This window comes from Mustela erminea, chromosome 13, assembly GCF_009829155.1.
Source record: "Mustela erminea isolate mMusErm1 chromosome 13, mMusErm1.Pri, whole genome shotgun sequence".
NCBI classification, from domain to species: Eukaryota; Metazoa; Chordata; class Mammalia; order Carnivora; family Mustelidae; genus Mustela; species Mustela erminea.
Genome location: NC_045626.1, coordinates 11969914 through 12042002, shown reverse-complemented (window position 1 = coordinate 12042002; position 72089 = coordinate 11969914).

Below are 72089 nucleotides of genomic sequence, written 5' to 3'. Positions count from 1 at the left end.
AAATTGCATGTTACAAAATCAACATACATTGGTTGTGTATATATACCACAAGGAACCATTGGAGAAAGAAACCGAGAAAATAAGCCCAATTTATAATAACATCAAAAATAATAAAATATTTAGAAATCAATTTAACCAAGGAGGTAAAAGATCTGTATCCTGAAAACTGTAAAACACTGATGAAAGAAATTTCAGATACAAATAAATGGAAACATATTTTAAGCCCATAGATTGAAAAAATTAATATGGTAAAAATTTCCATGCTAACCAAGTTATCTACAGATTCAATACAACACCAATAAAAAGTCCAGTGAGGTTTTGCACAGAGCATGTTTATCTTAAAAAAATATATATAAAAAACAAAAAATAAAAAACAAAACAAAACAAAAAAACTGAACCAACTGTTTTCCAAGGTGGCTCTACCATTTCTGCGTTCTCAATGTTAATGAATGAGACCTCCCATTGCTCTACTTTCTTACCAGCATTTGATGTTACACTGTTTTGGATTTTAATCAATTTTAATAGATATGTAGTGATACCACTTTGTTTTAATTTGTAATTCCCTAATGACATGTGATGTTGAACGTCTTTCCTGTTTATGTGCCATCTGCATATCTTCTTTGGTGAAGTATCTGTTCCAATCTCTTGCTTATTTTTAAATTGTATTGTTTACTTATTGTTGAGATTTAAAAGTTCTTTGTCTATCTTGAATATCAGGTTTTTTTTTTTTTTTTATCATATGTGCGTTTTGAAAAAATTTTCTCCCAATCTTGGGTTGTCCTTTTATTCTCCTAACAGTATCTTTTGCAGAGGAGAACTTTTTGATTTTAATGCTGTTTAACTTACCAATTCTTTTTCATGTATCGTGTTTTTTACCTTGTATCTAATAAATTATTACCAAACCCAAAGTCAGCTACATTTTCTCCTATGTTTTCTTTTAGGCATTTTATAGATTTGGGCTTACATTTAGACCCGTGATCCATACTGAGTTAGTTTTTATGAGATACACAGTTTGTGTCAAGGTTTTGGTTTTTTGGTTTTTGTTTTTGCATGTGGATGTCCAGTTGTTCCAGCACCATTTGTTAAAAAGATAATTTTTCTTCATTAAGTAGCCTTTTTTTTTCCCTCAAAGATAAATTGACATTATGTGTATTTGTTTATTTTGCTTTTATCTATTATGTTCCACTGGTCTATTTGTTTGTACTTTTCCCAGTTTTACATTGTCTTGATTACTGTAATGTAGTATGTTTAAGTTGGCTGTTGTTAATCTTCTGATTTACTTCTTTTATCTATTAGAGGTCCCTATAAGTTTTTTCTATAAATTTTAAAATCAGTTTGTCAATAGTAATTTGGTGGGATTTAGTTTGAATATGTAGATCAAGTTGGGAAGAACGGATACCTTAACAGTACTGAGTCTTCTATCAATGAACATAGTATATCTCTCCACTTATTTGGATTTTCTTTTATTCCTTTTATCATGTTTTTATAGTGTTTCTCCTGTATAACTTGTACATATTTTGTTAGAATTATGCCTAAACATTTTTTTTGTTTTTCTTGCTCATATAAATGGCACTATGTTTTCAAATTTTTAATCCCAATTTTTCATTGCTAATATATAGGAAGGAAATTGACTTTTGTTTATTAACTTTATATACTACAATTTTCTATAATTACTTATTAGTACCAGGAGGTTTTGTTTTGTTTTGTTTTCTTCCTTGATTCTTTGTGAGAGTTCCTAATATTTTTATTGCCATTTACATTTTGATGAGTAAAATCAGGACTTGAGTGAATTTGATAGAATGAATGGATATTTGTTATTTATAAAGCAATATTTATGATCATCCACTGCGTTCCAGATACTATATTTGATTTTGAGAATTTAGAGATGGGACAAGTTGCATAAGTATGTACATTTCAAATTCATATACAAGAAATATAAAAATTAGACTGCAAATAATTTTCTGAATTAAATGTAAGGACCTATGGACGCAAATCTCATCTTAGCCCATTCAGACTACTATAACAAAATAGCAGAGACTGGTTACCTTATTTCTTATGGTTCTGGAGGCTGGGAAGTCCAAGTTCAAAGAGCTGGAAGATTCTATGTCTGGTGAAGGCCTGCACTCTGGGTCATTGGTGGTGGCTTCTTGCTGTGTCCTCACATGGTGTAAGGGGCAGGGACATCTCTGGGGTCTTTTCTATAAGAATATTAATTCCATTCATGAGGTGATGGCTCCACATTCATGACCTAAACACCTTCCAAAGGCTCCACTTCATTGTATTATCAGCTTTAGGGGTTAGGATTTCAACATATGACTTTGGGAAGGGGGACACAAACATTCAGACTGTAGCAAAGAGTAGAGTAACTAAGCCACAGAGGCACATTGGTGTAGTCATTGAACTGAGAAATGAAAAAGTAATTATAGTTAGCCCAGCTCATCTGGAGTAAGTACTTTGAGAATGGATTAAAGACTTTCAAATAGTGGAAAGGATAAGACAAAACACAGTTATGAAAGAGAATGAAAGCTTCAGTATTTGGGCTACTTCAGTAGCTGTAGAATTCAGAATTTTAAATGGAAAATAGAGAAGAAGCAAACTTATGTAAATATAGATATTAGAAGTAGGTAATAATGTCAGATATAACACAATAGGGAAAGTTGGGAGCAGTGGGGAAATAGATAAAATGTTTTGCCTGGTCTAAATGAACTATTACTTTCTTATATTATTGTATTATCCAAAACAAACAAACAAACAAGCAAACAAAAAAACCCATGATGTGCTCCATTAGCCACCAGCTTATGCTTGTTGAATATAATTACAAGAGGTTACTCAAGTCATGTTAGAAGTTAGGACTAGAGACGTAAGGAAGGAGGTTTCTTATTTTCCTCTCTCTTCTTCAAGTATAAGCTTTCAGCCTATTATGACTATTATAGTAGCAACTGTATTCTGTATATTCCCCAATTGTATAGGTGCTCCTGATTTCCATTTATTTCTTTTTTTTTTGTTCTTATGTTTTCTTTATTATTATATTATGTTAGTCACCATACAGCACATTATTAGTTTTGATGTAGTGTTCCATGATTCATTGTTTGCATATAACACCCAGTGCTCAATGCATTACATGCCCTCCTTAATACACATCACCAGGCTAACCTATCTCCCTAACCTCCTCCACTCCAAAACCCTCAGTTTGTTTCTCGGGGTAAATAGTCTCTCATGGTTTGTCTCTCTCTTTGATTCTCCCCTTCATTTTTTCCTTTCTTCACCTAATGTCCTCCATGCTATTCCTTATGCTCTACAAATAAGTGAAACCATATGATAATAAACAATATGATAATAATATGACAATAATTTCTGCTTTACTTATTTCACTTAGCATAATCCCCTCCAGTTCCATCCATATTGATGCAAATGTTGAGTATTCATCCTTTCTGATGGCTGAGTAATATTCCATTGTATATATATATATGGACCACATCTTCTTTATTCATCTGTTGAAGGGCATCTCAGTCCTTCCACAGTTTGTCTATCATGATTATTGGTGCTATGAACATTGGGGTACATATGGCCCTTCTTTTAACTACATTTGTATCTTTGGGGTAAATACCCAGTAGTGTAATTGCTGGGTCATAGGTTAGCTCTATTTTTAGCTTTTTGAGGAACCTCCATACAGTTTTTCAAAGTGGCTGTACCACCTTGCATTCCCACCAACAGTGTAAGAGGGTTTCCCTTTCTCCACAACCTCTCCAACATTTGTTGTTTTTTGCCTTATACATTTCTGCCATTCTAATTAGTGTAAGGTGGTATCTCAGTCTGCTTTTGATTTGAATTTCCCTGGTAGCTAATGATGTTGAACATTTTTTCATGTATCTGGTAGTCATTTTTGTGTCTTCTTTGGAGAAGTGTCTGTTCATGTCTTCTGCCCATTTTTTGACTTGATTATTTGAATTTTGGGTGTTGAGTTTGAGAAGTTCTTTATACATCTCCATTAATTTCTTACAAATTGAGTTATTTCATACATTTGCAAGACTCAAAATAAGTTAACTTCAGATTTCAATCAATGTTGAGCCAGCTATGTTTTAACAAAGCACCACAGTGACCTGAAATAATGTATTTTTTCTATTTCTTTTCTTGAATTAAGTACAATTTGATTTTTTTAGGATTTTATTTATTTATTTGAGAAAGAGACAGCGAGAGCAAGTGAGAGAGCACAAGCAGGGGGAGCAACAGAGGGTGAGGGAGAAGCGGGAGCCTGATGCGGATCTTGATTCCAGGAGCCTGGGATCATGACCTGAGCTGAAGGCAGCTGATTAACCAACTAACCACCCAGGTGCCCCAAGTACAATGTTTTTATGAGAAAATACTTTAAAAAATTCTGATTCACTTTTGAATTTTTAGGTATTTATACTATTTTTCATTATTCAACACACTTATTATAATCCTCCAGTTGTGGTCTGAATCATTTGATATGCTAGGCTGTTGAGCATGACTAGACTTGGGAAGAACAGTTTCATGCTAGGTATGGCTCAAGCTTTTGATCCTGGGCCTTTACAGAATCGTCTCAGAATGTCTGATTAATCAGTGAGATAAATCATTTGTCTTGGCATCTAAAAACTTGAAAAGTTATTAGGAAGAAAAATGGAGGGCATGAAATTCACAATAGTTTCACCACCTGAAGGATACAAGTTAGAGATAAACTTCACAATTTTAAGAAGAATATGCAAGTTGTCCCATTTTTTTTTTTAAGCTTTTTAAATTTAAAGACAGAGAGAGAGAAAGTATGAGAGAGGGGAAGGTATGGAGGCAGAAGGAAAAAGAGTCTTAAGCAGACTTCTCGTGGAGTGCAGAGCCTGATTTGGGGCTTCATCTCAAGACCCTGAGCTCGTGACCTGAGCTGAAATCAAGAGTCAGTTTCTTAACCCACTAAGCCACCCAGCTTTCTGCATTTTTTATTACATTTGACTTTGAAAGACCTCATGGAACTTCTGAAGTGTTCTGTATAACACTGCTTAGAAATTGGGGGAAAGGATTTTATTCTCCCCCTCTATTTTTATTCCACTGGGGTAATAAAGACTTTATATCTGAGTTTTATAACTGCCTTTCAAGCAGTGCTGATGCTTCAGTTAATGGTCTGCTTTAGCAGATTGAAAGCTTATAGTGTATTAAGGGCTATAATGTAAAAATGGATGATTGTAAGATTATACAATACAATCACACACACCTGGAAGACAAACTCAGAGCTAATAAGAAGGTGTGTGTGACACTTACTAGCAACACTAACCCTCACAATATGCACATTATTCTTTATTTCCTTCTAAGCAGAGAGTTGGATTCACTGTAAGCCTTTGAAGGACAAGTGGCTGGTCTTAATTATTTTCTCAGTCTTTGAAACATGTAACACAGTGTTGCCCACATAGTGGGCATTCCATATAATAACTGGTAAACAAATAAATATACATAGAATTTTCTCTGCATAGCAGAAGAGTTAGAAGAAATGGAAGAAATTATGGTGGGTCCATGAGATATTTATATAAAAGGTAACAGGAAACATTTGAAATAAAGTATGCTTAGTGCATTCTCATGAAATATAGAAATACAAAATTGGAATGCAAAATTATTGCAAGGATTTAGATACAAGTCTAACATAATTTGTGTTAATTACATCCCTCCATACTCACTACACAAAACATCTTACCATGTTTTATACAAATGATGACTAGTATTATTATCAAATACATCTTATTGTTAGGCAAAATATGAAATAGAATCTTAAAATTATCTAGATAATTTAATACTAATAGACTCTGAATTCAAATATATCAAGCCAATTACACTTCAGAGTTTTCATTTAGAGGAAGACATATCATCTTTTTAATTATGTCTCAGTCTTACCTGCACCCTCTGATGACATTAACTTAAAACCATCACTTCTGAGTTTCATTTCAAGCCTTTTGAGAGAAATAACTGAATCAAAAAGGAAATTGTTTGGGTGCCTGGGTGCCTCAGTGGGTTAAGCCTCTGCCTTCAGCTCAGGTCATGATCTCAGGGTCCTGGGATTGAGTCCTGTGTTCCGGCTCTCTTCTCAGCAGGGGGCCTGCTTCCCTCTATCTCTCTCTTTCTCTCTGTCTGCCTCTCTGCCTACTTGTGATCTCTCTCTGTCAAATAAACAAATAAAATCTTTAAAAAAAGAAAACTGTTTTACTCGATTCAAGTAAGTAATGTAAAAGATTATTCTGATTTCTCACACGTTCTCAAACACTTAGAATATGCAGTGACATGTGAGAATAGATATAAAATGCTCAGTCCTACACTAATGCAAGGCAACTGTGTAATATATGTCTGAAAACATTATCATTATTAGTTTTAAGTGGACCTATCCTTCCCTGAAAATTAGAATTCTTAATCATTCCATTCGTAGGGCTTAAAAATTAGGGACAATGCATTGGAACACAGATCAGCTTCCCTCCTGTCTTTACAAAAACATCACCAGATCTGCTGGAAAGGGTTTTCTGATATACTAACACCTTCTGCATACTGATGACCCACAGAATATCGTCAATATATTCATTTTCTTTTCTGTCTTTTTAATACAGAGACTATTTTCTAAAATAGATTTTAAGTTTTAGATTGACCAGTAAATGTAATTTTAGTTAGAATCTTGCCTTAGCATAGAGAAAACTAGTCCAACAATCTTCCCAACTTAAAATATTTTCCATTTTTATAGGTACTGACTGAGATATGTTGCTACTTTTTTCTCATAATTGTAGCTTGAAATCTCATAGAATTCATAATTTCTTTTGGCAGCTTCTAAGAGATATTTGTATTTTCAATTAGTTTTAACTGATGATAGACTTTAACACAAATTAATGATATCACCAGAACTATCTACAAATATTGAAGAATATTATTTCTTTTTTTAAAAGAATATTATTTCAGTACAAGGGGAATCACAATTATGCTGGCTTGCATAAATGAAAGATTATATGTGTGTGTGTGTCTGTGTGTGAGGATATCCTTACAGTACTAATTCCATGTGTCTGTGAGAAAAATCACTGTACCCAAATATTCATGTCAAAGACAGTGCTTTCCTCCTGTAGCTGAGATTTGGTAGCGCCATTTGGTTTGGTTTGGTTTCCTATTTTACCCACCCATATTATGATTTTTGTGAGGGGGGAAGGAACTGATGTGGAAGTTTACACATATTCTGTTACGAGATTGTATCTTGCTCTAAATGCACAGCTCTTCCACTCTCTAACCCTTATGTTGGAACTGCATTACTGGAAAGGACATTTTTTCCTCTTCTTGCCTAATAGGCTTGGGGATTAAAGGTATGCAATTCCAAGTAAAGGATAAGGGGAGAAAGGAAGTATTTTTGAGCTGAAGGCTATCATTAACTGAGACACTGCTGAGATTGCAGCAGCTCAACACTACCATGTCAACCAAAAAAAAAAAAAAAGTCCAGGAATTGTGAAAAGAATCAGTCTTTAAGGGAAGATGAGCAATGTCAGAAAAAATCCTGAAAAATGATATAACTATTCTGGTTGATAGTACAAATCATGAATAAATCATGCAATGCAAGGGAAGCATGAAAATAGGTTGGTATCTAGGACATTGGATGCTGAATTCATAGGAAAAATAATAGACACATATTGTCCCTTGCATTGCCCACAGTAGTAAAAAGGAGCTGTTGTATTAAAATCGTTGACTTCTGCTGGACTGTACTAGGAATAGCTTGTTTTCTGAAGTCTAGATTGGTTTGTTTATGTTTTAGAAATTTATTTAGCATGTCTTTAATCAATGTCTTCCTTTTTATCCCAAAATGATTGTCTAACAACCTCAGGGCAACCTCAGTCCACAGAACTGTTGTGTGATGTACTCAAACCAAGAATTCTCTCAATTAATTATTGAATATTAATTTCTAATACTGACATTCTCTACTTTCTAAATGATTGCATAACCAATTCTAAGGGATAGAATTAATTTTTTATGATCCTAAAAGTATCGATTTCAACTTAGAAATTTTGGAGAAAGAGTGTAGAAAATTCTCCTTGAGATTGTGATTTGCATCAGCCTAAGAGCTGATACTTTTCCTATCCATGGAGGAGTAAGATATGGGCAAGAGTCTACTAGGAAAGTGAGGTGAAGATGCTGGCCTGTTTTTTATATCCTACAATCAGTAAACACACATAATTCCTTAATTCTATTTGTAATTAGGCTAATTCCTATTACTGCATAAATTTTGATACCTGTATATATACAAATCTATTTAAACAAGTCCAAATTATGAAATTCTTACACCATCTGTATAAACATATTTCTGTTAGTGTTACTTTCTCTTCTTCACTCTTTAATTTGAAGCTCTTCTATGCCTTCCCTTGACCCTCTTTTTTAAGCACCTTATAAAGCCACCAATTTTCAATAGACTGTATGTTCATGTCGAATAAAATGAAGGTGAGGGTTGTAATCATTCCTATGACTGCTATAGCTCATACTAGAATTGTGATGATGTAGGGCTGTCTTCATTTGTTTTGTTTGAGGATGTAGATTTTTGACATAATAGATGAAAGTTGAATAAATGCTAAGGCTTGGTTTGAAGCCATACCTTCTTTCATTGTTTCATATTCTGGCTTGGGTAACTCCAAAAATTAAGCTACATCTTGTTCTTAAACACTCAATTCAGTGCTCTTAATTCAAAGACAATGAAATGAAACCCATGTGTCTGCTTGATTTGTAGATTCTTTAGGTACTAACTTGGAGTCAGATCGGTGATCATTTTGTAGGAGAGGATGACAACATCAATTCACACTTTGGGGTTGGACCTTCAGTTAATAAATGATCTAAACCATAAAATCATTAGTAATGTAATGTTATTCTGGAGAAAAACTTTCCTGTGTATACTTGGTGTTACTTCTCTGAGTTTGAAAAGCAGAATTAGACTTCATCATTTTTTATATCATATATATTAGATTTTAATTCCAGTATAGTTAACATACAGTGTTAAATTAGCTTCAGGTGTAAAATATAGTGATTCAACAATTCTGTACGTTACTCAGTGCTCATCAAGGTAAGTATACTCTTAATGCACTTCACCTAATTCACCTCCCCCAACTTCCTCCACCCCACCTCCCCTCTAATAACCATTAATTTGTTCTCTGTAGTTAATAGTCTATTTTTGGCTTGTTTCTTTTTTATTCTTTGTTCATTTGTATTGTTTTTTTTTAATTCCCATATGAATGAAATCATATGGTATGTGTCTTTCCCTGACTGACTTATTTCACTTAGCATTATAATTTCTGGATCCATCCATGTTGTTGAAACAGCAAGATTTAATTTTTTATGGTTGAGTAGTATTCCATTGTGTGTGTGTACACTTTGTGTGTGTACCACATCTTCTTTATTCATTCATCTATCAGTGGACATTGGGCTGTTTCCATAATTTGGCTATTGCAAATAATGCTTCAATAAACATAGGGGTGCATATATCCTTTCTAATTAGTGTCCTCATAGTCTTTGGATAAATTCCCAGTAGTGTAATTACTGATCACATGGCAATTCTATTTTTAATTCTTTGAAAAACTGTTTTCCACAGAGCACCAGTTTTTATTTCTGCTACCAGTGCACAAGGGTTCCTTTTTCTCTACATTCTCATCAATCCTTGTTGTTCCTTGTGTTTTTGATTTTAGCCATTCTGAAAGGTATAAGGTGATATCTCATTACAGTTTTGATTCACTTCTCCCTGATGATGAGCAATGCTGAACATTTTTTCATGTCTCTTGGCCATCTGTATGTCTTCTTTGGAGGAATGTCTGTTCATGTCGTCTTCCCATTTTTAATTGGATTATTTGTTATTTTGGTGTTGATTTGTATATTTTCTTTATATATTTTGGATACTAAGCCTTTATCAGATAAGTCATTTGCAAATATTATCCCATTCAGTAGGTCATCTTTTAGTTTTGTTGATTGTTTCCTTTGCTAGCAGAAGCGTCTCTATTTTGATGTAGTCTCAATAGTTTATTTTTGCTTTTGTTTTATCTTTGTATGGCCTTCCTTCATGGAGGGATAATAACATAGAATAGAATGAGGTGTTAAACATAGTTTTCATTACTTATTTATAGAGAACATTTTTAGCAAGCTAGCATTAAACTTAATCATGAAAGACTGAAAGTTTGCCTCCTAACACATCAGGAACAAGATAAAGATGTCCATTATCATCAGTTTTATTTAAGGTACTGGAGCTTTTGCCAAGACAATTACACAAGTGAGAAGATGTATGGTTATAGAATATAATATCAATATGAAATCAGTAGTAATTTATACATTTAAAATAAACAATCCCCAAATAATAATAACAAAAAATAAATTTCATTTCCAATGTGGAGCAGTTGGAATTCCCATAAATTGCTGGTAGGGATGAATAATGGTGGGGCCACTTTGGAAACAGTGACAGTTCTTCAGAAATTGAAACATAGTTAGTATGTGATTCAGTGATACAACTCTTAGATATATATATCCAAGAGAGTTGAAACATTTGTCCAGACAGACTTGGACTTATTCATTTGTGAATGTTTACAACAGCATTATTTTTTATTACCAAAACTAAAACAAAACTGGGAAACTCTTCAGAGGAGCAAATGCATACAATGGAATTCTACTCAGTTGTGAAAAGGAATGTAGTAATGACACATGTGAAAACATGGAAAAGTCTTAGAAATTTTTATTCTACTTGAAAGAAGCCAGATACAAAGGCTATCATATGATTCTATTTATTTTATATATTTCAATTAGGCACATCCATAGAGACAGAAAATTAATAGTGGGATACCTTTTTGAGTGAAGAATCTGTTTGAAATCAGATGATGGTTGAATGTACAATTCTGTGAACATTCTAAAAAATCACTGAATCATACACTTTAAAATTGTCAATTTTATAGTATTGAAATTATGGTCCAATAAGACTATGAAAATGATAAAAATGAAATTATATCATCAGTATACAACTCAACATATGTCGTGGGAAGTGCACATTATCACCTATGAAGTACCCTTGACAAATTTATTTACTCTGAATTTAATCTAACTTTTAGGATTATTTACTATGGTTTAAAGAAAATGTAGAGGACAGAGGAATAAGCTAAACTACCTCTCAAGAAAACAAACAGAAAATCTCAATACAGAACATTCTTACAGGTAACTGGTCTGATTTGTTCAAAAAGTTATTGCCATGGGAGTAAAACCTGATGGCAAGTATTGTAAAGTTCTAGGTTAAAGAACTAGAGACACAATGACCAAACTGCCATGTGTGAACTTTTATTGCTACCTGGTTCAAAAATTAACCTAAAATTATATTTTGGAAAGAAGTAGGAGAATGTGAGTATGAACTAGAAAACATATTGTATTAAAGAACTATTACTATTTTAAGTACTACAATGCTTTGTGGTTCAGTAGGGGGGTGGCTTTTTTCCTAGGTAGTGCATGCTGAAGTATTTGGGTATAGATAACGTGTTATCAGCATTACTTACAAATGGTTTAGTAAGATGATTTGATACATGGATAGATGGGGGGGTGGATGGGTTATGGGTGGATTGATGCAGAGAGAACAATATAAAAGACACATATAATTGTCGAATCTAGCAATGGGTACTTGGATTGTGGCATAATTCTTTCCAATTTTCAGCATGTTTGAAAATTTTCAAATTTGTAAAGCAAATATAAAGGAAAAAGAAAGATGCTTTAAATTGGCCTTCTTTGTAGCAACGCCCAAGACAGTGATTTTTGAGCAAGTGATATATTAAGGAAGTGTCCTCATGCGAAATCTATGAGAGAGTGAAGGAAGTACAATAGGAATATGAAAACAACAACAGCAACAACCCTAAGGAAGGATTTGGTTTCAGGTGGATTCTGTCCTCATCCTGATACTTACAAGCATAAATTGAAACAGTCATCCCCACCTTGAAGCAGAGGAACAGCAAGTAGCACATTTAAACCCCTCTCACCCGTTCTTGGCTGTGGTCTGCCAGGCCTGGGGAAGAGCATAATTCTCCAGGCTAATGGGTTCTCTTTGCCCAGTGGTACTTCTCCAGGGAAATTTACAGGTGGAAGCTGTTATGAACGGCACCTGCAACAGTTTCTGAATGTATTATGCTTCCAGCCAAGGTGTGTATTCCATAGTAAACAATCAAAAAATGGACAAAAAATATAAAACTAGGTATTTCATTCATTAAACAGGCAGTGGAGAACTATAATTCCTGAGAGAAGGAAAACCAATAAAGTGATCACTACATATGCATAGCATATGGTACGGAGACAGTTTCTAGACAGAAGGACAGAGGTGAGGGACTCAGAGCTCAGCATCTGAGTACAAAGACCAAGAATGGAGTTTTAACACTATTAGGCATTGCTAATGGAGATTCAACATGTGTCTACTGAGAATCTCCTATATGGAGTCTGCTATATGCTGCAAAAACACAAGATATTAAAAAAACCACTCTCTTTAACCTACATTTTTTAAAAAAGATTTTATTTATTTATTTGACAGACAGAGATCACAAGTAGGCAGAGAGGCAGGCAGAGAGAGAGAGAGAAGGGGAAGCAAACTCCCCGCTGAGCAGAGAGCCGGATGCGGGGCTCGATCTCAGGACCCTGAGATCATGACCTGAGCTGAAGGCAGAGGTTTTAACCCACTGAGCCACCCAGGTGCCCCTTTAACTTAAATTTTTTAAAATTACTAGAATATTTGTATCCCCTTCTCATTAATCGAAGAGAACTTTAACATGTGCCCACATCAAGATCTCAGTTGTTGTTTATATAAACCATGGCTTCACATTCAGATCAGTTTAATTAGATTACTGATTTTAGGTTGTTTTCTTTCCAGAATGTATTTTGATGTCCAGTTACAGAAACCTTTCCCAACCTCCCCTGCTCCATCTCAGAATGTTTTGATTAGAGGCTGTAAAGTAACTTCCCCGGAGTAAGAGATGGAAGGTGGGAGGACACAGAAAATAAACGTTTTCTTCCTTTTAACGAGGTTGAATAAGACTTATTTATGGCTTTTTTAGATCTAGTACTATCAAAGGTACGGCATCAACACAAAAGACTTTAAGGGGTTTACAGTTGGTGTATATAGCACACAAGTATACGGCAGGATGAGTGATAATAAACGGACTATTACAAGAACAGGCGCAGTAATCTGACAACCTTAACAATACCAAAATTTTTGTATGTGGCAAAAATTGCATGTGGATTAATGTGAGGGGAGCTTGAGAAGGCATCTCCATCAAAGACACAGAGCTAGTTCTTTGCAACTACAAATAGAGCTGAAAATATGAAAAAACAATGTGTGTACGTATGTGTGTATGTGTGTGTAAGCTTGGGTGTGTCTGTGCACGTGTGTAAAAGCACAGTTGACTCTGTGAAAGTAATTGATGAGCAACTGGGAAACAATATGATGAAGCATAAAATATTTTCCATCTTCTGAGAAATTTAATGATTTCACAGCAACATGAATTTAACTATAAAAGAAAGCCTCTACCAATTTGAACATAGAAATATTTGATTTCACAGCTTCTGTCTCATCACTGTGTTAGTTAGAAAACTCTACCTTTTGGCCATCAAACTTAAAAGTATATATATATATACATATATATGTATATATATATATATACAATGATACTAATAGGCTTAAAAGGCTAATGATTTTATTTTCTTAGGTTTTTTTTTTTAAGATTTTATTTACTTATTTGACAGAAAGAAACAGTGAAAGAGGGAACAGAAGCAGGGGGAGCGGGAGAGGGAGAAGCAGGCTTCCGGCTGAGCAGGGAGCCTGATGTGGCGCTCGATCCTAGGACCCTGAGATCATGACCTGAGCCAAAGGCAGATGCTTGACCCATTGAGCCAGCTCGGTGTACCAAGGCTAATGATTTTAAAGTGGCTATTTAGGGGTGCCTGGGTAGCTCAGTGGGTTAAGCCTCTGCCTTCAGCTCAGATCATGATCTCAGGGTCCTGGGATAGAGTCCCACATCGGGCTCTCTGCTCAGCAGGGAGCCTGCTTCCCCCCTTTCTCTCTGCCTGCCTCTCTGTCTACTTGTGATCTCTCTCTCTCTCTCTCTCTCTCTCTCTGTTAAATAAATAAATAAAATCTTAAAAAAATAAAGTGGCTATTTGCTTTTTCTATAAGAAAGCATGGATGTAGAAAGACAAATACAATATGATTTCACTCATATGTGGAGTCTAAAAAACAAAACAACTGAATAAACAACAACAACAAAAAAAGCCCAGAATCATACCTCTAAATACTGGAACAAACTCATGGTTGCCAGAGGCATTGGAGTTGGGGACTGGCAAAATGAATGAAAGGGAGTAGGAGGTACAGGCTTCCAGTTACGGCGTGAATACAGGGATGAAAAGCGCAGCATAGGGAATATAGTTAAGGATATTATAATAGTGTTATATGGTGACAGATGGTAGTTATACTTGTGGTGAGCATAGCATAAAATATAGAGATGTTGAAACACTATGTTGTACACCTGAAACTAATGTAACATTGTGTGTCAACTGTATTCAAATAAATAAATATTTTAAAAAGAGACTCTAGGTAGTAATGAGTTAATAACATAAACTTTTACTAAAATTTCCAGATGAAACGTTGCTTTTTACACTTTAAGTAATCATTACTTTTAGTAATCATTCTGATAGAGAAATTGTAATTTTTCAAAGAGAATCCCCCCTCTTCAAATGATATCATATTATATCCAAATAAGATTGCTGTTAAATGTTTGCTGCAACAGGCAAAGCTCACATATTGATAAAACAATACTAATTTCCTATTTCTGTGTATCATATAGAACACACAGATTGCATAATTCAGAACCTGCGTGAAGCATGTGACTGAGTAGAGTATGGCATTTTTCAAGATGGAATTATTAGATCATCTAGTAATAGTGGTTTTTGAAAGCATAGTCTCAGAGATTAAATTACTTGCTTAAAATCTCATTCATAATCAAGTCAGAGTTCAAGTTTAGACCTTGGGACTGAAGATCTTATCTACTTCTACTCTTCCCACCTTCTTCCCCAAAGTAGTTTGGGTGTGTCTGTCCCTAGAATTAATACAATTCTCCCTAGATATTTCCCTCTCCCAGTCGTGAGAAATTAATTTGAGCTACTGGAGATGGCAGGGACAAATCTCATTCCTTCCAATAAAAAAAAGAGGAAATTAATATTATATTTCTGGGCCTTAAAGAAACGTAATAATATAATAATTATCAAGTTGAAAACAATGTTCTATTTAAATGATTGAATTTCACTAAGCTAGAAAGCTAAAAAATAATTGTTGCCAAATCCCAAATCCTACAAATTCTCTCAGAATCCTGAATATTTAGATATAAATTTACTGCTCAACCTGAAACAGTGGTCTTTTTCTTCATTGATAATGTACAAACTACTCAAGCCATTATCTGAACAGGTTAGTTTTAAAGGGGCATCTTAAGGGGCACTCTTCACATTGAAAACCAGCAAAATGATTATTTGCAAAAACATATAAAAACCAAGTACATTTGTTGTGATTTAGGGAATACTGTACCTATCCTTGAACAAACTACTTCTGTAAACATTTTGATTTATTTGTCTGCTTGTTTGTTTATAAGCTGGATAGAGTTACATGTGGCAAAAACATATTAAATAATTATTTTGATAGCTAAATCACCACTTTAAGCACATCTAAAGTCATATTAATTAAAACTTGGCTATTCAAGATGCTGTTGATTTCACAAAGTGTAGGTTTAATTCACTATCAACAAATTTGGTTCATTCATATCCAAATGAGAACATTTATGAAAAGTACTATTACATAAGATTCTAGGTTCTTTGTTACAGAATGTATGCATAAACAGGACTTATTTCTTTCTCCATTTTAGAAAATGTAATTATTTCTAGCCTTCCTTTTTGAAGATTTGTTGTCTTTATATTGTATTTATGTTACCAGTAGGGAAGATGTAGATGCACATTTAGCTTTGGGGTAGAGTGGAAGGGGTAACAGCTGGTTCTAAAGGCTTACTGTAGCCTCAGGGTGTCCTGAGGCTTTCAGCCGTGGTCCATTCACCTTATAACATAGATTCAATAAATTATTAGGAGCATACCTATAGCAGACTCAAGATCAAAAAACTCTGGTTCAGGAATACATACCTGAGCAAGCATTGCACCTGTTGGACAGGATTGTTTATTAAGTATTAAGAACAAATATGGACAAAATAGTTGCCCAGAGGATGGGGCAAGTCTTCTGTGTTAAGGGCACATCATGCACACCTGTGAAAATAGATGACTAATTAGATTTAAACATTAAAGGGACTCCTGAGCTCTGAGCTGGAATTGTTGACACAGGCTCAGTTCATTTTTCATGACCAAGCACATCCCAAATTCTCAATGACTTGAGCATTAAAAGATGGGCCTAGGATTCAGATGATTCTTGTTGTGATGTTTCAAGATGTGCTAGGGTGTTTTCTATCCTCCATTCATCCTTATATAAGTAAATATATTTTTTGCTCAGTGTAGCCTATTGTACCTTATCAATGAGATTGTAAACCTGAATCCAGACCATGCTACTAATAAAGCGGAGTTAGTATTTCAGGAGGACTGATTTTTCCCTCTGTATGAAAATAATCACCTGAGACCTTCTTACCTTACTGAAAATTCTGTTCATACTGTGACTCTATGTGGTATTCTCCTCACTTGCTCTTCTGTCAAAACTTTAATGTAAAATCACATACACATATGCTCATGCTCTGAAACATGTCTAGAACTTGGAGTCAACTAAAAAAGAATGTATCTGGAATCTTATTCAGAATGTTGTTGGGAAGCAAAAGAACAATTAGTTACCTGTTCAGTGTTTTGTCATCAGTACCTCTGGAAAGAGTAGTGGTTTTCAAACCTCAGCGGTCCTCACACTGAGCAGAAGGGTATTTTTCAGCTACGTGGCCACATCCTACCTTAGTCAGTGGATTATTACTTAGTGGATTATGGATGAAGACAGTTAAGTGCTTTTCTAAAAAGCTCTTTCTGTGATTCTGATGAAAAAAAATCTCAAAACACATGAAGTTTCTTACTTTTATTTTCTAGTTTACTCTTTTTATGTGGAACAGCTTAAGCTTTTTGGGGGAAAAAAAAAAGAAAAACACATGAGACGATGTCCAAGTACATTACTATTTTCTAAGAGGTATATCAGGATTCCTTAATGCAACCTAAGATGGCTTTTACAGGGATGCTTTGATGGTGCAGTCGGTTGAGCGCCCAACTCATGGTTTCAGCTCAGATCATGATCTCAGGGTCCTGGGATCAGGCCTCACATTTGGCCCTGACTCACTTAAGAGTCTTGATTTTCTGCCCTGCCTCTGCCCCTCCACATGTGCTCTCTCTTTCTCTCTAAAGTAAAATAAATAAATTCTTTTTAAAAAAGTTGGCTCTTACATATGTAGGTTCATTATTCTTCCTTTGATCTTGGAGTGAAAGGTGGCTGCTAATAACTGTTGTCTGTAAAGATAAATCATTGTCCAAATAATTGCATGTCCTAGAAATCAACATGGCTTCAAAAAGAAGTACCTAAACATCCTGTTTCATGGGAAATATTAAGGATCATATTACTCCACAAAATGGATGAGAAAGAGATTCCAATGATATGTTTTTTTGTTTCTTGCTTTTTGTTTTTCAAAAGAAGCAACAAGTAAAATCCTCAGCATAAGGTAAGATCCGTGGGCGGAAACTACAGCATACAGAAAACCATTGCAGTGGCCACGGAGATACCATCCCTCCAAATAAGTTATCAGTGGCCATCCCACTCCACATTTAGCATCATGACTAAAATTATAAATTAGTTTTGTTTAATCCAAATATTATTTAAAGCTTAGAGAGAATCTTTTTCTTAAATTTTAGACATACAATGAGAAAAATAATCCAGAATGACTATGAACAATGGATTCAATGAAATATAATACATGTCATAAACCTATAATACATATAATAAACACAATAAATTCATATTTAGTGTTTCTGAAGTGAATTGTGGTAGCTTTTGACTTTCTTTTTTATAAGTGTGTTGATTTGGTCCTTTGTGTTTAGAATCTGTTTGCATCATATCTGTCCATGTTTCTCTTGCTCTCATATCTGTCCATGAGATTCAGAGCGGGGAATGTTGTCGGGAAGCAAAAGAACAATTAGGTGCCTGAAGAAAGAAAAGAAGAATATCCAAATACTTGGTCAGACATAAAGTGTATTCCATCTCCAGCAATAGAAAATAATTACATTAAAATAAACCACTTTTTAAAGAAAAGTATCCCTTCTTTCTTTTCCTGCAGACAACAATGTATTATTTTCTATAAAATCTATTGAATTACTGGAAATCCCCACAATTGGGAATCACTGAGGACAAGATGAGGGGCCACTGCTGATAATTGTTTCAAAAAGCATATAATATACACACACACAACTCCACATATATCCAACTCTCCAAACTACCAGGGGCGAGAGGCGTTCCTAATCATCATTTTATGGATGAGAAACCTGGACTTCAGAGTACCTAAGTAACTTGCTTGTAGTTGCAGGGCTAGTTAATGCTGGCACTGATTTAGATAAAAAACAAAACCAAAACCAAAAAAAAAAAAAAAACAGATCTGCATGGCTCCACATCGATTCTTCAACATTATGATATGCTATGCCTAGAGAGAAATGGATAATCTCAGTCTCATTACTGACAGAGAAATTAAAACAACAACAACAACAATAACAGCAAAAAACCAGTACCAGACAGAGAACTAGATCATTGTGTACGGACCCAAATAGTATCTTAAAATAAAATCACTTTAGCTGAGATAACTGCAATTAGTTTCTCTTCTTTCACACAAGGAAAGTACATAAAATAACTAAAATAAGGTGTACAAGTGGAAAATATTTTTCCATTAATGCCTTGTAAAATTGAGACATGTGTGAACAATTTCAATGCTGCAGTGTACATAACAGAAATAAGTATTTGGGGGGTAGAAGGAAAAGGAAAAAATCTAAAAAGCTACCTGTGGCTGTCAAGAAATATTTGCCAAAGGAAGTACCATTTCAGATAGGTATCCAAGGAGAGGTAGGACTTTGCTAGTTTTAGGAAGGGGCGGGGAGTCATTTCCTTGCTTATGCAAGAAAAGTGACATGCTCTATTGATATAATTAAGTATAAAAATTGTGCATGATTAAAGGACACATACACCTTTACAAATCATTTAAGTGACTCTACATTTCTAGGGGCTTCTGTAACTTTTGAACCATGAAATCAAAGTGATTAACAGTTTGCAAGCAATGATTTACATCTCCAAAGTGAGGGAGAGGTTATTTTTCATTTATCAGCTTCCTTCATCAACATGGACCCTTGCCTTTCAGAGACCACTGCATGGTTTTGTCCTTTCTCCTGCTGATCTATGTTGCCTGATACTGAATTTAAGGAGACTCAAGATAGATTAATTAAATTAGCTGAAGCCCTTTACAAAGCCACATTGGGGGCAATTTAATTTTTCCTGTTTAGCTGGTTGAGAAAAGAAATCCAGGCACAACTCTATAAAATACTGTTTTAATTAGATCCAAAGAGGAATGTAGCCTTGGTTTCTTACTCAAGTTCCCTAATTATGAAAATTAATTTTAAAAACCATAGTAACTTTGTTTTATGAAAGCGAAAATGATTGTAAAGTGATTTTGCATTGTCCATAAGAAAAAATATCACAAGTTAAATTTTGTTTCTTTATTACTTTCGATTAGTATCAGTATCAAAACAAAATCAAGTCATTTTCAGGAACTCCTCCCATTAAAAAAAAAAAATCAGAAATAAATTCACATCTCAAAGTGTTACTTTCCAAAGCAAGAAAGAGGAGCCACCTGATGGCTACATAACCAAATGAATTTCTGAAGAAATACATGAGAGCATATTTTTGCAAATTCTATAGTTTGGCCTATCATTTTTTTCTAGTGTATATCTGTTTTTAGTTAAGTTTTAGTAACACAAATCAATAATGGACAAATGCAGTGATAAATTTGTAAACATCTCTCATGTCTCTTCATATGTCTAAGTAAATTATCATTGAAATTGTCTTTTCTTAGTGAGATAGGTGAGTGAGTTCTGTCATACGTCTGATAAGTTGCAAAACCAACTAGTTTTATGGTTTCTATCTGTAAAATTACTTAACATTATAGTCACGAATTTAGAACATCTTCAGCATACCAGTGCTCTGTGATGGAATCAAAATATTGCCTTTAATACATCTATATGCTCTATAGCCAGACTAATTGAACAAACTCAGTACCTCTTGCCATTCACTGAAACATCAGATATGATGTCCAATCAGTATATTACAAAAATAAAGTAGAGATACATAGATGAGAGAGAGAGATTTCAGAGAAAATTTACACACATGTACTCACATTTTCTCTCTTTTTCACACACACATGCATATATAACAAGTAGGTATATACCCATACTCTATTTTCACTTCATATACTCCAGTTTGCATTGCAGGAATAGTGTATGAGTCTATTCCTGAATTAGGTATAATTATGAAATCCACTGGAGATACAGATACATAGTTATCTAGCTAGATATAGGTATAGATACAGAGATGTAGATTTTTCACTACCTGCTTGAACTTGCTGATATAGATACCATTTGAAATAATAGGTTTTTATTATTTCCCAGATATGAATTTCTCATACTTTTAATAAATTTACCCACTCTTTCATATTTATAGTTATAATAAAGCCCTATCAAAATAAAGGATAATTAAAATGTGTTTCATTTTAACTTTCTGTTAAATGTTGGAAATCAAAGTTTGGCATATACTTTTAACAGCCAATTCAGTAGGAAAAGAACATGGAATTTGGAGCCATATCTAGACTGAACATTTGCTTCCTTACTTAGAGTTCATGTAACCTAGAGAAAGTTACTTAACAAAGATGTAATATCCATATCTCTAAAAGTGATAACACACTTACCTCACACTCTATAACTATTAGCTATCATTTGACTCCTTAGAACTACACTGGTGTTTTATATTTAATTCTTATAATGAATATATATTTATATATACAGGTATACATTTATATCTATTTAGGGAGAAAATCATTTTTTTTTCAAAGAGTTTATTACACTTTTTTAAAATTGAGGTAAATTTGGTATACAACATTTTATTAATTTCTGGTATACAACATAGTAGTTTGATATTTGTCTATACAACATAATGATCACCTCAAGTCTAGCTACATCCATCACCATACAGTTGACCCCTTTTACCATTTTTTGCCACACCCAGCACTTCTTGCCTCTGATAACTGTCAATCTGTTCTCTGTATCTTCGAGTTTTATTTTGTTTTTTTCTTGTTTTGTAGATTCCACATATAGGTGAAAGCTTAGTATTTATCTTTCTCTGTCTGACTTATTTTATTTTGCATAATATCCTCTAGGTCCATCCACATTGTCTCAGATCACAACTTCCCATTCTTTTTCATGGCTGAGTGGTATTCTGTTGTGTGTGTATGCCACAACTTTATCCCTTCATCCATCAGTGGACATTTAAGTTGTTTCCATCTCTTGGCTCCTGTAGAAAATGCTGCATTTAACAAATGGTGCATTTATCTTTTCAAATTAGTGTTTTCATTTTCTACAGGTAAATTCCCAAAAGTAGAATAGCTGGATCACATGGTAGTTCTATTTTTAATTTTTTGTGGAAGCTCCATACTGTTTTCTATAGTAGTAGCAGCAATTTATATTCCTACCAACAGTGCACAGGGGTTCCCTTTTCTCCACTATCTCTCCGACACTTGCTGTTTCTTATCTTTGGATAATAAGCATCCTTGGAGGTGTGAAGTGATGTCTCACTTTGGTTTTGATTTGCATTTCTCTGATGATAAGTGATGATGGACATCTTTTCCTGTGTCTGTTAGCTACCTCTAAGTCTTCTTTGGAAAAAAAAATTCTATTCAAGTCATCTGCTTATTTTTTAATTAGATGGTTTATTTTTTGTTATTGAATTATATGAATTCTTCACATATTTAGGATATTAACCCCTCCTTGAATACACGATTTGCATATATCTTCTATTCAGTAGGTTGCCTTATTATTTTGTTAATGGTTTCCTTTGCTGTGCAGAAGCTTTTTAAAAATCTATCTATCTGTTCATCTGTCTATCATCTCTATCTATATCTATATATATTTAAGTTTCTGCTTAAATTCCAGTGTAATATTAGCTTCAGGTATACAGTATAGTGAGTCAACACTTCCATATGTCACCTGTTGCTGTGCAGAAGCTTTTTAGTTGATGTATTCCCATTTGCTTACTTCTCCTTTTGTTGCTATTGTCTTTGGAGTCAGATCCAAAATATTGGATTACCAAGTGTGATGTCAAGGACCTTATCATCCATGTTTTCTTCTAGGAGTTTTATAGTTTCTAGTCATACATTCAAGTCTTTAATCCATATTTTCCTTTTTTTTTTTTAAGACTTTATTTATTTATTTGACAGAGAGCAAGAGGGGAGACAGAAGCAGGGGCAGTGGGAGAGGGAGAGGCAGGCTTCCCACTGAGCAGGAAGCCCCATGCGGTACTTGATCCCAGCATCCTGGGATCGTGTTCTGAGCCAAAAGCAGATGGTTAACCAACTGAGCCACCCACATGCCCCTCTTTAATCCATTTGAATCAACTTTTGTATGTGGTTTTCGATAATGGTTGAGTTTCTTTTATTGGCATGTGGCCGTCTAGTTTTCCCAGCACCATTTATTGAAGAGACTGGTCTTTCTCCATTGTATATTCTTGCTTCCTTTGTCATAAATTAATTGACCATATATGTGTGAGATTATTTCTTTCTCTTCTGTTTTATTGATCTTTATGTCTGTTTTTTGTCAGTATCATACTGTTTTGATTATTATAGCTTTGTAGTATACTTTGAAATCAAGGAACATGATATCTCCAATTTTGTCCCTTTTTCTCAAAAAAATTTTTTTGGCTCTTCAGAGTCTTTTGTGGTTCAGTACAACTTTTAGGATTGGTCTAGTTACATAGAAAATACTATCAGAACTTTGATATCAAAGATTGCATTGAATTTGTAGATTGCTTTGGGGTAACATGGATATTTAACAATATTAATGCTTCAATCCATGAGCATGGAATATCTTTCCATTTATTTATTATTTTCTTCAATTTCTTTCACCAATGTCTTAAAGTTTTCAGTGCACAGATCTCTCACTTCCTTGGTTAAATATATTTCTAAGTATTTTATTCTTCTTAAAAAACATTGTAAATGGAATGGGATTTTTAAAAAATTTCTCTTTTTGATGTTTTGTTATTAGTGTAGAAAGCCATAACTCATTTACATTTATTGATTTTGTATCCTACAACTTTACTGAATTCATTTGTTAATCCAAAGAATGAATGACTTAATTAATTTATTTGGTGGAATCTTTAGAGTTTTTGATATATGGAATTATGTCATCTGCAAGTGACAGCTTTACTTCTTTTCCTCCAATTTGCGTGTTTTTATTTATTTTTATTGCCTAATTTCTCTGGCTAGGACTTCTAATACTATGTAGAAGAGAATAGGCATCCTTTTCTTGTTTTGGATCTCAGAGAAAAGTTTTTCAGGTTTTCACCATTGAGAGTGATGTTTGTCATATATGGCCTGTATTATGTTGAGGTATATTTTCTTTATCCCTACTTTGTTGAATATTTTTTTTTATCATAAGGGATGTTGAATTTTGTCAAATTCATTTTCTGTATCTATTGAAATGATCATATAATTTTTATCCTTCATTTTGTTAATACAGTTTATCACATTGGCTTATTTGCGGATATGGAACCATCTTTGCATCCCTGAAATAAATCCCACTTGACATGATGTATGATACTTTTAATGTATTGTTGAATTTGGTTTGCCAATATTTTGTTGAGGATTTTGCACTTATGTTTATCAGGGATATTGACCTATAAATTTCTTTCCTTGTGGCATTTTTATCTGGTTTTGATATTAAGGTAATGTTGGACTCATAAAATGAGTTTGGAAGGCTTCCCTGGTCTTCTGTTTTTCAGAAGACTTTGAGAAGGATTGATATTAATTCTTTGAATATTTGGTAGAATTCACCAGTGAAGTTGTCTTTTCCTGAATTTTTGTTTGTTGAGAGGATTTTTTTTTTTAAGATTTTATTTAGTTAGTTGAGAGAGAGAATAAGAGATAGCATGAGAATGGAGTGAGGGGCAAAGACAGAAGCAGACTCCCTGCTGAGCAGGGAGCCTGATGCGGGGATTAATCCTGTGACTCCAGGATCATGACCTGAGCCAAAGGCAGCTGCTTAACCAACTGAGCCACCCAGACACCCCCTGTTGAGAGATTTTGATTACTGATTCAATCTCTGTACTAATAATCAGATTTTCTGTTTCTTCATAATTTAGTATTGGGGTGGGGGTGCCTGGGTGGCTCAGTGGTTTAAGCCCCTGCCTTCAGCTCAGGTCATGATCTCAGGGTCCTGGGATCCAGCCCCATATCAGGCTCTCTGCTCAGCAGGGAGCCTGCTTCCTCCTCTCTCTCTCTGCCTGCCTCTCTGCCTACTTGTGATCTCTCTCTGTCAAATAAATAAATAAAATCTTTTTTAAAAATTAGTCTTGGGATTTTATGTTTCTAGAAAATTACCCATTTCTTCTCTTGTCCATTTTGCTGGTTTATCATTGCTCCTGTTAGTTTCTTATGCTCTTTTGTATTTCTATAGTATCAGTTGTAATTTTTCTTTCATTTCTGATTTTACTTATTTGAGTCTTTTCTCTCTTTCTCATTTATTTATTTATTTATTTACTTACTTACTTACTGGGAAACCTAACTAAAGTTTTGTCAAGTTTGTTTATTCTTTCAAAGAACCTGTTCTTAGTTTCATTGATCTTTTCTATTTTTATTTTAGCCCCTGTTTCATTTATTTCTGCTTTGGTCTTTATTATTTCATTCCTTCTGCTAACTTTGTTATTCTCTTCCTATTTCTTTTCAGTGTAAAGTTAGGTTATTTATTTGAGATTTTTCTTGCTTCTTGAGGTAGATCTGTATTAGAGAATTCATTTCCAATTCATTAAATACTAAACTTCATTAGTGTATGAAGAAATTGAAAGTGTCATATCAAAACAGAGATAGATGGTTAGATAAATAAAATTGCGGAGCTGACCCTTATGAATTTTAAGTATTATTTTGATGTTTATATTTATTTCACTGTTGGGGAGTGAAATATTACCTAAGGGATATGGTCTGAGGAAGGATCAGTAGTATGCCATAATGACAAATATTTAAGTTTCTACCTTATTTATATTATTAGAAAGGAGCAGTGACCAAAAGCAGTTCTTAAAAACAGTTTTCTTAATCTTTTGCACTACATCACACTTTAAAATCTCCTCTAAGATTTAGTATATTATTTTACCATCGTGGATTAAATTTGCCTTGATATGTCTCCATTTTTCTATCTGTGTTACTGCCTTACCACTTGTAGCTCAGGGGACTTTATCTTCATGAGGAGACTTTACCTCAGTATCACTGGAAAGTTGTGGAACTTTATTCAGGCAAGATGAGAAATAAGCTCCATAATTATGTATTAAATTCTAATATTTTTCACACAGAATAACTTCTTAAGTATTCATAATTATGATATTCTTATTACTGCTATTGGCTATAAGAGACTATCTGATATATGAACTCAGTAAAAGCAATCATAGCTGTTTCTTTCCTGAAGTGTACATACAGGTTAAAAATGATTTATTTTTCTCATGCAATAAAGTTGTGATAAAGCTCAATCTAAGACCTTCTGTCTACACATTTTAGGTAATTTTCTTTTACCCAAATAATTTTCTATTTATATCATGAAGTTAAAGTTACCAGTTTATGTATATAAACCCACAGACATCCACACACAGACACACACACCTTGCATAAGCCAAAAAATAATTAAGTGATTAAGTAATATTTTCCTTATGAATCAAAATAAATGTTATAAGCCAGTCTGTGAAAGTAATTAAAATCAGAACCAACATAGACCTTTTTTCCCTCACATTCTAAAATATTTCCACTAAAAACTAGGCATGTCTGTCTATGGTAAGACATATTGATATATCTACAGAGAATATTTTGAACAGTAGCTTATAGGCATTCTGCTAGAAAATAGCATTGATGCCATTGATCTAGTGAAAAACATTTCATCTCATTTTCATAAATTCTTACACATTTATTTCCTTATGTAGTAATATCTAATGATATAAATATAATCAAGTATAAATAATTTAATTTTGTTATAGAGAATTATGTCATCTGCAAAAGTGACAGTTTTACTTCTTTTCCTCCATTTGCATGCTTTTATTTATTTTTCTTGCCTAATTTCTCTGGCAAGGACTTCTTTTTTTTTTTTAATTTTTTATTTTTTATAAACATATATTTTTATCCCCAGGGGTACAGGTCTGTGAATCACCAGGTTTACACACTTCACAGCACTCACCAAAGCACATACCCTCCCCAATGTCCATAATCCCACCCCCTTCTCCCAAACCCCCTCCCCCCAGCAACCCTCAGTTTTTTTGTGAGATTAAGAGTCACTTATGGTTTGTCTCCCTCCCAATCCCATCTTGTTTCATTTATTCTTCTCCTACCCACTTAAGCCCCCATGTTGCATCACCACTTCCTCATATCAGGGAGATCATATGATAGTTGTCTTTCTCTGCTTGACTTATTTCGCTAAGCATGATACGCTCTAGTTCTATCCATGTTGTCGCAAATGGCAAGATTTCATTTCTTTTGATGGCTCTGGCAAGGAATTCTAATACTATTTAGTGAACAATATGTTTTGACATTTGTGAACACTTCCCTTTAGAACTAGAATTTTGTGGGTAAAGTTAGCAAGAGACAGAATCTTATTTTTTTCTGAGTTATAATTCCATATAATATAAATATATAAATTTGAAACAATAAGAGGCTGGAACTTTTGGAATATTTTTGAGTGTAAGCTTATATAATGTCTCAATGTCTCTACTCTGAGGACATGTGAGCTGCTTTAAAAACATTTCATATTCAATTTCAGAAAGACAATTTCTGAGGAAGTATGAATGTTTTTACCTATTTTCCTTATGCTAAGTGTTTAAGAGAACAGATAGTCTATGTGAGCTGTTATGTGCTCAATATTCATAATTAATTTAAGATGCATTTTAACTTTGAGAAATAAAAAAAAAGATAGCTATATCTCTAATATATTACTTAACCATTTAAGTAGTATGCATTTCCGATGCTAGAGAGAAGACCCTGGAAAATCAACACTAGTATATTATTTATGCTTAAGTATTAATTGCTTGGGGATATAAAATGTCATTATTTATCTTTATACTAGCTAACTGAAGTGGAAAATGGAGATAATTCCCACAAGCAGAATTCACATTCGCTTCAATTATGTGGATACGTCAGATGAAAATAACTTTTATGTTATAATTACTACACCCTTCAACTTTATATCCTGATGCAACTTTAATATGCCAGTTCCAATGCCAGGAACTTTCTGTTTGTTTGTTTTTTTCTAAGCACTATATGTTTCACTTTTATGGAGATGTGTGTTGTAAAATTGAGTCTGGAAATCTTAGTTATCAAAGATATTTAAAGAAATAGGGTAATAGTTTCAAAGTTATCACAAGAAGGTATAAACCAGTGGTGACAAATACAAATAAGCATATTAAAGATAGTCTTTTAAAAAATGGATTCTTTCAAAGGTCATCCTTTAATGTATCTAATACAACCAGATCGAATTTTGGAAATAAACATCAGCAGTTACTTGGCAGAACATGTGGTTTAAAGATTTCTTACACAAGGCAACAATGTTGCACAGCTTTACAAGGGCATAAATATAATTTAACACACAGTGATATAAACCTTAACTTGATTTGTGACTGCTGACAGTGTCTAAACAGAAGAAATAAAGGCAACAAGGTTTCCCCAGTGTTGGAATGCTTGGTGTTAAAATGTGTGTAATTTTTTTTTTTTTTTCACCTGTATCCTCCATTACTTCCAATTTTCTCTGTCTCATATTTCAAGGGCATTAATATTTGAGACATATTTTTGCTAATTTTCCTTCTCCACGGTGGGCTTTATTTGGGATAAAGAATAAATTTTCTCCCAAATCTTGGGAGACTAGTTTATCCTGATGTCCAGTGTTCTTATGTAAAATAAGATAAATGGATTAGCACTGCTGTTCTTTCTCATTTAGAACTTTAAAAATTGAGAGACTGTTTAAAAACAAAATTGTCATAAATAACTGAATATATATACTTGAATATTAAGTATTCATTCAATAAGTGTCCCTCAATTAATGGACTGCAGTACACAAAAAATGTTAGTGTTTCAATTAGGTCACCAAAGAGAATTGCATTATTAACATTCATTAACTTTGTAACAGATAACTTAATTGTACAAATAACCCAAAGCTATGTAATTAGGATGTGATTATATTCCCATTTCTTTATGACAAAATGAACTTAGAGTTCAAGCAACTGATGCAAGTATAAAGGAAAATGTGAAATGAGGTTATAAATCAACTATTAAATACTTATTCTCCTTTGCTACTGACTAAGTATAAAGGGATGCTTTAATTCTCTGTGTTTTATAACAATTTCCTAGTAAATGACTTTGTGGAATTGAGCCCAATAATAGTCCCTCTTTTCTCATTACAGTCAAAATGTTCTTTCTTTTTTCATCATTTGGGACTGTTGAAACTGTTTCCTTATTGCTTTAGCTGTGTTTATATTCATAGGCTAAAATAAATAAAATTTAAGCCTGAGTATGTATTACCTCTTTTTTTCTGTCTTCATTGGAAATTTTCATTTCCTGGTGGGGAGAGAAGTAATCATTTCTGAAGGACTAATTAGTCTAAAGTCCTTCCTTGGACAAAGAAATGTTAAAGATAACAACATCTGATAAAGACTAATGAAAGCTTAACACTCTTTTCAGAAGCCCTTGTGCTTAGGTAGTGTCTACACCTACACCTCAACATTCTGGGAAGGGGTATCTATATCAACAAAGCCAGGTTACTGGAAATACAGTAATTGATTTTCCCTTTCTCTCTTGCTCTATTTAGCTAGGGTGGCAAATAATTTTTTTCCACTCCATATGATATAGAACTGAGAATTTTTATACTTCAATTTGAATAAAGAACTACTTTGACAAATACAATTGAAGTAAAATAAATATATCTTAACTTAGACTTATTGAATATAATACAATAAGAATTGATGAGTAAAACTTTCTGACTCCTAAATCATGGAGTGAGATCAGCACAGATTGGGAGTACAATCTGATTCTTAACAGATCTTTTTTGTAGTCCACAACTTTGCTTAAAATAGTTTAACTTCCCTCTCTTTCTGCATTTGAGTATGTTTTAAATTTTAAATCTACCCGGAGAGTCAGCCTGACTTTTATGCCTATCCCCCAGGTCTGCCTAAGATGAGGTAATGTGTACCCAGGTCTCCAACATGCCTGTCCCCAGGCTACCATTCATCATTTTTCCTTCTCTTTAAACATATTTTGCCAATGTATTTGGTTCATTAATGTCATGCTTATTCATTTTTAACAAAGAGCTGGAAGTTTGGAAAGGCTATGAAGATATATGTGTTTTAACTCTCTCTAGGAGCTCCAAAGACAGAAACTCTAAAGGTTTGAAAATGTAATTTTAGTCCTAGTGTCAGGTGAAGTTATTTAGAGTATTTTACTATAGTAACAGATCTTTTTTTTTTTAAACAATTTTAACATTCTAAGTGAAGAATAGTATATACACAGAGAAGCATGGATGCTATAAGTGTGCAAATTAAATTTTTGCAAACTGAACCCAATAGTTTAACCAGATGTAAATCAAGGATTGAAACAATATCAACATCCCAGAAGCCCTTTCCGTTCACTACTGACTCAAGGATAGCCATGATTCTGACCTCTAACAGTATAGATATTTTTTTGCCCGTTTTTTCTTCCTTATATAAATCGTATCACAGATACTTTTATCAGTGGCTTCTTTTATTCCATACTGTAACTGTATGGGGCTTATTTAAATATTTGCAAATAGTTGTAATCCTTCCTTCTCTTTGTTAAATAGTATATCATTATGTGAGTAAACCACCGTTTACATATCTACTATATTATTGATGAATATCTGGGTAAATATTGTACATTGTATGTTTTTGGAAATTAGTGTATACATTCCTCTTGGGTGCAGACTTGTGAGTAGATTTATGTTCTATATTGTTTAGATGTCTAATTGTTTTTCAGAAATGACTTCACAGTGTACAGAAAGAGTGTGAGCAGTGTATGGAAATCCTTGTTAACTCCAGATATATGCTAAAACTTTTTTTTCTATCTTTATTCAGTTTAACCATTCCGGTGTTTACAATTAAATGCAAAAAGTACATTTAATTGGCATTCCCATATGACAAATGAGGTTGAGCACATTTTCAGGTCAGTGTTCCCTGAAATTTGAATAAATCAGTCCACCAAGTCAACTTAGAGGCCTTATCCTGGCTACTTGTTTTTGGAAAACTTATTTCCTAAGATTTTTGAACTATTCTAATTCACTTCAAAAGCTATTAAAAGCCTAACCTATTCATGTCGATTGCATCCATGTCCAAAGATTTTGGCAAGGTTTGGTCTGCAGACATTTTATCTTTTTAGATGAAAGATTTTCTACTAAAGCAATTCTTTGTTGCATTTTAGCACTTTTTGGTAACAGAAGCACATCATTTATAAGCAAGATCTATGGGTCCTACGGGTTATCTCTGGTGGGCCCTGACAGACCCTGTGACTGGGCAAAGGGATGTTCTGTGATGGATGGCCACATGTAATCGACCACAATATCTGAAAACTGATGAAAAAAAATATGGTAATAATAATGGGGGTCTTAAAAAGCAAATGAAAGCATTGCAGATTGAAAACAGCACTGCAGGGGCGCCTGGGTGGCTCAGTGGGTTAAGCCGTTGCCTTCGGCTCAGGTCATGATCTCAGGGTCCTGGGATCGAGTCCCGCATCGGGCTCTCTGCTCAGCGGGGAGCCTGCTTCCCTCTCTCTCTCTCTCTTCCTGCCTCTCTGCCTACTTGTGATCTCTCCCTCTCTCTCTCTCTCTCTCTCTCTGTCAAATAAATAAATAAATAAATCTTAAAAAAAAAAAAAAAAGAAAACAGCACTGCAGGGGTGCCTGAGTGGCTCAGTCAGTTAAGCATTTGACTCTTCATTTTGGCTCAGGTCATGATATCGGGGTTTTGAAGAATGAGCCCCATGTGGGGCTTCGTGCTGGGCAAGGAGCCTGCTTAGGAGTCTCTCTCTGCTTCCCTACCCCACAAGCTCTCTCTCTCTCTCAAAACAAAAACAAAAAACAAAAGAAAACAATAAAGTTTATTTCAATAAAGAAAGAATAACTTTTATTTAAAAGTTTATTTTAAATAAAGTTTATTTCAATAAAGAAAGAATAACTTAGTATTTCAATGTGAAGTATTACTTGACTCATTATTATGTCTAGTACTCTTTAATAAATAGCAACAGCATGACCTTAAGATCTATTGAATGCAGAATCAGAATTATAAAAGGCTATCAAATCTCAATTCATTGATGATAAAAGTACAATGTGTCTTTTAAGTGGATTTATTTATTTATTATTATTATTTTTTTTGCTCTTGAATGGCAATTAAGGACTACTTCTTGGCAGGTAAAAGACAGCAGGTCTACTTATTTTCATGGAGTGCATAACCATTACTTTCTGTTCTAAATTCCATTGTGTTTGAGTCTGTGCACAAAATGAAAAAAACACAGACCTTTATTTTATTTACTAGAATTTTTTTTTTACTAGAATTTATTTAATTAAAATATTAAGTTATTTGAAAGCTTCAGAATGGAGAAATGGTTTGAGAAGTCCATTAATTTCATATTAATTTATTTGTTTCATTTGGGGTTTTTCTACTTCTAGTTTGTGTTTTTTGAGGACAAACAACAACCCAGTTTTCATTACACAAGTCCTTGGACAAGGGAAACCATCACTGTTTCTTTTTCTTCTATTTCTTAATTTCAAATCTATCTGCATTCATGGTCAGTGGAGCCCAGTTGTAGGTGATACAAAGATTTTTACAGGTATTTAAAACATATATATTGTGCATTGTTTTTTTTCCACAATATTATCCTATTTCAGTTCATTAATTTTCATATTGATTTACTAAAACACTTTACTACCTCAAGCTTTGTTTCCAGTTTTTCCAGCTACTAATGTGTTTTCTGCATTGCTTCTATATGGCTATATTGTGTCTTTGTCAATTTAGTTTGAACCATTGAGTCAGAGAGATGTGTCATAAGTGTGGTGCACAAACATATTCCTCCTACTTTAACACACACCTTGTGGTTGGTTACTTTATCAGAAGTAGTTTTGGGGATGCTGGAATTTGTGTGACATGCTTATAAAAGCTATAAAAATCACTGAAGTCAACCCCAGTGGGAGTAGCCCATTATGTCTAGAGTGCTTTGGTTTTGCCTAATTTCCTTTCACATAGCTTCTGTTCCTCAATATGACTATGAGTTTTCCAGTTCTGCCAGAAGAATGACTTTTCTGATTGGGGGCATTTCTTTCATTCAGGCTTTTCTGGTTTTGTTTGTTTGTTTGTTTGTTTGTTTCAGGAATATTCATTCGTAAAAAGGGATTTTTTCTAACTTACTTTTATTACTAAGCACCACCTGTCTTTGAGGACAGGGATGGAGAAAAACAAACAGCACCTTCACCTTATCATCTCATTTCCTACTTGCTTACAAAGAATTTAGACTCTTGATATGCACCAAAAACCTGACTTTTGTGAAATTATCACACCGGTTCACATATGCCAACAACACGGGTTTAGCTTCCTGAAAAACAACTCTGAGCACATGTTAGTGACCTCAGAAAATTTCAAGACTTATTTTGTTTTCTCAACCTGAATTCAGTAGAATCTCCTCTATTTAGAGTCTGTTCTGGTATCATCTATAAGGATTCCTTCTCACATGCTGAGTAAGCTTCCACAGATAAAACCTCTCACCATCTCTTAAGTATCCTTTCTATTTTTATGCCTCCAAATCTTTGCTCCAATTTGACGTTGGCTTCTGTTCCCTCAGCTTCTCCACTTATCCAATTCTGTCTCTTCCAACTTCAGATGAACTGACCTCCTGTGGAAGTGTGCATCAGTCTCCCCAGCTTCAAGGGCTATCCTTTTTGAATTCCTTAAGCACATTTTCCCCACCATATCCTAGTGGTGGGGAAACCTCAAAGAAGGTTCAATTACAAGTCTTGACCAACCTGTACATACCTTAGCATAGTTTCTAGCATGTAGTGAAATTCAGTAAATATCACAGCATGTTGTCTCTTAAGACTTTTTCCCCCATTGTGCCGTCTCTGAAATGTGGATCATTACTTTGCAATCAATGGTGTTTTGCAATCCATGGCATCTTACAATCACCATAGCTCAGAGATACATGTTAACCAGTTGTCCTTGTTGGTGCATGTGACAACTTGGTCAAACCTGGTGGTATTATCATCACTTTGATAAAGTTGTGTGCACTGTTGTCACTTTATGTGTTGATTTTATTGCCATTTAAATCTTCCAAAGATTACAAAATGTTTCACCACTGAAACAAAAATTTATTGTGCTCACGAAAGAGAAAGAAAGAGAGCAGTGGGGCATCACATTGATAATCATGACACAAGTAATCTTCACAGAGAAAATGATAGCTATTCCATATTGTCTTGCAAAACCACATCCAAATGCTGTATGGCGACCAAGAAAGGAAAATACACGCAGTAGATAATGTCAAACTATCAATGTACATGGAGAGTGATTGCCAGTCCCATGCCACAGAAAGCAAACTGGATGCAGTTAAAAATTCCAAAATTCTTTGAAATAGATGAAAGAAAACTTCGTGTACTGAAAGTTGTGTGTAACTGATTCATGTATTACACAGGACCATTGTTAACTTCTCCCAGACTTGAATTCACAATTTTTTTTTCTGTATTAATGATTCACAAAATGATGACATAATTGATGGCTTATTAAAGTCAAACGTGAAGGAGTTTATGCTAAAAGATTGAAGGAAGAGATGAAGGGGTAAATGATAAAATCTCTTCTTGATAATGCAGCTCTGAAATTATGTATACAATGCCCTCATACAGAAAAAAAAAAAACCTGTTCTTTTGTGATCTAGTCACACACATATAGTAACATGCATATACATTTACAAATACATGTATGTGTGTATCCACATGAAGTATGAATGTGCGTATATTTTATCTATCCTGGATTGTGCTTTTGCTTTACAACGTGAAATAGAGATGAACAGAAAGAATTTTTCTTTTTAATAGGAACATTTCGAGATCAGATGTCCCTCTATGAAATATGTCTATTTTCGTAGTTTCCCAATACATAGAAAATGTACTAACTTTCCAAATTCCAGTTCAGGGTGTTATCCAAAGACATGGTAATGCAAAACACTGCTGATAACTCTCACAACCACAATTAAATGCTCCACACGAAGAAATAAGGGACATAAATGAAATTTACAAGCACATGTTTATTTGATTCATTTACAATTCAATATATTTGTTGAGGGCTATCTCTGTGTCTAAATGGGCCACTTTAACAGTGAAACCAGATGCAGCTTTACCTGAGACCTGCAGCCCCACTGAGAGTTTCTTGATTGTATTTCCTTTCTACATGCATTTTAGAGATTAACCTTTATCAGATTCCTTTCCCCTGTTTAATGCTGATATTTATCTGTTTTCCCTCAGAATTTAATATTCTCTTCAAATTTGTGGGAAAGCAATGAATCATGTATCCCTTTATACTTACAACCAAAACCAAAATTCTTTTAAGATGTCACTCTTAAGATGACCTCTTGACATGGCACTAAGATTTAGCTTAGTGAATGAGATAAAAAATAAAACACTAAAATGTGAATAGTTTAAGAAAAAAAGCTAAATATTTCTGCATTTGAAATTAGGAGAAATAGAGAGGAAGGAGGGAAGAGAGATGACCAGTTCACCCGGTGGGTGCCTTAAAGACATTCAACAACAGAGGTGTCTAACAAGGACTTCATTATGCTTCTGTGGAATGTCCCCTGCTCCATAAGTACTCAGTCTTCCTTCCCAGCCCTGTACTTCCCCTTCCCACATGGTCACACTCCATCTCAGCTGCCTTGATGTCCTCAGTAAATACTGTGGCAGAGAATTATCTTCAGAGAAAATTGAAGGATTGTGTGTGTGTGTCTGAAAATAGAGAGATGTGACTAGTTTCTTATCTGGACATAAGAAGAGGGACTTTACATGCAAGGAACAGACAATCCATAAACTAACCTGATTGGGTAGTGGTAGAAAGAGTGCTCCAGAAGTCATGGTGAGAATGTTAAGTCCACCTGTAAAAATCTTAAGACAGGCACTGAATTTTTGAGTTGGTGTAGAATTTTAGTGGTTCAAGATGATGAGGCCAACAGATGGGAGCTGAGCTTATTGGGATCTTCAAGACAAAGCAACAGCAAAAGATATCTTAGTTATATTTACATGACAAATGCAAGAAATCAGGCTAACCTGGCCTGCCAAGACCACCAATTTGTCCTTATCTATGACAGTTGCCTTAGAAGATTGTTCCGGGAGAGATTAAGTAGGCCAATTACATAACATGCCCAAAATTCTGATGACTTCTTTTGATAACTTGCAGTACAAGATTAATATTTGGATTATAGGCAATAATTGAAGACAGCATTAAAATTATAATCCTTTCTCTATTTCTGAAAATCTTGACTGAATATGTCTTACTTTTAACTGATTTGGGTGGTAACTGATTTAAGGATCATAAGTATGCGGTTTTGAGGTTAAGGATTAGATACCAATCAAATCCAAACCATCTCCATTTTTAAACATAAATTATCTTCTTTCTTTTCAATCCTGTCACTTTCTGTTTTGCTGGAAGCTTTAAATATTAAGGAATAAACTTTAATTTTATTTCATAAGTTTTCTATGGTCTTGATTTTTAAGTATAAGGAAGAGAAACAAACTGTATTTGGTCCTAATTAAACATGTGTCAGTGTAAAAGCATTTTTAGGGTGCAGTGAAAAATGTCCAATGAGATTGACATGTTAAAATGAATGAATTCTCCCCATGGAAGCAATTTATTCAGAATATCTTAATTGATTTGAGATTGACTGACAGGATGGAGAAGCATCTGCTTGCTGGTGACTTGGAGGTTAATTTTAGAGTTCCATTATTCATGTAATCTCTAGGTGTCATCATGTAACTTTGTCACAATTCTTGTGTTTGACTTCATATATGAAATCAGTGTCTTTGTTGGTAGTAGAGCACAGATGGTAAATTTTCTATTGTCCCCATAGTCCTTTGACTAATTTAGATTTAGTATGCAGTAACTAATTTTCTAGTTTTTGAAAAATTGAATTAATTGAGCAATTGGCCTTTTTCAGAACTCTGTGCTACTTAAAGTAACTTCTTTCTGATTTTAAAACCAAATTCTTATTAAAAATTAAAGATGACCACTATTCATAGGAAACTATTAATATTATTTGGAATGAAATTTAATGTCATAAGATTTCATTAAGGAGCCAACTTACATATTCTGGTTTCTTTTAAATACTACACAATCAGACTAAATATGTTTGCATATTTCTTTCCCATACTAATATCTGACTCTTGCCAAGTGGCCATGAGTTAACCTATAACCATTTACTCCTTTGTGTTTATTATATACATACCCACTCTGTTGCAGCTTACTCTGCAATCATCCCTGTAAGCATGTTGAGATTTTGTGTTTTTTCCTTCTTTCCTCTGTATGTAGGTTAGGATAATTATAGTTTGATCAAAGGGAAAATCATATGAGAACTAGCAATACACTGACTGCAATACAGAAACATGCAAAGTGTTGGCAACTTTCATTAGATCAGACTTTTTTTTTTTAAGATTTTACTTATTTGACAGAGATCACAAGTAGGCATAGAGAGAGAGAGAGAGAGAGAGGAAAGCAGGCTCCATGCTGAGCAGACAGCCTGATGCGGGGCTAGATCCCAGGACCCTGTGATCATGACCTGAGCTGAAGGCAGAGGCTCTAACCCACTGAGCCACCCAGGTGCCCCTAGATCAGACTTTTAACTGAGCTATTCATTCCAGGGAACCAAAAAGTATAAAATACCTATTTTTCTCTGTGAAAGACATAGCAAGTAATTACCTAAATCAGCAGCAAATGTAATGTTTTAATAGCTCTGATATAGTTTTTTGTGATAACTTATCAGCATGTTGTTGCAATTTAGGTTTAAAAATAAATAGTCATGAAACTCATGATTGGAAAGAGATGATATTATTCAGAATATGTTGAAATGGGATGTATAATTATTTCCAGGTAGTGTTATTGTGCTGTGAATATAAGAGTAGAAAAATAGGTCTAGAAACTTAATACACATTTTAAAAAGAACTCTGTGTTAACATGTTGATTTAAAAGGTGATAACAAACATGTCTGCATGGATGTAGTGAGGGATAAAACAAGATATAGAAGCATGTAATACTTGGAAATAGTATATTTAGTGTCCTTATTCAATGTGGAAAAATTTCCATCTGTTTTCTACATAATTTAACATAGAGAAGTTTTGTTCTAGATGCTCTTTAATTTTGTCTTCCTTAAATAGTTACTTCCGTGGAGAAGTATTATTAGCATATACACAAAAAATAAAGAAATAAAGCCAATAGTATTATGTGTAATGTATTTTCAGTTTGCAGATTCGGTATACAGATTACACATATATAAAGCATTGTTGGGACGCCTGCGTTGCTCAGTGGTTTAAAACCTCTGCCTTCAGCTCAGGATATGATCCCAGGGTGCTGGAATTGAGCCCCACATCAGGCTCTCTTCCCCCTCTCTCTCTGGCTGCCTCTCTACCTACTTGTGATCTCTGTCTGTTCTGTCAAATAAATAAAATCTTAAAAAAAAAAAAGTAAAGCATTGTTGGTCTCTGACATACCATGTAAAAATATTTTAATTTTATTTGCACATATAAAGACTCCTTTAAAAGTTATTTATTTAGCCCTTTTGATTGATTTTTAATTATATGAATATCCTTCTGAAAATATATGAATAAATTATTTTAAAGAAATTTAAGATAATCCAGTGTGCTTATTTCATGTTAACACTTTTACTTATTTGATTGATTTTTAATTATATGAATATCCTTCTGAAAATATATGAATAAATTATTTTAAAGAAATTTAAGATAATCCAGTGTGCTTATTTCATGTTAACACTTTTACTTATTAATAAATAATTTTTAAATATTTTATTTATTTATTTGACAGACAGAGATCACAAGTAGGCAGAGAGGCAGGCAGAGAGAGCGGAAGGGAAGCAGGCTCCCTGCCAAGCAGAGTGCCAGATGCAGGGCTCAATCCCAGGACCTTGGGATCATGACCTGAGCTGAAGGGTGAGGCTTTAACCCACTGAGCCACCCAGGCACCCCATTAATAAATAATTTGATCAGTTTAATATTTCTTGAATAGTAGTAATATGTTTTTAATGAAATAAATTATACCTAAGATTTAGATTATATACAAAAAAGAGAAATCAGCAAATAGACGTTTTCAATTATATATATATATATCCATAGACAACTTTTCTATTATTAGGAAAGATGAAATAAAAATGTTTTCATAAATTCAAGCATATTAAAATGAGATTAAATTTTGTTTCTATAACCCTGTCAACAATTACTATCAAATAGCCTTCAGCGTTTTTTAAGGACATGAAATACAAATAAATTTAACATTCTAAAGTGAACATTTCAATGACATTTATTGCACTCACAATGTTGTACAACTACCACTTCTGATTTCAAAACATTTCATCATTCCCAAAGAAAACCCTACATCCATTAAGAATTTGTTGCCCATTCCTCCGTCTCCCTAGCCTCTGGCAACTACCAGTCTGCCTTCTTTCTGTGTGGATTACCAACTCTGAGTATTTCATGGACAGTTCAGTGGTTCCTCGAAAAGTTAAACATAAAATTACTATGTAACCCAATAACTCCATTCCTAAGAATACACTGAAAACAGATGCTCAAGCCAGTACATGTTCATAGCAGCACTATTCATAACTAAGAGATGGGACCAATCTAAATGTTTGCCAATGAATGAGCACATAAACCAACTGTGAGATGTCCATCCAGTGCAATACTGATGTATGTCACAATGTGAATGGTTCTTGAAAACATACCAAGTGAAAGAAGCCAGCCATAAAAAGTTACATATCACACAGTTTTTTTTTTTAAATACTGCTTTAAGAACACTTAAGATGAGTTCTAACCTCATTTTTTACTTTTTAAAATTATTTTTCTTTAACATAGTTCTAACCTCTTAAGAAATGTTTAAGTGTACAGAATATAATATTGTTACCTATAGGCATAATGTGCGATGCATTTCTAGAACTTAATGATATCATATAACTGAAAACCTAACTATGACATCTATTGAAGTAAAAATCAGGTTTATGTGAATATCTAATAATTTTAATCATCCACGAAGGTATAGTCTAACAAAAATAAAAACTGAAAAGCAGTTGTCAAGATTGTGGCAACTGCCTTCAGAATTAAGAATCAAATCTTATGATGAAACAAATTTCATGCAAAGAAAGAGAATATGCACTGATATTTTTTAAACACTGTATTTAATTAGATATTATATCATCAACATCATACGTTTTAAGAAATGTTTTTGAGACTCTGTAATGTATGTAATACTGAGGTATCTTAGAATTAAGATAAAAATCTATATTCCACAGAGCTATATTTTCATTCTCTCTGTATCTTGTTTGTCTCATCTGTAAATTGAATTAAATTGGTTAATTTAGTTGTTAAGAACTAAATTGGTTAAAAGCCTGAATATATAAAGTGCTTACAACAATACTAGGTACCTATATAAATATATATTAGTTGTTATCATTGCTTTATTATTATTATTATCATGAATTATTTAAAACCTTTTTTTCATTTAAAAAATATTTTGTTTATTTATTTGACAGACGGAAATCACAAGTAGGCAGAGAGGCAGGCAGAGATAGAGGAAGGGAAGCAGGCTCCCTGCTGAGCAGAGAGTCTGATGCAGGGCTGGAACCAGGACCCTGGGATCAGGATCCAAGCTGAAGGCAGAGGCTTTAACCCACTGAACCATGCAGATGCCCAATTTGAAAGTTTTTAAAGAACTTACTATATTCAAATAACAGCTAATTCTTTATGCTCTTTTTATATTTTTGGCACATTATACTTTTACATTAGTTGTCTTTTCCTCACAATACCACTTTATGATAGGTACAAGATTTATTCTCTTTTATAGGGAACAACTTGAATTTGGAGATTTAAAGGGCTAACCCATGGCTACCCAGCTGGCAAGCCAAATAGCTAGGACTTAAACCCCAACTGTTGGGAGTTTTACTAAGTAAACTTAGTTTACAACAGTAAACTGTTGGGAGTGTACTTAGTTTACTGAGTTAGACGATGGTATTATAACTATATGGGTGTCTGAATAGATCAAAGTATCATTAATGGTTAATTAAGTACCATTAATGGCACATCAGTTATACAACTATGTGTGTAGGCATACATGTATTTGTCATTGTTGATAAATGACCGTTAACAACAAATATACATTCCACAGGGAAAAAAGGGTAAAAAAGCAAGATTCTCAGGAAAACATAAAATGAACATATGTCAGAATGTTATTCAACTCATTAATTAATAAGGGAACCACTAAGATAGATGTTAAAATCAGTTCAAAATGCATTTGAGGAGCTGAATATTTATAAGCAATTAGTAAAGAAATGTTAACTTTGATGAGTTAGATGCAACACTGGCTAATGTCCTACAGAGTTGTAATAGCAAACTTTGAGATTATTTTGGGAGTAAGAAAAATTTGCCTTTTTCATTAGATAGAATCTGTAAGTTACATCTCTCTTTACAGAATTATAAAATAGCCTAGTTAGTAGCAAGAAGTGAGTCCAAAACTGCATCTAAAGGACCCCCAGTAATCCCTTTTGTCTCTTTCCAAGTTTCTTGTAATTTCTACAAATAGATTTTTTTCTTCTTAATACTTATGACATAAAATACTTGAATTCATAATTTGAAGCATTTGCTATACAACAAAAATAATTTTGAATAGACTCAACATAATTCTTAACAGTTGTATTTTACTAAAATTTTGTCTAGTTCATATCTCAGAAAACAACATGCCTTTAGGGCATAAAACAAGAAAAATATGTTTTATAGTCCTGATCAAGAACCTTTAAGTATAAAGTATATTGATAGGACCTATGTAAATAATCTTATATTTATTTGTATTTAGATGAAAAAATTCTTCCCTGTGCTTTATTTTCTTATATTACATAAATTAATTATATTTCATTTGCTTTCCACTAATTACCTAAATATTAATAATTAGCTCATTTTCCTAGTCAATATATAAGTTAGCTACCTTTTCTCATATTAATGTAATATGTCCTATATTCTATTCAAACTCAATATAAATGTGTTTGCTTTCTTTGTCTAGAAGTCATCTGTGTATAACATTTAAAAATATAGTTATGTGATAAATTACTTTTTATCCTCAAATGAAATGTTTTTACAATATGTGAAAATTTTATTTCCTCCAGTTTTCATATGCTTCATTAATTAAAAAATATATAATTATGCATGGATGAAGAGGGGCTTAAAATAAATTTGTGTATTAATGTTAATTAAGTCAAAGTCTTGACCTCAAATTATCTTTGAATATTTATTGAAGTTACACGATTTGTTCACTCACTTAAGAGATATTTATGTGATGTGAACTATGTGCCTGGCATCATTAGAGGCTAAGATGTAGCAGTGAACAGAAGAGACCAAAGTTCCTTCAAGTCTACATTCCAAACGTGCAGACATATTATAAATTAATAAACTTGTAATTATATCGTATGTCAGATGGTCCCAAGTATAAAAGGTGGAGGGAAAGCTAGGGGAAATATTAGAGAGTTCAGAACAGATAGTTATAATTTTAAATAGGGTTGTTAGGGAAAGTCTCTCTGAGGAGGTGTCATATTGTGATTTATAATAAGAAATATAGGGGTGCCTGGGTGGCTCAGTCATTAAGTGTCTGCCTTTGGTTCAGGTCATGATCCCAGGGTCCTGGGATTGAGCCCTACATCAGGCTCCCTGCTCAGTGGGAAGCCTGCTTTTCCCTCTCCCACTTCCCCTGCTTGTGTTACCTCTCTCGCTGTCTCTCTCTCTCAAATAAATAAATAAAACATATATATATATATAGTCTTTGTCACTCTTTCTGGCACAGAGCTTCCAAAACCCCTTGACAATTCTTAAGTGATAAATACTATAAAAGCATCGTTTATTATGCTAATGAGGTGAATTCTGGAACTCACCTTAAGATGAGGGGTAGTTAGCAGTGGAGCCAACTATGTGATTAAGGGTTGGAATTTTTAATCCTATCCCCCTGACAGTTGGGGAAGAGAGAAGGACTAGAGATTGAATTCAATCACCAATGGCCAATGTATGATTTAATCAGTCAGGCCCATGTAATGAAGGAAGCCTCCATATAACTCCACATTCCATATGGAGAAAGTTTGGAGCTTTTGGGTTGTGGACATGTGGAGATTCAGAGAGTGGCAGGACAAAAGAGCATGGAAGCTCCACGCCCTTTCCCCATGTTTTGCCCTATGAATGTCTTCCATCTGGCTGTTCCTGAGTTATATTCGTTAATAATAAGCCAGTGATCTACTAAGTAAAACACTTCTCTAAGTTCTGTGAGCCATTCTAACAAATTAATTGACTTTAAGGATGGGGTTGTGGGAACCTCCTGAACCTCCTTTCTATAGCCATTTGGTCAGAAGCGTAGTTGACAACCAGAACTTAGGACTGGCCTCTGAAATGGAGTGGGGAATGCCTTGTGAGACAACTTTTAACCTGTGGAATTTGATGCTATCTCCAGTAGATAGTGTTAGTTGAATTGTAGGACTCCCAACAGGTATCTAGAGAATAATTGGACTTACAGAGAAAGTGCCCCATCCCCCTTCCTAGACTGGAATTGGCCAGTTGGGCTCTTTAGTCCTAAATTTAGGAAAAGACCTTAAGGAAAGGAATGAGCTCCAAGAAAATGCAGGAAAAGAGTACAGGAAAGGGCTAGTTCAAAAGCCATAGTAGTTAGGAACAGGACCTGACGACTGATGAGTGGATAAATCAAGTCTTTGTTTATAAGTTTTCATATCTTTAAACTCAGGGCATAATCGTTGAATTTTGTTTTTTGTTTGTTTGTTTGTTGGTCTATTTTGTTTATTTTTTATTGGTAATAAGACAATTCAAGAAAAGAGGATTTGGATTTCATCCTATAAAATATTTTATCTTTCTAGCCAGAAGCAATGCTAAACATAACCATAATAGATATCAAAGCAATCTCACACTCAACATGTTGAACAGTTCCTAGATGTGACATTAATTCAGCTTTGGGAATGCAAAGCCTAATTCTGATTCATTTGTGCTGTTAATCACTACTTTTCTCTATTCTGATAAACAACTCCAGGAGGACATCTAAGGATAGAGAGGGATTCATACTCTTTCTACTTGAAAAACATCAAGTTTTCATGATGTGATGATTGTTTGGTGATGATTTCATGGTGTAGGTGTTGTATGGATATGTATGGATTACTTCATTTTTGAAAACATACCCTTGAAAACACTCATTTAGATAGATTTTAGGCCAAATGAATGGATGGTAGAGATTTATATCCAGTTCATCTTTGGTCATGTTATCCAGCACTGTTCTGTTGACATGGTACCAAAATTCAATTAACATTTTTGATTAAATGAGTGAAGGAAGTGAAAATCAAAGAGGAACCATGTCATATACTTCTTTTGAAGGTATTATTCTATTAAGCTGAATGATAAATATATAAAATAATAAAGACACAGAAATTCTGTATCAATGTCAAATAACAATGAAATCTGTTCATTTTTTAAATGAAGTTTTAGTTTTCATTTGGTCTTTCTTTGTAAATATTTTAAAGCATAAAATGACTTTCGTGTCTCTTTGCCAATTTTTAGTGTTTCATGGCATTAGAAAACACTACAATTACTTTTAAATTGTCTTTTTTTAAACAGTTATTTATTTATTTGAAAGAAAGGGAAAGAGAGATAGAGCGTGTGTGTGCACCTGTTAGTAGGGGTGGGAGGTCAAAGGAAAAGGGAGCGTCTTCAGGAGACTCTGCACTGAGCCTGATGTTGGGGCTCAATTTCACCACCTTGAGATCATGACCTGAACTCCAAACAAAGAGCTGAGGCTCAACCAGCTGCTACCCAGGCATCCCTACTTACTCATTTTCAAATGAAAGTTTTATTTTTTTATCAAAAAATTAACATAAGAAAACTTGGACTTATCTTCAGACTATGTATGAGGAAAATTAAGAGGCATGAAGACCAGTCAGTTAACTGGTACCACCAAATAATCACCATCCCCTGTTTTTTTTTAAGTGATAAATTACATGTTTGTCTTAGTATATCTTAATTTATTGGGAACTTTCATGAATTGTTATAAACTCTAATTGTATCTTTTAAATCATTTTTTAATTAATACAAGACTGTAAACTTTCTTTTTCACCATGAACAAAACACTATATGGGAAGGTTATTTGCCTCTAAGGAAACAACACCTGATTTTAGACAAATAATTTTTGCAATTAACAAAACTTTGGAAACGAACGTACTGAATAACCAAAAATGTAAGCCAGTTCTTACTTGAGACCTGACACTCAATGTGAAAAGTAGTCTGACCAATGGAAACCTAGCAAAGAGTGACATTTCCATGGTGAGAAGACTGATTAATTCTTGTGGTCCTGGTATTAACCTCTCCTTTTATATTAGATAGTTGTGGGATCCTTGGCACAATATTAAACCTCTCTGGGCATTAAAAAAGCAAATTAGGAAAACTTTTCTGTTCTCTAGTAAAACCAGAGCACTCACATGACTTTCAGTACAAGACTTCAATATCATGACTTTTTGAAAAAAAATCAAATTAAAGTCGTATAAACCCAACACAAATTTGCATTTGTTTAGTCCCATCTATTACTTCATTAGATTTGATATTCAGAATAATGAATTTAGAACAATTAGAATTCTCAAAAACTGCATTATATTTACTCTGTTATCACTAGAGGAGAATATATATATATATATATATATATATAATATACATATATATGTTTATATGTATATAAAATATATTTGCAGTTATAAAATAAACATTTAAATAAACTTTGAATAAAATCAGTAAGTGCCTCTTATTCAAATTATTTTAATAATAAAGGACTTACTGTATTATTATAACATATCTCTAAGCACCTGCACTTTTTTGAAGTGAAGCAAAAGAAAAAAAAAAAAAGGGATTTCAAGTCCCCCTCAGTAACATCTTCAATGAAAAGGGCCACAGGAAGTCAGCATGTTTCTTCTGGTGGCAAAACTAATGACCATATAAGAGTAAGAAGTAGAAGCATAAAAGGGAGTAAGGACTTCTTTCTCCCCCAAAGCCAGAGATATTTCAGACACCATGAGGCATAACTTTGGTTATCTTACACTATTATTTTCTCCACCCCCCCCCCCAGATTTTATTTATTTATTTATTTATTTATTTGACAGAGAGAGAGATCACAAGTAGGCAGAGAGGCAGGCAGAGAGAGAAGGAGAAGCAGGCTCCCTGCTGAGCAGAGAGCCCAAGATGCAGGGCTCCATAGCAGGACCCTGGGATCATGACCTGAGCCAAAGGCAGAGGCTTAACCCACTGAGCCACCCAGACATCTCAATTCTCTTTCATTCTTAAGTCCAATATGTCCTTTCATCTAATGTTTCTATGTTTAATTACTGTTTCTTTTTCTAGTTTCCTAAGACAGATGCTTAAATCACTAGTTGTAAATACTTCACTTACTTAACAGAAATATTTAAAGGAATACATTTCCTTTTTAAGGACTGTTTTTAGTTGCATCCCAAACATAGGTTGATTTCTATTTTAATTTTCTTGTGACAAGACAACATGCTGTAAATGAAGTCAGTCTTTTTAAAATGTATTGAGGCTTTCTTTGTAGTTCAGCATGTGGCCTGTCTTAGTGAATGCTCTGTCTGTGTTTGTTTGTTTGTTTGTTTGTTTTCTCTGTAGATTCCTGAAGCATTGTGCATTCTCCAGTTTTTAGGTGCAGTGTTTTATCAATGTTGGTTTAGGAAAAAAAAAAAAAAGAAGAATAGCAGTTTGGTCATGTCAGATGAAAATGTTATACTTCTGCTTCCTTACGGACATTTTAATCCATGTGTTTACTCAATTAGTAATATGTGGCTGTTAAAACAGCAAGTAGGATTATGGACTATGGATTTGTCTATTTCTTCTTATAGTTTTGTCAATTTTCAGTTCATGTATTTTGAAATTCCATAATTATGGACATACACATTTAAGTTCTTGTTTAATTTACACTTTTATCATTAAAAATATTTTTATCTTTTTTAATGTTCCTTGCCTTGAAGTCTATTTTGTCTTATATTAATCTACCACACCAGTTTTCTTGTGCTGTGTTTAGACACTATGCATTTTACATTATTTTACTTTCAAACTGTGCCATTATATTTAAATTAGTCTTTTATAAGCAAAATTTAACTGGTTCTTGCTTCTATATGTGGTCTTAAAAGCTCTATCTTTAATTTAGTCTATTTACATTTAGTGTATTAGATAATGTTGTAGGTTTATATTTGCTATTTGACTCTTTGTTTTCTTTTTTCTCCACTGCCCCATTATTTTTTCACTCTTTCCTATTTTGGGGGTTAGTCAAATATATATATTTTTATATATCTAAATGTATATTACACACACACACACGAGTACTGTATTCTATATATTCAATTGGATTATATACCTTATCTGTACGTTTAAAAATATTTTATTTATTTATTTGACAGACAGAGATCACAAGTAGGCAGAGAGAGGAGGAAGCAGGCTCCCTCCTGAGCAGAGAGCCCAAGATGCAGGGTTTGATCTCAGGACATGATCCCAGGGTCCTGAGCCGAAGGCAGAGGCTTAACCTACTGAGCCACCCAGGCACCCCTCTGTATTTTTAAAGGTTCTCCTTAAGATTAAGATTAAGATATTCTTATTAATTCATCTCTATCTATCTTAATTTTGAGGTACTTCATGTAATAAAGATAACCTTACCATAATGTAATTCTCTTTATCTGCTTACTGTCTTTTGTGCTATTATTGCCATATATTTTATTGGTACATATATATAGTAATCCCAAAACACTTACTACTTTTTTTTTTACTATTGTCTCTTAAAAAATGTAGCAATCAAATGAAAATAATCTTCTAAATTTACCAGCGTATTTGGCTTTACAGTGTTCTTTATTTCTTCCTAAGACTGCTTTTGGAGAGAATCCATTGTCAATGAAACTGTTCAGATATTGCTTTCCTGAATGTGTATTTATTTCATCTTTTTTTTGGTACTTCAAAAATGTTCGTTTATCTTTTTTCTGATCTCAATTACTTGTGTTGATCATGAGCTGACACTCTTAGTTTTACTCCTTCTTATAAAATAGTCCCTGCCCCCCAGATACTTTCCAGATACTTACCTTTACTTTAATTTTTCACATTTTTAATAAGATGACTCTAAGTGTAGTTTTGTATTTATTTTTCCTACCATAGTTTTGTTAAACTTTTGGGAACTACATGTTGTTGTTAAACAAATTTGGAATAATTTCAGTCAATATTTCTTCAAATATTTGTCTGTCCTTTTCTGCTTTTATGCTAACCTTTTCTAACATGTATAAGTTAAATGACTTTATTTATTTATTTTTTCTTGCTACAGGTTATTGAGGTTGTGTTTATTTGGACTCATTCTCTCTCTTTCTCTCTCTCTCTCTCTCTGTTTTTTGTTTTTCGATTTGGTTTTTAAGTTGAATAATTGCTGTCTACTTCATTGAACCTTTATTATATATTGATTAATCAGTTACCTATTCGTTTTACACAATGTAGTTTTAATTACAGGTATCTTATTTTGCTTGGTTCTATTTCCCATAGCTTGCCTAAAATTCCCACCTCTTATTTCATTATATACATCATTTCCTATAGTTTCTATAGCATGATTTTATGGTCATTTAAAAATCTTTATCTCTAACATAAGAATCATCTGTGGTTCTGCATTTCTATTACTAGTTTCATGTGTGATTATTTCTAATTGTATAATGGAGACTGTAGATGTTACTTTGCAAAGAACTTGATACTTTGCCTTACTCTTAAAAGAGTATTGATTTCTGTCCTAGAAGAATTTCCTTACTGACAGATGACCTTGATAATGTGGAACCTTAGTTTTAGGCTTTGTTCACTTAGCATATTTCATTGGAAGGGACTGGTGAGGTTGGTTTTTGTGTTTTTGTTTGTTTGTTTGTTTGTTTAATTTGTTAGTACTGTGATACAACTGTTCATTCTAAAGCATGGCTCTTTAATGGTTTCAGTAGAAATCCCAAAGTCTTTATTCAAATCATTTGTGCTTGAACTTCAAAATGTACCGTTACTGGAACTGAGAAGCTGTTGAAATCTCTGCTCTGTTTTTTAAGACTTGTATTTATTACTTTACTCAGGACTTCTTGGATTCTTATCCTTCTGTGCAGTTGAGGAGTCGGTCAAGATTTTGAGTGAATTTTGTACTTTGGAACTTTGGGCTTCCCTCCTGTGGCACTGTTTATTTGGGGATTTCTTGCCTAAATTTGCAGCCAGTCTACATGGCCTGAATCTTTATCTCTGTTTTTCAATATAGTAATATTCTTTCTGCATGAACTGTTTCACTTGAGTTCATAAGACCAAGGAACAATTAGTTAAAAATTGAATCTTAAACACGGAATTCCACCCTTTAAGGGCCTTCAGTTTCTACCCTTGGTGCTGTCTAGTACTTTCAGATAGTTGATTTTTTTTTTTCAGACAGAATTTGTAATTGTTATTAGCAAGACAATAGTTAGTCATTACCGAAAGTAGGGATTTAATGTACACACTTAAAGGAAAGAGAAACATGATATATATGTAGGCCTGTACAACCCTCACTAAATGGCTAACAGTTTATTATCCTGTTGAGCAAAGTTTTCACATTCGATTGATTGATAGATTGTTTTAGACATGTGAGGACTGGGCAAAGAATTTTATTTAAATCATGCCTTTCCTAATTTTGGAATGATGTGTGCAGAAAAGACAAGATAATGATCTTCCCCTTATCCAATCACAATCTCATTTTCACATAATGGCTTAAGCATGTTTTGTAAAAAGTCATGAGGGAGTTACACAAATATTTAGGGCTTTTGCAAATAAAATCTTATTCAAAATAGATGCTTATCTCTGATTTAAAAATCAGTTTTTGTTTAAGTTTTTGTTAACAGAAATTGGAAAAAAATGCCATTTTATCTTTTACAACTACCCTTTCATAGTCTAATATCAACAGTGAGTAGTTCACTAGTTCTCAAATGTAGTCTACTTGTAAGAGCTGGTTAAATATGCAAATATATGTGGAGTCTGGGAATTTGAATTTATAAATTCTTAGGTGATCCCCAAGTACAAAATTTGAAGACAACTGGTGTAAAAAATAGAATATTTTCCAATATTTTCCACAAAATTTTGATTAATTTTCAAATGACTTCTTTTCTCAAGAAGTTCCAAAAATTTTTTCATATCATATCAATAATATGCTAGGAAACAACCACACATAAGAAAACATAAGAAGGAATTGACCACAGTTGTCTTGTGTAATTCTAACATAATGGCTTAGTAGCAGATAAAAAAATAGTGTCAAACACAATAAACTACATACACTACACCTCTTGCTTTATGTTATGTGTTTTGCTCATTATTATAACACAAAAGGACAACATTGGCCCTCATATCATCAAGATTAATGAGACAGTCAATAATATTTTAATCACTAGCCAAAACAAATAATAATGAAAAACCAAAAACCACACAATATAGTACCAAACAATATAAATGCATTCAAAGAAAACTTAGGACAGCAAGAAGAACCTGGGCCGTGCATGCATGAAAAGAAGGGTAGCCAAACTCCAAGGACTGATGTGGCTGGCCATATTAGTGTAAAAAATGTTCCACAAAATCTATATCTTCATGTCAGCTTATTAGGAGGACATTAGATGGGATCTGATGGTGTGTAAACAATAGTGAGGGATACAGAGCATTTTCTTCTATAACAGACCTTAAGGTTTTATCATCTTTGTCACTTGAGGCAATACTCACTATCTGGACAAAGATCCATGTGCCCACATGTGGAGGCTCAAATTCAGAAGAACAGGCTGAAATATTATCTTTTTTTTTTCTCTTTTGTGAAATTCTGAATAATATTCACTGGTAGACAGGAGTAGAGTCTTTTAGTGAAATGAATAAGATTTAATTTTTGATAAAATTTTTATTGCCTCTTCCTTGTTTAAAGGTAACAGTGCTTTATTATAGATTTGATAACTTCACAATATATGCAAGTGAGATACACAAGTCTCTTGCTTCAGAGTGTGATACAAATGATAATTTCTTAGTGTTTATATTCATTCGTATGCCATCTGCTGTCATCGTCAAGGATATGTGGGTTGTTCTTAGTGTCTATTCTGTGGGGTGTACTTCTCCCACTTATTAAATAGAAACAAGAAAACGATAGTGTAAAACTTTATGAAATCCATATAAAATTTCTAGCTCATTTAATAGTATTAGGCTAAAGTTAATTCTTGATTTTAACAAATGTTCATGGTTATGTAAGATGTTAATGTTAGGTAAGTTGGTGAAGGTATATGGAACCTTGCTAGACTATCTTTGAAACTTTTCTAAAAATCTAAAATTATTTCAATATAGAAAAGCTTAAAAATGCATCAGTGACACTAAAGCAAATTTAGTTGGGTATCTTCTGGTAATTTTCTTCAAAAAAAAAAAAAAGGAACAAATTGTCACAGTTGTTCTTCACTTCATTCTTCCCCTCTTTAGGGCCCTTTAAATCAGTGATTACCCCCTGTTCCTATTGATGCTCATGAAATAGGCAGTGGATAAACGCTTGCTGAATGAATCAGTCCCTTTGATGTATTTAAAGAACCTTTTATTATTGGGATTTGTATTGCCTTGAAAGGCGCTCCTAAAATTTTCTTTTGACTCACTTAAGCTTGAATTGCCCCTGACCTGCCACATTGTGTGCTTTTTGGTTCTCTTCATAAAAGATACCTAGGATGATTTAAAAAGGTACATACTGTACTCACCCCTCTCCCCTTCAGCTGTTATAATGGACTCTTTGAACTCCGCTAGTTATCTATCCCTACATGAGTTTTATTTTACTACATGGTCTTTGATAAGAAATGATAAAAACTGAGGCAGTCATTATTTAAGTTAGTATATATCAATACAGATCAAAATAGTGTAAATTGGGTCACCAACTAGAGAAAATAAAAGGGCCTATTCGGTGTAGTACCTGATCTTAAAATTCTTACTGAAAGGCTTCCTGGGCTTTCCCAGGGTTTTCCCTGCATTCTTCATCATCATCGAGGTGAGTGCTATTTGGTGTGCTTAATTTGCATATTTATTGTACACATATCAACCTTCTCCTTCTCTTGCTGGTGTTTCCCTGTGTTTTCTTGATCCATTCACTTACTTTCATGCTTTTTGATATCTTAATCCTTCAATTATTTTCTTTTGCTCTCATCTTTAAAAACACTTCCTCTCCTTTCAGTATTTTCATTCAGCTATTACTGAGATCTCACTGATTCTGGAAAACACACAATGCCTCCCTGTGTTTCCCATATCGAATTAAAAAAAAAATTCTCAAAAGCAGTGTATACTCATTATCTTGTATACTATTTATTTTGAAACTACTGATTCTTTAATTCTCTAACATTTCCATCACCATTATTGTACTGAAGGTCTTCTTTAAAAGTCCCAATTACGTGCTGGTAACCCAATTCCTTAGTGCCCGTGCTCATTGATGTTTCTAGACGGTTGGACACTATGGAAACCCAGTTTCCTAGAAACCCTTCACTGCTGACTTCTGTGACATTCAGATCTCCTGCAACTATTCTCACCTGAACTGCACCATTTATTTCCTGAGTCTGCTTTCTTCCAACTTTTCATGGATTCTGACTTTGACCTTCTTTTTACTCCTGACCTGTACTCTTTTCCTTGCCTATACAAACCATGTATTTTGGCTTTACTAATCACTTTACTAAGCATACATAATAACTCCGGTATCTATCCTTGTCCTTGACACTGTTCCTGAGCAGCAGTCCTACCTTACTGAAAACAGATGCTCTATGTTTCTACCACGACCTTACACAAAGATTTCAAACTCAAGTTATCCAAAGTTAAATACATGTTCTTCATTCTATGAACTACCCTCTTCCATGTATTTGTCAGTGTCAATGATGTCAAAATAGGTCTTTTCACAGTTTCAATCCTTCTTTTCAGCTTACCTTAAATGGTTGTTCTGTATTCAAGATCTTTCAGATTTCCCTGTATTTTCGCTGTCCTCCGCATTTCCACCTCTGCTACCCTTTGCTGAGCACTCAGTACCTCTAATAGATTCCAGTAGTCATTTTATTAGAGGGTGGTCTCCTTGAGACTTTATCCATGAACTAATAGGTCCAATAAGCCAACTGGCCCTTAAAACTCTGCCCTAAGATCTGAAAGTAGCGTTAATACCCTTAGACTCTTTCTTATCTCAGCAGACATTATTTGGTTTTGAGAGCCTCCTTTTTTTATTTTTTAAGATTTTATTTATTTATTTGACAGACAGAGATCACAAGTAGGCAGAGAGGCAGGCAGGGTGTGTGGGGGGGGCAAGCTTCCTCCTGAGCAGAGAGCCCGACGTGGGGCTCCAACCCAGGACCCTGAGATCATGACTCAAGCCAAAGGTAGAGGCTTAACCCACTGAGCCACTCAGGTGCCCCAGTGAGCCTCCTTTTTAAAATCAGTTCTGTAAGGTCTTACTTTCATGTTCAGCAGTCTGACCAATAGCCCTAAACTACAGATGCCACTTCACTGTAGTGAATGTTTAACATGAAGGTCCATGGCTTTAGCAGCCCTGTGGACTCTGAAATTGTTTTCTTTTCTGGATGTCTGTGCAAATGTACACATTTCTGGGTGTCAGCTAAAATACTTTAACAAATTGTTTTTTTAAGATTTTATTTATTTGACAGAGAGAGAGAGTTCACAAGTAGGCAGAGAGGCAGGCAAAGAGAGAGGAGGAAGCAGGCTCCCCGCTGAGCAGAGAGCCCAATATGGGGCTGGAACCCAGGACCCTGGGATCATGACCCAAGCTGAAGGCAGAGGCTTTAACCCACTGAGCGATCCAGTACCCCTATTTTAACAGATTTTCAAAGACACAGGAGATCCAAAGAAGTTGCTGTCCCTGAGTTTTATCGATGTGAGTTAGATATGAGAAATCCTCTAAAACATAAATTTGATCATGCAAGCCCCTATTTTATAACCTTCATGTTCAGCGGTCTGTGTCCTCCCTGCCTCTTAGAATGAAAACCAATGACATGTATCACTGTTGCAATTATAAATTTGAGTCACGGTTTTATTTATATCTATTTCTCTTGTAGGCTCAGGGTAGGGGGGTAGATGTTGATGGGTTAATTTTCATTCTCTTATTTGTATCACCTAGGGCAGAGTCTGACACTCAGTACATGTGCAGTAGATTTGTTGAATGAACACATGATTTGCTTTAATATTCTGGAGCTTCTAATCTGAGTGTGTAGCTACATTCACACACCTCACAGCATCCTCCACAGAATTTTAGTACATAGTAAAGCATAATTCAATAATTGCAGACAAATGATGAGATGTTTTCATAAGAAAGAAATGCTGCTTTCCCGGAGACAGTTATCCTAATTTTATATTCTTGTTTTTATTTTCCATATGTAAAAATGCTAAATGATCTAATTTCTGGGTCAGCTGTTTAAAAAAAGTATTTCCAAAAAGAGGAATGCTAACGATCATGTTTAAGGCTTTAGAAATTTCACACATTTTTCCTATCTCCCTAAGGTATTTGTGCACATGAAATATGAGAAAAGCTTATCATTTGATTTTTCATATCCCTTAGCCAATGTGAGTTGATATGTAGAGTATAATGAGACCATATACCTTTCTGCTCATTTAAAAGAATTATATGCATGTGCCTCATTGTATGTTAACTGAAATATGGAAGCAGTAAATACAGACAGAGAGCACTTAATTGCTTAAACCATCAGCCTGGCACAGTGAGCCTTTCATAATTCTTGATAATATGTTTTTGATTATTTGTTGCCTGAGTGCCATATCATAATAACTTATGTGAATGTAAGCATCCTTACATATGGTTATATGCTGCTTTATATAAATGAGCTATAAACTGATAAGATTACACTGGAGTTAAATAATAAAAGTGATACATAACCATAGAGAAATGAACATTTTCTCAGTTACGCTTCTCCAACATTGGGAGACATAGTATTTTCTGTCAATAGATGCCTTTATGCATAAGGCTAAGATGGTCTTAAATACTTGTGACCTTGTTTGAACAATTCCATTTTGTCTTATAGAAATTACTTTAAGAATAGGTGTTATTATATGTTGGTAAGTTAGAATGTAAGAAATTAAAGCCCACAAAAATGTTTTATCTATAGCAAAAAAAAATGATTTGTAGTTTGACAAAACCTTTTGGCTACACTCGGTATTTTGGAATTTACTGAAAAAGAGAGAAAATGGAGTGTTAGAAGCCACATTATCACAGTAAGAGGGCTAGCTATCAGGATGCTGGAATCTTGTTTTGATTTTGGTTTGATGAAAGTTGCCCATGAAGGTATGTAGCTTTACTAAAGAGCTTCACATGTGCAGTACCACTTAACTGAGCTAGGAATCAAGCCGTGTGGCCCTTGGACTTTCGAAAGTAAGCATCCTGTCATTGACTGCCTCTCACCCAGCCTCCAGGTGGCAATGGAGCTGAAGCCCCTTTCCATATGCAGGCCTTGATGGTGGACATTCAGAGCAAAGATAAAAGACTGAATATGAGTGTTGAAAAAGAGGGGGTAGACATGCTTTTTCATGATAAGATAGTAACTGAATACAATGAGAGCTTTTTATGAGTTACAAATTGTGCTGTTGATTCTACATGGACTGTCTTAGCCAGTAACAATGACCTTAACCAGTAACAATAACAATTTAACAATAACAATTGTTATTAGTCAATATTAGTATCAAATTTGATAAAATGGGGTTCAGAGAAGAGTGAAAGTGGTCTTGGGTCACACAGCTGATGTGGTAGAATGTGGGCTAGCACCTAATCACAGAACTAAAAAGGCCAGGCTTCTAATCACAGCGCAAGGAAATGAGGGAATACCAAGGTGGCCCTTCATGAAGAGAGCTGCCACCGGTTATGCAGGAAAACTGTTTTTGAAACTAAGTGGTTTAAACTATATCTATCTATTTATTTATTTACTTATTTATTTAATAAGTAGGACCCAGAGCTATGCTATCAAAGCTGGGGCTTGGAGAATGAAGACAGAATAGGAGCCAGTAAATCTTCTTAGCTTTCTTATCCTTCTTCTCCTCCCATTCTCTCTCTCACCAGTCGACACATACAAAAATGAATGAACCCAACTCATAAATCCCATAAAAGCGATCCTTAATCTGTCCCTCTTTTAGTGTGCTTATAAAAAAAGACCAATAGCTTTCAATGAAATATGATATGGACTGAAGCAGAGAGCTATGTACAATTTTTAGGATTTGGCTTGGCAAAATCTGTTTTTTTCTGAGGAGCAGAAAATACATACAATGAAGTAAATTCATCCAGTGTGTAAATAATTCACAGAGTGAGAGTTTTTCTGGAAAATTGACCGGTACTGCTTTACCACCAATTTACTTTATTATAACAATGGTCAAATGGCTATTTTTTTCCTTAATTTCCAGAATCAAATAGAAACACTGTTTGATGTATTTTTGATGCTGTGATTTAAAAAAAATATAGTATACATTTTAACTTTTAATTTTTTTTAAAAAGTGAAAACATTACTAAAATTTTTCTTACCTATTTTAAATTTATCACATTTAGAAAAGTCTGTTACATTTTATATTTTAAAATGTACTATTAGAACCTAGAAATTCACTCTTGAGGTCTACGATCAAAGAGTTATTACAAATTTACCTCACTATTCTCGGGTTTTTCCCTGTGCTTGGGGTATGTTAAACACTAAGAAGTATTTAAAATAATGAATTATATCTTGCATCAAGTACATTTGTGGCATGATCTTGTACTCAAAAGGACACAACAGTCTTTCTTATTGAACTAGAGCTTGACCTTATCATTTAAAAACTGCATTCTGGGCAGATACTACATAATTATTGACAGTAGTGGGGGATATGAAACTTAATTTTGTTATGTGTTAAATCAGTATCCCACTGAATAGCTATGCCATGAAAATCTAGAAAACCAAAAGGAAGCAAAAATAGCATGAGTACACAAATGGCAAATCACTCCAAAATGTACTATACATTTGCGCATGAGATTTTCCACCCCCCAGCCTCAATTTAGTAAAAAGTAGTAGAGAAAGTAATATGATTCATGGGGTTAATTCAAGTTGAATGAAAAGATAGTCAAGCTGCTGATTCGGCAAGGCCAATATTAATCAACTAATGCAGATTTGAAGGAGCAAAAATAGCAGGGAAATCTTCCATTTAAAATGTATAATCTTGGGGCACCTGGGTGGCTCAGTGGGTGAAGTCTCTGCCTTTGGCTCATGTCATGATCTCAGGGTCCTGGGCTCGAACCCTGCATCGGGCTCTCTACTCAGCGGGGAGCCTGCTTCCTCCTCTCTCTCTGCCTGCCTCTCTGCCTACCTATGATCTCTCTTTCTGTCAAATAAAAATAAAATAAAATAAAATAAAATGTATAATCTTTTTTTTTTTAAGATTTTATTTATTTATTCGACAGAGATCACAAGTAGGCAGAAAGGCAGTCAGAGAGAGGAGGAAGCAGGCTCCCCGCCGAGCAGAGAGCCCGATGCGGGGCTCAATCCTAGGACCCTGAGATCATGACCTGAGCTGAAGGCAGAGGCTATAACCCACTGAGCCACCCAGGCGCCCCAATAAAATGTATAATCTTATGACTATTCAAGTACATATCAACTGCAAAAACATGTGTTTAGAATTCACAAAACACATGCGTGTATATTTTGAAGTGATGTTTAGAGGATCTCAAAATTCCAGTCTAGACAATAAAAAGTAGTGCAACTCCATATTTAGTAATACTCTTTTTTTTTTTTTTAACATTCTATTTATTTGAGAGAGAGAAAAAAAAAAAACATAAGTTCAGGTTAGGGGGAGAGGGAGAAGCAGACGCTCTGCTGAGCAGGGATCCCAACACAGGGTTAGATTCAAGGACCCTGGGATCATGACTTGAGTGGAAGCCAGAGGCTTAACCAACTGAGCCACCCAGGCCCACCCCCAGTATTTAGCAATATTCAGTCAGTAAGCTTAGGAATTCTCCTAACTTTATAGGTAGGCTAATGATAGTAAATATAATCTTTCCCAATGCAAGACAGGTAGAAAACACTACTTTTAATATTAAGAATATTGTCTTTGTACTTAACTCCATTTGTAGCATATTTTTGCTTATTGCCATGCTAATAAGTTTCTGTGGTATAGATATTGGAGATTTAAAGTTCCTCCTAGGATGTGAGCTGTCGATAAAACTTAAAAAAAAAAAAAGAAAGGAAAACAATACACTCCAAACTTCTTAAGCTACTCAGTGCTAATAATTAAAATGTGTAAAGAACAGTCTACTTGAAAATTTTATTTCATCTTAGATTTCCAACTTTTAAACACAATTGTGACATTATATACAGAAACTTAGTTATTAGTTTAGTAATGTTAATGTTAACTAGATATGTCTGAGTCATATTAATTCTCAATAGGATAGAATTCTCTGCAAAATAATTCCACTGAGGAAAGGAAGTTTCACTTTTCAAATGTGGAGAGAAAACTAAAAGAAATAACCAATTTCTTATATTTAAAATAATTTATCGTATTTAAAGTAAAATAATTGAATCATTTAGCCTTATTGATTCCGTAACTTTCTATTGAAAGCCCAATAAATAAAAAGATTAAATACACAACACCTAGACACAAATTGATTTATTTAAAATAATTTACAATGTATATTTACATTGTTTTTAAAAACAATTGAGCAGTAGCCAGAATAAGGAAATTTCGTTACATATTCTATGGTGACTGAAAGAAAAAAAAAAAACTTGCTGGTTCTGGGAAGTATAAACAATTATTTGAAGTAAGATATATTACAAATGAGCCATCTAATTCCTGTTTCATTGATATATCGGGGCAAAAGTGTTTAAATGGCAAACTTTAATATACCACAGCGATGGAAAAAAATATATTGGTAACATTCACAATTATTTAAATGGAATAGACACATGAGTATTTGCAGAACATTAAGTGAAATCTAGATTTCAGGACAGATTCCTTTAATAAGCAAAAATTCACATACACAATCACGTACACACACATTTAGAAACTCTTCAGCTGTTTTTCATTCTCTGAGTTCCTGCTTTAACGGTAGAATTAAATTTAGCAAAATGTGTTGTACTCTTTAAATCATTTTAGCCAAATTTACCCTAAATAGTTTGTCTACATTATTTTGAAAACAGAAAACACCGACTTGAATAGTTACAACCTGTTCGTTGTGTACCATGCTCAGCTTCCTGTTTTTGCTCTTCTTGAGGGCATAAGTACAGAGTTCTTTTTTTGCTTCATTTTTGTTCACTTGCATAACAAAGACAGTAATGTGGTACTTGAGGATGTGGTTCTCTCCCTGTGGGTATGTTGTCTCCATAACTGTTCTATATCTTCTTATTACTGTGTCAGTTTTCCCAGACAGATTGTAAATTCCTGAAGCTAGGGGTTTTTTTTTATTATGAAAAATTTTCTCTGATACCATCTATCATAACCTGAGATCCCTATCTGTGTATCAGGTACTCAATACATTCTATATCCAAGACTTAAAAAGTGTCAGGGGGCATAAAATGTAGAAGCCAATTTAAACTGATAGCCAAAACTACTTTTTCAAAATTCTCTTTCGAAGTTTTAAGATCTTGCCAAATACATGACTTGAGTACCTCATTTTTCCCCTGGTGCTTCTGTTCATTTTGGTAGCAGCTCAATGGGAGACAAATGCCCTGCATAATCTACAAACTACGTAATAGAATTATGCATAGCTTGTATTTTATTTTATTTTATTTTATTTTATTTTATTTATTTATTTATTTATTTATATTTTTTATAAACATATATTTTTATCCCCAGGGGTACAGGTCTGTGAATCACCAGGTTTACACACTTCACAGCACTCACCAAAGCACATACCCTCCCCAATGTCCATAATCCCACCCCCTTCTCCCAAACCCCCTCCACCCAGCAACCCTCAGTTTGTTTTGCGAGATTAAGTAAAGTGTCAGGATATAAAATCAATGCACAGAAATCAGTTGCATTTCTCTACACCAACATAGCTTGTATTTTAATTTAGCTAGGTTCTTTGTAGCCCTTGCCCACAGCACATATTTAGGAAAAGTTACTAAGATGGAATCACTGAGAGTTAGACATAATTTAAATCCATGTGATAAGTATCTCTTAAATATTAAGAACATCTCAAATACAAAGGGATTCCCAATCTTTACAATCTTCTTCAAGTTAAAATTTTACATAATTAGATTTCAAAAGATTTATCAGGCATTGTTTATAAAACAGAACTGGATAATTATTCATGTAGTATTTTCTGATATTTTTTGTGACTTTCTCACCATTTTCCTGCATTACATTTAAGTTTTAAAGAATTAAAGAAAAGACAGACTTTGTGTCTGTAGGGCTTTTCTGTTCTTTTTGTTTTTATATTTTAAGTAATTATGTTCAAGACAGGAGCAAACTTCTCGATTTCTTGTTCCTACTTCTGTGCCATGACTTAGAAATGAAAAGTTCTAAAACTCCCTTACATTAATTTAGGAAGCAATAAGTAACTTATGAAAAAATGCAGTTCATGCTAAAGAACTGAGAATCACTGAGCAACTAATTACAAAATCAATTTCTTCCCTAAAATTTTTAACTTTGGAAGAACAAGATGGATTTATTGGTCTATTGTGGCTCTTCTTGTTTTGATTTGAACCAATATGATGGTGTAATTTGAGCACTTGACCTTGGTTCTAGATATTGAGGAGCTGTGCTTTGAAAACTGGGTTGAGATGAAACTAAAAAATATAGTTTAAAATATAAGGTAAGTAAAATTACTCCATTATTTCTTTTAGTAACTAGAGAGAAAAACAATGTTTTCTCCTAAAACTATTTCTTTGCGACTTAAGAGAGAAAGAAAATTTAGGGGGTTAGAATTATGAGTTAATACCTTATCTTATTAATATCTGACATTGTTGAATCCATACTTTGGCATTAGTAGTTCTACATATTTCTTCCTGACCTACACCCTTAGCATCGCAGGTATAATACTTAATCTGAGTATAATGACTACAATTTAACATTAAAGAGTAGAATTCTCTAATCAATAGGACATAATTAAAATTCCAAATTGAGGAATAAAAAAAAAAAGCAGAATTCTTTACTGAGAATATTATGCCCAGTTTGTTTCCAGAAGCTCTAGATTCTTTAAGAAATATATTGGACCTAATCTTTGTTCCTAATGATTTTATTCTTTAATTGATGAAAAGAGAGAAACATGAATTAGTTTATAAACAGTTGGAGATGTCAAATGTTACAAATCACTTAAGTAAGAACAGGATGGTAGGAGATCGTGGGTTTTTTGTTTGTTTGTTTATTTATTTTATATGTATTAGAGGGACAAGACATATGCCTCATAGGTCTCATAGTGGGGTATCTCTGTTGGCCTCACAGGGTATAATTACCTTAAAAACCAGGGACTACAAAAAAAAAAAAATCTTTGGTAACAATGAGTTTGAGAAACAATAGCTTAAATGATGTTAGGAGTTTTAGTAAGACATTTGAAAAAATTTTACTTTACATTGGGATATTTGAGAAGTAGACATAGTATATTTTGAACTTCCTTTTTTTTTTTTTTTTTTTTTTTTTTTTGCACCTGGACTTGCATAGAATTCATTTTAAGAAATGCTATCTTACTGAGTTTTCCATGGTTCATGTTGGAACTCAATGTTGATGCTTAGGGATTGAATTTCGCCGTTAAGCAGACACTGGAACTCTCTCTCAGTAATAGATTTGAATTAACCAATCTCGTAAGACTGATGTATGAAATCAGAATACCAGTAATGTAATTAAGAATGAGAAAGAAAACCACAAGGGAGACCAAATGTGGTCCTCTGAGTAGTATTCTGTCTCCCCATAGGCACATGGGAAAATAAATGACAATTACACAACTAGCTGGTGAACATGAAAATGAGACAAAGTAAGGTAAAAACATCTAGTTTCAAATGTGTAATACCACTGTACTGAAATAACCCAAGGTTGCCATGTCCACTAAAAAGATATGCCCGTCGTTAATACCCTACAAGGTACACCGGCGGCTCATGGCACACTTCCTCTTGGACACTGTTTTATCAGCCATTAACCTTTCTCTTTCATGGGTGACTACTCTCCTCCCTTTCAGTGGAGCCTTCTTTCTATAGCTGTGTTAATCCATTTGATTAGATAACATTCTAGTCCTGCAGATGTGTGAACTTATTCATTCCTTTTGTCCCACTAAGATGATTTTGTATACTTTGCTCTGATAAGTGAAGGTACAGTAAGTTTGTTTTAGAATACATTGAGTTAGTGGTACTGTAAAGTCTAATTAGGATTTTCCAGGAAGAGAATGGAAATGTAAATCTCTAGAGCCAGATGGAGGTTAGAAATAAATATTTTGGAGTTTTCTGTATCCATATGGTTTGAAGAAAAATGGATGGGATTGTCTGTAGAAAGAATATGATGAAAATGTACAAAGAATAGAATATTGGGAAATATTTAACATTAGTAAATGGGATAGGAAAGAAAACATGGTGTGGAAAAAGGAAAATGGAGGAAAATACTCATGTGACAATACTTGTTAAGGACATATATCTATATATCTATTTAATCTATGAATCTATATCTTCATATCTTTCTATATATGTGTGTTCATACATATATATGTAAATCTCCATATATTACATACATGATTTATATATCTTTGTTTCTCTTTCTCTCCTGCTCCTTTTGTGTCTGGAATATTGTAGAATATCACCTTAGAGCCTTAGATTAGACTAAGAAGGGTATCATTAATGGGATGAGGAGACACTTTTTTCTGTTTGGTGATTGGAAATAGGAGTAAATCCAGAAAACCCGAATGACCCTCAGAATATGGTTACTTTGATGTTTGTAAATCCAGGTTTAGTAATCAGTCATTTCACTGGATTTTTCTGGTCTAGCAGAGGTTGTTTTTGTTGTTGTTGTTGGTGGTGGTGTATGTGTGTGTGTTTCTCACACCAACAGACTTTGGGGGAAATTGGTTGAAGGAACTAGAGTTAGAAGTCTACATAGAAGTCAGGGAGCCTCTTGAAAGATATAGGATCAATATTGCCCCTTTTGTGATTCAATAATATTGAAAATTCTGTGGAAATTTTGTATGTTTCTAATGGAGAACAGTTGGGGGAAAATATGATGCTGTGTTTTCAAAGAAAAGGGATCTAGATCCAAATTTAATCTAAGGCCATAGAGGTTCTTGGAGTTACCCCAGATCTGCTGCCCCATCAAAGTGCTTGAGCTTTGGGAACAACAGAGAAGCAGTGTGGGTGATCTAAAGATGTTCAAACTGTCAGTAAAAAGATTATGATAGGATGAGATTAAAACTGTAGTATGATGAGCATACATTCTATGTTTTTCTGGTTGATGTTTGAAAGCAAGACCATACCCAAAGCCACTGGGCTACATGAGAAGTCTTTGGGGATGACAGCAAAACCTGAGAGACACACTTAACTACACACAACTGAGAATTAAGTAATCACTTGGAGAAATGAGAGAATGATGTCTATATCTGTTCTATAAATTGTGGAAGAGACTCATATGTTATAACAGGGCTATGTTACGAAAGCAAGAGAGGAGAACACTTTAACAAGGAAGGCATATTCACTAAAGCAATTTTTGTAGAATAGTCAGGAAAATGAGACCTGAGGAAGATAACTGTCATTTGAACACTTGAAAGTCAATGGTGTATTAAAAAGCTTATTAGAATGATGGCAACAGATTTCTAGATGGTCAGAGATTAAGCAATTAGAATTTTGGAAAGAACCCAGATGTCCATCGACAGATGAATGGATAAAGAAGATGTGATACACACACACACAGGAATATTACAAAGCCATCAAAAAAGAAATCTTGGCATTTGCAATGACTATGGATGGACTTAGAAGGTATGCTAAGCGAAATGAACCAATCAGAGAAAGACAATTATCAATGATCTCACTGATATGCAGAATTTAAGAAACAAGGCAGAAGAAGATAGGGGAAGGGAGAAAGTAATGAAACAAGATGAAACCAGAGAGAAAGACAAACCATAAGAGACTCTTAATCAAGGGAAACAAACTGAGGGTCACTAGAGGGAAGGGTTGGGGGTGGGTGGTGTAGTTAGGTGATGGACATTGGGGAGGATATGTATTGTGGTGAGTATTGTAAATTATGTAAGACTAATGAATCACAGACCTGCACCCCTGAAACAAATAATTCATTATATGTTAGTTTAAAAAAAAAGAGAGAGAGACAAACCAAAAAAAGAATTTTGGGAAAAGAAGACCTCTATCAAACAGAGACCACTCCTTGGGCAAGTTTTTTTTTTTTCTTTTTTGGAAAGATATATATATATCTCAAGATATAGATAGATAGATAAAGATATAGATATGTATATAGATAGTTCTATTATAGATATATAGATATATAGAGAGAGATATAGATATATAGATATAAATTGATATAGATATAAATAGATATATACATATCTCAAACATATATATAATACATATATTATTACAATCATTATTGCCCTTTAAAATACAGTATAGGCAATGGGAAATAACAGTGTATTTTTTTCCTAATAAATTCTACAATGAATTATTGAGTTTTTAGTATGCATTTAGCACTGTGCTATTTGCTATATGGAAGTGTTAAGAGAAATAACATGCATAAAAATGTCTGATGAGAGGATCCTGGATGCTCAGTGGGTAAAGCCTCTGCCTTCAGCTCAGGTCATGATCTCAGGGTCCTGGATCCTGGGATCTAGACCCACATCAGGCTCTCTGCTCAGCAGGGAGGCCACTTCCCCCTCCCTCTCTGCCTGTCTCTCTGCCTTGTTGTGATCTTTCTCTCTCTCTGTCAAATAAATAAATAAAATCTTTAAAAAAAAAAAAAATGTCTGATGAAACCGGATCCTAAAAAGGCAAGATGGAATGAAATCAAGTTCACATTCGAAGAATTTCTAGATAGCCATGAAGTCCAACCTAATTTAGAAATTGGAAGCATTACAATAAATGGTAATAACATGGGCTTCAAAATCAGATTTATCTGAATACTGCTTTGGTAGGTTTTTATAATAGAGTGGGGATTTTACAGGGGAGAGTTGGACTCCTTGGACCTAGATAAAGGGAGAGTGATATAAATTTCATCTAGCTGATGGTGAAAGTCTTACTTTTCTAGTAGCTATGAGAATGATGGAGCAAAATGCCTCCATTTAAGAAAGGTATCAAACAATCAGTTTTCAAAATTTGTAAAGAAGTATTAAATTTATATTCAAGAATTTATAGATAGAATTGTGAGTTTTGCTTGCTTTGATAGGCCAATGGATAGAAAACATCACCATCTCATTATTGAATTACGTGACTTTATAACTTAGTAACATCATCATTACAAGATTAAAATGGGCTCTAAGCATTTTTTTCAGCCGCCCTTTATAAATACAAAAAGTGAAGCCCTAAAACATGGACTAATTTCCTCTATTCAGTTTGAGAGAATCTGTGGCAAACTTAGATTGATAATTCTAGCCCACCCTGTTTTAGTGAACTGAACTTCAGGTTTTGAATGAGTGTAACTGTTTTTCTTTAATGTATGACATTAAATTAAAATTAAATTAAATTATTATTTTCTACAATTTCTGGAAGCAGTTTTAAACTATATATAAGGGAGAGTCATTATGTTCTGTTTGTGTGGACTATTTTGTTTGTGTTGATTTTGATACTTCCATATGTGAAACACATTTTTTTTTCAGAATGCATAATAACATGCAAATTGTGGTTATTTTTTTTCCATGACCAGTTTTCATATATGATCATAGTATTTTTTTCAAAATTCTGGAACTGCATTTGAATCCTGTCAGAAATAAATGAACAACCTCGATTGAATACTTCAGTCTCCTTCAAGCTCTTTGAATTAGATTATCACTCTCTGCAACTTTTAATTCAAATGGAAAAAAACACAGGAGATGTGACCCAATTGTTAATAGTAGAAGTGTGTGATTTTTTTTACAGTTGTACAACTGTACAACAACAAAATTTTTTACAGGTCTGTACAACTGCACAAACCCTGCTCATGTTATACTTAAAATATTGACTTTGCAAGATAATATGACAATTTTTAAGATATATATTTGTGCAAGTTTCCAATGAAGCACGAATAAGAGGGAAGAGTTCATTTAAAGTCAGACATTCTTTTAAAAGGGACAAGTCTATATTTACAGCCGTGATTGCATAATGAATTAATAATGTAAGATGGAATTTTCCTGCAGTAGTTTTATTTTTATGTTTCTTCTCTGAATAAATATAGGAATGAGGAAGAATTTTCACTTTAACTGTTGTCTGTGGTATGTACAGAATATCAAACGATTTAGGTGAATATTTCAGTAAGACTTAAAATCATGCTGCTCATTTGTTTACAGTCGGAGACATGATGATTACATTGCCTTTTCAGTTCTGAGTGCATCAGGAGGTTCTGACCATTTCAACATGCACACTGTGACTGATAACTAGTATGTTGCCCAAAGCTGTATTTAAACTACTAAAAATAAGGAATTGTGAAACCCAGTTTTATTTATTTATTTATTTATTTTTAAAGATTTTATTTATTTGACAGACAGAGATCACAAGGAGGCAGAGAGACAGGCAGAGAGAGAGGAGGAAGCAGGCTCCCTGCCAAGCAGAGAGCCCGATGCGGGGCTCATACCCAGGACCCTGGGATCATGACCTGAGCTAAAGGCAGAGGCTTTAACCCAATGAGCCACCCAGGCGCCCCTATTTATTTATTTATGTATTTATTAAAGGTTTTATTTATTTATTTGACAGACAGAAATCACAAGTAGGCAGAGCGGCAGGCAAAGAGAGAGGAAGGGAAGCAGACAGCCTGATGCGGGGCTAGATTTCAGCACCCTGGGATCAGGACCTGAGCTGAAGGCGGAGGTTTTAACCCACTGAGCCACCCAGGCACCCCTGAAACCCAGTTTTAGAGTTCACATAGTTATCTTTCTGTTTCAGTTTTCATTATATAAACATATATTTTCCTTATTGACTGTTTCTTTCTAGAGTTTACATGTAATTGGATCACTAATTTATTTATTTATTTATTTATTTTTTAAAGATTTTATTTATTTATCAGAGAGAGAGGGGGAGAGAGCAAGCACAGGCAGACAGAATGGCAGGCAGAGGCAGAGGGAGAAGCAGGCTCCCTGCTGAGCAAGGAGCCCGATGTGGGACTCGATCCCAGGATGCTGGGATCATGACCTGAGCCGAAGGCAGCTGCTTAACCAACTGAGCCACCCAGGCGTCCCTGGATCACTAATTTAAATGTCACTTTATGAAAGCCCCTGAATAAATATACATACTTTTTTTTCTGATATCTGTATCTCATTTACTTTTAAGGAGCATGTGTGTGTGTGTGTGTGAGAGAGAGAGAGAGAGAGACAGACAGACAGACAGAGAGAGAGATTTTCATAGGCACCTACCTTAGCCTGCATGAAATAGACTATCCCAAATATAGGAACGAGTATGATACAACAAAATTTATGGCTATTTTTACCTATTTAAAGATATTTTTATGATAACATACTATACATAAGGGCTGTGAAACGGATTGACTTGGTGTTAGAGAACCAACTGCAACAAAACCTTTTTTGTTCAAACACTTATGGGTGGAATCAAAATTGAAGCAATCATTGGACACCTACTGTGGCCCAAATCCACTTACCAGCTATTTCACATATATTATGCCATTTAATCCTCACAGCTATAGTAAGTCGGCTTTACTTCCACATTTTAAGGATGCAGGTCTGAGGATTAGATAAGTAAACTAACTTGCTTTGAGATGTCAAAATGAGTGATGCGAACTCCAATCCAAGCACACGTCTGTTTGCCTAATGGATCACTCCAATATATTTAAGTTATTCTATATGCTGACACTTGATTCAGTGTGGGGAGTCTATCTCCTTCTATTCTTTATCTTTTATACTTTTCTGGTGAAGTGGTTCCCTCGTTATTTCTGCAAGCACCTTAAAACTCCTTAAAACTTGAAACATTCCCAAGATTAGTTATACTCTCTTCACTTTGGTGGGCAAAAAGATTAGAGATACAAATGAGACTCAGAATGAATGATTATGAATGGGAATAGAGAAGAACAAGAACAAGACAATAAGAATAGCGGAAAAGTGTCAAGGCAAAGAGAAAAGTAAAAGCAGTAATGTTTATTTACAGGCAGTTCTGGCAGAAGGGTTCAGAAGCTTGGGGCTGGATACCACTCTGCTTCATCCGTACTGTTTCTTTTCTGGGTTGGATCTGCAAGTCTGAATGCTTCGGGCCAGGTTACATCCACTGGGCATACCTCCTCGCCTTGTTTGAAAGGGACAGATGGAGAGGTCTGACTTTTGAGGACAATGAAAGAAGGAAGATCATATTAAATCCTGCACACCAGTGCAAAGCTCAAGGCTTTATAAAAGTTTTCTTACTCAATATATACATATATACTGTACTTCCACAGGGAAACAAAAAATCCGGCAAAAATCACACACACACACACACACACACACACACACACACACACACAAAGAAAAGCTGTCATTATCAAAAGACACTTTAATTTAAAGTATATTAATAAATGCACCATGAACTCCCAATAAAGGAAAGGTGTCAGGCAGTCACCTGAAGCCTGTTATTCTTTTCCTACTTGAGGCTCCTGTGCCACTTTTCACGTGGTTGTGAAATTTTCGTTGTTGATGACAGTTATTGCTCACCTTCCTAAAATTGGTCTTTAAAATGACTTTGTGCTTTAATGCAGACGGAAAAATCCTTCATTCTGATGATCAGTTCCAAAGCCTCAGAAACAGTGCAATCAATCACACGTAGTGCCTGATGGATGTGTCAGGCGATAAGCGCAGCTGTAGCTGTTTCAAGGCCACTGACTCGGAATCTGCAATCTGACTTGATTCCTTTAAAGCCTCTGGCTTTGGGGTAAACTAAGGGTCAGTGAGTGTCCTCTTCTGTATGGATCATTTGAAACACCAAAAAATCAAGTTAAGAAGATGGAATATTGATTTAGAAAGCACTTTTAAGTTATTAATGATCCCAATAATTCCAATAATGAAAAAATGAAATTTCATTTAATGAAAGCATTTGAACTTTACACATTTTTTTCCAAATACCTTTATAATGATAAATTTGGCAACTTACCTAAAATCAACAAATTCCCTGAAGAACATTGCCCCAACCTTCAGAAACTCTAGTGGGTTTTTTTGTATATACTTTTAATAAAAATGGTATATATTAAGGTGTAAAATATGATACGATGTACATATATATAATGAAATGACAACTATAGTTAAGCTAATTAACTTATGATCTGCTTACATAGTTACCATTTCTTTTTGTGATGAGTGCATCTGAAACCTATTCTTTAAGCATATTTCCTGTAGTCAGTACAGTATTATTAGCAATAGGAATCATGCCTATACATTAGATCTCTAGGCTTATTCATCCTACACAACTTTGACCAATATCTTCCTGTTCCCCACTCCCCCGGCCCCTGTTAACCACTCTTCTGCTCTGCTTCTATGAGTTTGACTTTTTTTTTTTTTCTTTTAGATTCCACATATAAGTGAAAATATATAGTTCTTATCTTTTTCTGTCTGGCTTATTTCACATAGCATAATGTCCTCTGGATTCATCCGTGTTGTCACAAATGGAATGACTTCCTTCTTTCTCATGGCTGAATAATATTCTGTTGTGAATAATGTTATATTGTATGCCATATCTCTTCTTTATCCATTCACCTATGGAAGGACAGCTGTGTTGTTTCCATACCTTGGCCCCTGTGAAAAATGTTACCTTGAACATGGGAGTGCAGATACCTCTTAGAGATACTGATTTCATTATTGTTGAAGAGTTTATTACAAAGCATTTCTAAGAAGGACATTGTGTTCCATCTTGATGAGTAGTTTACTGCATTGAATTCTTTATTGTTTCTATCAACAATGGCAGAAAAAAAAAACTTGCTTACATGGTCATAGATTTGGGTTTAGAGATAAGTTAAGCTAAGACTAAGGAACAAATTTCAAAATGAAATGAACAAAAGAAAAAAGTAACAATAAAAAATATTTATGAAAGCAACATTTTGAGCTTGAAAAATCTAAGCAATGGAAATATCAAAATGATAACTTAAATTATCCATTAAATTTTTCATTTTTTAGTTTTTGGAGACCTCTAACATTTTAAAATACATTTTCTAATACACATGATAATTCTATTTCTGTTGCTTGATTTTTTTCTGTCTTTAGCTTAACTTTCACCATTCCATTCAAAAAATATTTATTTCATGACTGGTTGCCTCAGGCATTAAAAATTGCATTTTAACTCCTGAGATCAAATGAGCAAATATTAGATTTTGTGCTTATAAAATATTGCTATTGAGAGATCGGTCAGAATTTAATATTACAGACATATTTTGACAACAAAAAGAATCCAGTCATTGAGCACTGACAATCCCCATTGTTATTCTAAATCCAGGTGAATCAATAAGAAGTTTTACATCCAACTTAGAGACAGAGCGATAGCCTTTAAATTTGTCCTCCACATGAAGAAGTAATTAGGTGCCCACTTTTGAAGAGGTCGTCGAACTGTCACCAATTGTACAAATGCCTTCTTCTGAAGCCATAGTCATTAATGTAGTAATGAGCTGTTGAAATAGCAACGCAGAGCAAATCTACAATGAAGGGAACTAATTGGCTTATGGATACTTTCAGCCATCCTGCTGTTATGGAGACACATACTCCTTTGCATAGGATGGGCATTTTGAATTCTCTTACTGGTGAAGCATGATGTTTTGTTCTCAAGTCTTGCAGTCATGGATTTCTGAAATCTTGAAATCTACATCTCCTTAGGTTTTTCAGCATTTTAAACAAAATGTCTCATGGAAATTTCTTAGCATTACCCCAAGAGGTATTTTTGCTGAATAAAACAGGGTCTTCTTGGGTTTCATGCTTACAGAGACCCTGTTCATAGAATGAACTCATCTGTTTTGTTCTTAGCTGTGAAGTCAGCTAACAGAGCCCACCTGGAGAGTTAGCCCTGCTCCACTGCAGGGCTCTAGACCAGTCCAACAACTCTGAAAAGCCATCCTGTGGATACAGGTCATCTAGTAAGAGTTCCAAAAAAAAAAAAAAAAAAGAACAATAATATTTCTGCTTCAGCTGTGGAGATATGCCCAGCTCTGACAGTGACTGAGCACCAGACCCTTTGCATTATCATTGTTATGATACGTGTTGATAACAAGAAACAGCAGCTTTGTTTCTGGATTCTGTCTTGAAGGACCAAATCTGGTCACATAGATGTAAATTCTTTGAGATGGGCAAGTTTTAATAGTAATTTATTTCCTTGCAGTTGGGCATTTACAAACCAGCCAGCTCGGGGCTATATTGGTGTATGCATACCTTCTGGGCTATTTGACTTTACTGTGTTCCTCCCTTCTGAATATAGAGTTCTTTGGACCGGACACCTCTCTGTTAAAGAATCAGGTCATTTTTTCCCTATCATTTATCTCTTATTCCTCCCCCCACCATACACACAGATTTCCTAGTTTTGAATCAACTTCTTTCCCTTAGTATCTAGATTGATTTCACAAACATTTACTAACCAATACTTTATGATGTGCCCTGTGCTATAGGTTGAATATCAGTTATACAGAGCAAAATCACAGTGCTTGGGAAGTGCATAGCCTTGTTTTCTAAATGCAAGAATGACATAAACCAGTGGTTATTCTCTAAGAGTTTCTAAATTTGCACATAGGAGGTCATTAATATACATTTTAGTTTAATGGATTAATGCCCTCTGCACTGCCAAGAAGAATGACTTCCTGTACAAACGTTCTCATCTCCAGCTTAACCCTGATAACTGTCTTCCTGGGCTTTGCAGATTTGATGCATTTGGCCACTGTCCAATACCTAGATAGGTCATTATGGCTTGTATATAATTGGAATATTTAATACAGATAAAAATGATTAAATAACAACATTATGTTACATGTCACTATTAAACCTTGATGTATCCTCATATTAACACATTTCTTATCATTTTTGCTTTGTGCTCTGTAGCAATAATCTACCATGGTTTATTTTGCTTATTAATTATGCTGTTTGCTGATTTAATGAATGCTGAAATGGATTGAAGATTAGAATAGGAAGAAAATTAAATAATTGGAGAACCAACCACAAAAGACTTCCTTTTGAATTTCACTAATTAGCGAACCTCTATACACTTTACAATCATGTTTCACAATTCAAATTCATGTTTGTCACAGTATTTTATACAAGTAGATCTTAGTTAAAAGATGATGAAAGAAGCAACATTAGGAATAATTTCTATCTAGAATTCGTATCTCTTGACTTTTTTCATCTGTAATCAGTTAAATTCTGATTTGCTGAG